Genomic DNA, 71,204 nt, shown 5'->3' with positions numbered 1-71,204 from the left:
GAAAGGCCTAGGAATCACAATGCATTTTTCATATGACAAATACAGCGCTGGCGTCACATCCGTCTGTAAAGTGAGATGTAACGCACGACTCACATCCGTCGGAAATGTAATGTGTAGGTTACATCCACCCATAAGGGGTTAAAGCAAACAAAACCATCATTCACAATAAAAATAAAACAAACTCATTCTGGTGCAGATGCTTAATGGACGTACAGGCATATTCTCTTCAAGAACAGTTCTGAGAGGAACTTTTGGCAAAAATACGTTATCAAGCAAACATACATTCATAGCAAATTGTGAGAATATTCTTTTTTTTTTTACAAAAGTGTTCATTTGAGGGTGACAATGGCCACATATCACCTTTGTGAAAAGAGACCCAGAGATCCATCACCGCAACACAATATGCCTCCAGACCGCCGTTGCGACTGACCCCCTGCCGCATTAAGCCTATCGATAGCTAGCGGACGGGGCCAATCGCCTCAAGGCCGTCCGACGCCCCTCTCCCTTTCCCTTCCGACCGACGGCTTCTGATCTACGACACCAGAACCTTGACCTCATAAAAAATGCTGTTCCTCTCCTCCCATGACAACACTCAGCCCTGTCACGCTTGATCTACCGTTTAATTCAATCCCGGAACTCACAATTTCAGCCTCCCCGTCAGCGCCGGCCGGTCGGCTCGCGAAGGCTGCGCTCGTATAAATAACACGCGCGTCCTTGATGGAGTAGGCCGCCCTGCTGAAATCACCTTGGGATCTGGGCCCGTTTTCGTGCGGCGTCGTAAACGGCGAGCGGCCTTTCGCCCTTTGACCCTCCGGGTCGAACATAGATTTACCACGGCGGCGGGGGGAAGGAGGCTCCAGTCTCCCCCCCAGTCGACGAGCTGGATTTTCACCGGTTTATTGGAGGAAATACAAGGCACAGCCGGGGCTGCGTGAAGACAGATATAAGAACATGGAGCTCTGACAAAGTTTTTCTTTATGGTGTAGTAAAACGGGCTCAGAGCAAATTCTATTTTTAAAAAAACAACAACACAGCACTGTCGAGCCCTTTACGGTCCAGGAAAAGTCATTCTTCTGCACATTCCACTCTCAAAGTCTTGTTACAAAGTCATTTACCCATCCAGGCATCCCCCCAAGGACAAGAGCTTTCCTCTCCATCGATAACCATGCTTATTTTATCCTGATTGTTTAAGCCAGGGCTGGGGAATATAAATGTGACCCTGAGCTAGCATTGCAGCCCACATAAGGTTATGTGAGTTGCATCCATACAGTAGGATTGAACTTAAGGATAGCCTACCTACACAGAGTAGGCTAACATGTACTGTAGCTTTTAATAAAATACTTCAATATTAAAGAATAAGTTAAGCGTTGAAAAGCAATCTTATTGAATTTCTAGGTTTAGGCAGCGTTATTCAATTCTTATTTTTTTAATAATAATAATAATAATAATAATAAGAAGGAGAAGAAGAAGAAGAAGAAGAAGAAGAAGCAGAAGAAGAAAATGTATTTATATTGCACCTTTTATGCATAAAATGTAGCTCATAGTGCTTTACATTAAGCTAATTACAAAGAATTACAAAGACAACGCATTGTAGATAAAAGAATACAGAAATAAAATAATAAACACTGTGGTCGTGGAAATATATCCACACAACAAACAAATAATACAAACACTTTGGGGCCTTTCCCCTGTGCCTCTCTCAAGTGGGATGACATGGATTGTGGGAATATGTACTGTAATTCCACAAAACAACCAACCAAAAATACAAACACTTTGGGGCCTTTCCCCTGTGCTTCCCATGAGTGGGATGACAATGATTGTGTACACTTTGGGGGCATTCCCTTGTGCCTCTCTCGAGTGGGACAACACTGATTGTTGGAATATGCCACTCCCAGCATCCAAAAAAATGAAGGAACAATTGTTTACCTACCATTGCAAAAGGTGGAACACTTCACAATATATTCAGCCGCACAATGAATTCTACAACATACTATACTATACTATATACTATATACAGTACATAAAAATAATCACAGGATGGGGTGCACTGAGAGTGGCAGAAAGCTGGGAATTAAAATGATAATAAAAAATCTGTATATGTGTAATTGTATGTATGCATGTACTATGCCTATCTACACATGTATGTTAAGTGTGTATGTATGTATGTATGTATGTATGTGCATGCCCATAGCATTTACATGTACACTTTACTTGTATCAGTGAGCACTTTATTAGGTATTTATTTGACTTTTTTTTTTTGCTTATTGGTCTTCTGCTGCTGTAGCCTTCCACATTCCGACATTTGGTCTGAAAAACAGCTGAACCTCTTGACCATGTCTGCATGCTTGTATGCATTTAGTTTCTGCCACATGATTGGCTGATTAAATATTTGCATTAACAATAATAAAGTGGTCACTGAGTGTATATGTGATTGTATGTATGCATGTATGCCTATCTATATAGGCATGTTAAGTTTGGATGTACTGTATGTGTATATGTACATGCCCATAGCATTTACAGTAAGTATATGGTAAATAAGCAACCATAGAGATATACCTAAAGTTGTTTCCTGAAGGGGGAGTGGGAGGGGGAATGGGCAGTGGTGTAAGAGGACAGTGAGTAAAAGTGATAATGTGCAAATGTATAGTTTATCTTGAATATGATGATTTTATGTCAGGGATATTGATGTGTATGTGATGTATTCTGGTACATGAAGGACTAAAAACATATCTTCTTGTCCTCTTTGGAGAGGAAGCGGTGGTGGGCCAAAATAAAAAAATAAAGAAATAAATGTCTATAAAAGAAAATAAGAGGATGTCCTCACACTTGAACAGATCTGCAGCAGGTGAAATCTTTCAGCGAATCTGTGGAATTATCTACTCAAGTGCAGCAGCAATAGACCCCCGCCCTTCTTACATTTCATTTTTTAGAAAACTACATTTTGTGCAAGCCGCATTGTGACCTCTGACTCCTCCTCTGGTTTTTTACAAATCCCGAGGCATAAAGAGAGGTCACATCACACGTGATTAATGAGCTCCCTGAAAATATATACAAGCCCTATATATCAAAAGAGGCCACCCTGGAATTAAACAGCGCAGGATCTGCGCAAAACCAATCTAGGACACGCAACATTCCTGCTAAATTTGAAATGGCGATACTCGGACAAGCAGCTGAGGGAGAAGGAGGTTGGGAGGTTATCGTGTTGCAGAGACATTAGCTTCCGAAATAGACTGCTGGCAGATGTGGACAGTTGCATTAACCCTGGATAAAGTCTATTTGCAGTATGTCTACTTTCGAACTGGGTTCTGTGAAGGCATGGAAAGATCATATATCTTTTTGAACCTGTTTTCGTAGGCAGAGTGATATAATGGGTTTCACCGAGTGCAAACTTTATGGAAATTAATGTTAGCTGTTGTTCTTGCCAAGCTTTTAGTGCATTCACTCTTGAATGTGCTTACAGACACCATTTGGCTAAACGGCAGTAAAAAATCAGGACTGCAGATAAAACCAGCATTGGGACTAATGAAAACAAACTGATATTTTCAGATAGTCTCCGACTTTCACTTGACGCAAATCAAAGAACTTACGATATATGTCCTTTACATTACTCAAAGGGAATGTAACACTGATTTCAGGGCTATATGTGCCTTACTAAAATGCCTTTCTCATTTTCCTTTCCCTAAATCTATATAGTAGTAATCTTTTGTAGCGCATTTACGTGTGTGTTTTTATTTTTATATTTTATTTTATTTATCAGGGACAGTGCACATTAATCAAGATTTTCAGTTTCCATCTCAATGTAAATGTGCCAGAGTTAACTAATGCGCTAATATTCACGTGTAGTCCCTAAGCTGCATGTCTTTGGTCTGTGTTTGTGTGCGTGTGTATGTGCGTTTGTGTGTTGTCTGGTTTGATGCGGTGTGTATGTGCATGTATACGTGCGTTTGTGTGTAGTTGTGGTTTGATGCCGTGTGTGTGTCCATGCATCGACTGTATGTGCGGCGAGCATGTTTGTGCATTCAGCTCTGTTTCATGTCCCTCCGTGAAATGGGGCGGACGTCGGTATTATACTGGGTGATAAATTTTCCCGCAAGGCTTATTATCCTGATAAAGTGCATGAAATTTCATCTTCTCTTGAGCCCTCCCAATCAGCGAGTGGGTGGTTGGAATTCATTGCTCAGAAGAGCGGGGTGACTCAGCCATTGATTCTTACGCAGCTGATCAAGGGAAACAGCCGGCAGTGTCTCTGAACCAGAGGCTTGCTGGTTCGGTCCGGCGCCTTGCCCAAAGTGCAGCTGCTTTCCGTCTCCATGGTGATCATATGTTTGCTGTTCAGTATATAGTTTTATAGTTCAAATGATTTGCTTGTCCGTTAAACTTTTATCGACTATCGTACGTTCTATTATAGGTTCGTAACTTGGGTCACTAAAATGGCTAGATTGGGGTCTATAGAGAAACTGTATGCTTCTATGGACCCTTAAACCACTAAATAAGGAGCACACACTTTATCAAATTGTATTTATTCGTGTCTCAATCAGAAATATAAATTCCAATTTAAAAGTGTCACGATTTTAAGTTCTGAGACAGCAAAATGTGAAAACACTGCTAAACACTTTTGTAATGTAGCCTACTGCACTGTAGACACCAAGACATCGTTGAAAACCACAAGTATGTATATTCAGTGAGCACTATATTAGGCATTTATTAGACTTTTTTTTTTTACTTATTGGTTCTGCTGCTGTTGCCTGTCATCTTCCTGTCAGCTGCGGCCAGCCTTGCCCTTCTCCTCTGACCTCTCTCATTAAGCTACTGACTGAAAGTTACTTTTATGCATTTATTTGGCGCCACATGATTGGCTGATTAAATATTTGCATTAACAAGCTAGTGTACAGGTCAACCTAATAAAGTTCCCACTGAGTGTATATTGTACATATCAACACTTTCGTGCTAGAACGTTTGTTTCTTTTATAATTTCAACCTTACTTATATATTATTATATATTAGCATATATAGCTTCCCACAGGGAACAGTTCTGTCTCCCTGCACGACTTTATGGCTGTATGCAATGGGCCATCAAGCCCATGGGAAATCTGAGAATCCTACTTTTGACAACCACAATCCATCTGTACAGTCTCAATAAAGCACAGAAAACTGATTTGTGTCCTTTCTCTGAGTTACATGTCCAGAGGGCATTGCTGCAAAAGCAGGCAGTGTCGAAAAGCAACAGCGCACCTTTAAGGAGTGAAGCAGAGCCCCCAAAGCATGTGGCAAAGAAGAGTACTGTACAGCTAAAAATGAGACCAAACTTTTGATGAATGCTGGAAATGTGTCAACAGTGGGGGGGATGCTATGGACGAGGTCTACGTGTTCCCGCTATGCATGCGTGCCATCTGTGTCTTCAGGCTTTCAGAATTAGTTGTCCAGGATAACCGCCACATTCGCAAACTGTATTAATATTCCAAAAGATTAAGGCCCTGTGCAATTCGTGTGTGTGTGCAGGCTGTGACCCGGAAAGACCCGGCACAATCTTCTGGAGCTAAATGAAATTTCTGAATCCCTCTCTATTGTACCCTTTCATATCTGACAGCCTGTCGCCACCACGGCATCAGCTACTGAAAGCCACGTCCCATTTCTCATCCATGTGTCACCCACTGACGGACGAGCAGCACGGTGTGGCCCCTGGAGGAAGGTCACCGCTGTCACCATAGTTAATGGAGGACTTTTTAAAAAATCTGAATCAACGACTGAATTAAAAGAGCGGTAAACAAGAAATGAACAAGCACTTGCCTTTTGCCCTCTAGTGGTGAAACGTGGGAGAGACGGTAATTGGCTTTCTCGTGGTTTGAGAGACTTATTTTCCGGGCATTGCCAAACATTTTATTAATTGCTGAATTTGTGTCAAACCTCAAGCAAGACTAAGAGTTACAACTGAGAAAGCCAGTTTAGAGCATTACATTTTAGACATTTTTAAAATGATTCCTCCCCAGTTTGGACTTGCTCCTTCCAACTCCTTACTGTAAATGCCACATTGCCAAATATATATGTGACATAACAGCCACTGTAGCTGAATCATGCGCTACACTCTAATTAGCTAGAGAAAGATACAGTTGCAATAATACAAATTCCACCATCAAGCTGCATCCCTCATGAGCTGCAAGTTAGTTTATACACTCAGTGAGCACTTTATTAGGTATTTATTAGACTTATATTTTAGATTCATTAAATCTTGTTTAGAGATGCCCTTCTGCATACCACTGTTATAATGTCTGGTTATTTACATTACTGTCACTTTCCTGTCAGCTTTGACCAGTCTGGCCATTCTCCGTTTCTGCCTGCAGAACTGCTGCTCACTGGATGTTTTTTGTTATTATTCTCAGCACTATTCTCAGTGGTTTCTGAGATCCTCAAACCACCCTGTCTGGCACCAACAATCATTCTATGGTCATAGTCACCTTTTTCCCCCATTCTGATGGTTGATGTGAACATTAACTGAAGCTCCTCACCCGTATCTCCATGACTGTATTCATTGCACTGCTGCCACACACTTGACTGATTAGATGATTGCATGAATAAATAGGTGTACAGGTGTTCCTAATAAAGTGCTCAGCGAGTGTATATGCACTGCAGTCCGTAAGCATTTCGAGTTTTAGACAGTAGCACATTTGTTGTTGTTTTGACTATGTACTCCAGCACATTTGATTTTAAATGAAATTGGGTTGTAATTTGAAAAGATGAGATTTTACACATTTGCAGGGAACTGCCATTGATTCTTCCTTCCTGACAAACTGGGGATGGCTGCTTTACCATCAGGAGAGGAGGGTAGAGAAGAGGAGCCGGGGTAGTGAGGAGCAGCTGCAGGACTTGAAGGGATGAAACGGCCAGCTGGTGGGAGGTTGTTGAACAGAGTGGTCCGGTTGGAGTGTATGGTGTAATCACTGTCTGAAGATTGGAAGAGGCAGCACCATTTACAGCCTGGGCAAGCCAGTGTGAGAGATCTTAACTCTCTGTTCCCAGAGTGGGTTAAATTACTATAGGCGGTAGAGCCTTCTCCTATGGAACAATTTACCCACTGAGATTCAGGGAGCAGTCTCTCTCTGCCTTTAAATCTTGGCTCAAAGCATACCTGTACAGCAACACTTTTAACTGGGACATGACTGGGTTATACAGTCTCTGGTGGCCTGTACCTGTTCAGTTAGTCATACAGTTTAGTGGTGCATAGTTCTGGAGATTTCACATGGAGGGCTAGTAGTTATTTTGAACATGGGACTGGTGGGACTGAGCAGGTCTCAACGGTGCCACTGAGGTTAGCTACAGCCTTATTCACCACGGAGGTCCGTGTGGTATTGACGTTTTGTGCACGGGACACTTTAGTGGCAGAGCTTCGCCTAATATGAAGGACGTCTGATGCTCATTGTAGCACAGAGGTAGAAAGGTCTTATACATGCGACAGCATTTTTCTATGTACCCATAAATTCTACAGTGCCTGACCTTTCCTTTTTTCCCTGGGGCTCCTCCCCGACCCTGAGCTTATGGACCACTGCAGCCCTGTTCCTGTTCCCCCCACTGGTTCCTACCATGCATTGACACATCCTGGAGCTACAGATGCATCACCATGCCTCTCAAAACTGTTTACTATTTTCCTCTCAACTGGACTTCCTACTTTCCCAGTTAAATATACAACCTTACTATAACCTGTCCAAACCATTTGTTATAATGGAATTAAACATGTTTTGTTTCTATCCATCTACTATTACACCGTTCCAGCCAGCAGTGGATGGGTTCCCTCTCTATAGCCAGGTTTTTCTCATTTTTTCTCACCACAGTCTGAGAGTTTTCTCCGCACTAGTGTTTTTTTGTCTCACTTGCTATTTTGGGGGTTCAGGTCTGGTGTTTGTCTTCTGCTACTATGTAAAGCATCTTTGTGACAGTCTTCTGCAAAAAAGTGCTAGACAGATAAAACTGGATTGAATTGCACACGGGCAACCACCAGAAGCCAGTCAAGGGTGTTATCAAGTGGCATTGCAGGTTGAAGACCAGGCAGGCAGCAGCATTCAGGACCAGTTGCCATGGCCTGATGGCACAGACTGGTTAGCCAGCCAGCAATACATTAAAGTAGTCCAGACACCAGTCTTTAAGGGGATCAAAGGCAGCAGTATCCAGAACCCATTTAATTTCACCTGGCTCACAATCATAGCCAGCTGATGCCAAAGCAAAGGCTTGAACCTCTAAAGTCTATGGTGAGTTTCTGTACCCTAGTAAACTGTTTGCCAAACCAAGAATATGGTGCTGCAATGCCACAGGGTGAATACTGGGATGCAGCTGAAGAAATACAATGCAGTCTGCAAGTATTTGGACAGAGGTACAAGAGGTACAAGTGCCGAAGGTCTACTTTAATTAATAAGGGTATTCTCATCCACATCGGGTGATCCTTGTTGGAATTGCATCCCGTCGTATACATAGTCCACATTTTTTGGGACCAAAAGTAATCGGACTGTTGGCTTCTCAGCTATTTCTAATTATCCATCCATCCATCCATTATCTCAACCTGCTTATCCTGAACAGGGTCGCAGGGGGCTGGAGCCTATCCCAGCATACATTGAGCGAAAGGCAGGAATACACCCTGGACAGGTCGCCAGTCCATCGCAGGGCACACACACCATTCACTCACACACTCATACCTATGGGCAATTTAGACTCTCCAATCAGCCTAACGTGCATGTCTTTGGACTGTGGGAGGAAACCGGAGTACCCGGAGGAAACCCACGCAGACACGGGGAGAACATGCAAACTCCACACAGAGAGGCCCCGGCCGACGGGGATTCGAACCCAGGACCTCCTTGCTGTGAGGCGGCAGTGCTACCCACTGCACCATCCGTGCTGCCTGTTTCTAATTAGTCAAGCATATTTAATCACTTCCTTTGGGCAGGTATGGGAAAGCTTTCAATATCTAGCCTTGATTATAGGGCTTTGATTGCCTTTGGAGTCTGTTATTGCCGTTTGTCAACATGAGGACCAGAGGTGTGCCAATGATTGCCAAGGAATGTCTACAGGTATTGTAACAAACTGTGTCAATAGAGAAAGATGTGTCTCTTCATTTAGGTGTGTTCTCAGCAAACCTCATCAATCAAGTGTCAGAAGAGAATGATGGAAGGTTAATGTCATGGGCTTATTTGCATTCATTCCTTCTTTTCATGGTGACATTTTCAATCAATATGGTCACAGGATATATAATTTGAAAGTAGAGGGCCATCACCTTGTCTATATTTTGGAAATGCACAGACAACACGATTCAGGGAATTTTGTTATTCTTTTCATGGCAAGAGTCCAGGGAACCAAATCCATAAAAGAACACTTTTCCAGAGAACTTATGAGAAATAATTTTCATATCATTATAAGGTTGCAGAAATCCACCTCACTGGTCTGCCAAGTAGTGAGCACATTTTTATCTGTAAAGAAGCCATGTATTACTATGCAGCATGTGCTGGAATGTAGCTTGTGCCAAGTAAGAGCACAACTCTTCCCTGACTTTTCACCAGTCATCTCCATCAATTAAAACATAGTTTTTGTCTGGAATTATATTATATACAATGTTAAAATGTTGTTATTGTCAATAATGGAAGGTTCATATAAGAGGTATTTTGTATAGGATAATTTCCAAGTGGGTCTGTAAGGATGTTGCCTATGGCAACACTTCTGGACTCAAGATAACAATCTTAGAAGGTTTAGCAATGTCAGCCATGTAAAGAAAAAAGAACTGCAGAGTGTGCCTCATTGATCGGATACTCCACAAGGTAGTCCACTTAAGTAGGACTGAATGCTTGTTGCTTTGTTTCCCACTAAATAATATGTGCACTACGGAGATAATAATCTGTTCAATGACTAAATGGAACTATATCTGTAGCTAACCAGCAGTTCAAGGCACAGTGTCTTCAGCCACAACAGACTGAGTACTTGTGGCATCTATACTGGACATTTGGGCGAGTGAGGCACAGGGAAAGAAAGAATGGCACAGCTGATGCCACTGATATAGGTAGCCAAGTGATGTGTACCTTCCAAGGCCTGAAGATTCTTACCATTCTGTATTGGGAGAAGCACATAGCTGTTTATTCCCATTGACACAGATTTAAAAAAAAAAACACTTATCACTGCCAGCGACATCGGTGCCTTAAAATTGTTTTAAGTTGGTGAGGTTATCAAAAGAAGGAGAAGCTGAGAAAACCACAGGAAAGCTGAAAAAATAAACAATTTTTTTTTTACATTTACATGCAAAAACCACTTGTAAAAACAGATTTGTACTTAAATTGTGTGTATGAGCAGTTTAAGAGAACTTGGCATATTTATCAATTGGCGTGAGATGTGTTTGGGTAGCGTGGGAGCCTGAGGCAGAGCCTGAAAGCGTTTCTCGCATGCCAAAAGTGTGAAAGTTGGCAACCCTGACTGTGTATTTATGTATGTTTGCGTTGGTTGGCATTGGTTGGAATTTCCATTGCCAACAGGCAGACATAGTCAAGAGATTCAGCTGTTTTTCGGACAAAATGCCCGAAGAAATGTGATCAATGTGACTTGTAATGATTGTTGGTGCCAGACAGGGTGGTTTGAGTATCTCAGAATGAGCTGATCTCCTGGGATTTTCATGCACAGCAGTCTCTAGGGTTTGCAGAGAATGGTGCGAAAAACCAAAAAAATGAGCAGCAGTTCTGCGGGAAAAATGCGTTGTTAAAGAGAGAGGTCAGAGGAGAAGGGCCAGACTGACAAAAAGGTGACAGTAATGCAAATAACCACACATTACAACAGTGGTATGCAGAAGAGGAGCAGGCTACAGCAGCAGGACCAATAAGTTAAAAAAAATAAGTGTAATAAATACCTAATAAAGTGCTCAGTGAGTGCCAAATATAAGTTCTGTTCTTAGAGTATGCATCTGTAATTCTGGACCTAGTTTGAGCCAAAATGGTTCCTTTTTGTCTAAAGAGGTGCCTACATATTAATTTAATTAAATTTATAATTTTGTGTTTAATTCAATTTAACAGTTCAATCAAAACAGAGTGTGACATCATAATGTCAAATTCGTTCGAAAACATTAGAGACCATGATATTTATTTTTCAACTGGCAAAACGGCTTACCACCCAAATCCTAGTCGTAGGACCTCTACGCACCCTCAAAACATGTCTGCCCTCGGTAGCAGGGAAGCCGGTGTAGGTAAGGCATCTTTTATTCATCAAATAGATTATTTGCACTCCTTACACGGGTAGAGATTGTACCAGATTTGGCAATGTATGTAAACATTAAGGAGAAAGACAAATAACGAAAGGCTATTTCAAAATAGGTGAAATCGAGGTATTTTCAATTTCACTTTCTTAAATCTTGGTCGCTAGCATTTGGCGCTTCGTAGCTTTTGAAGGGTTCACTGGCATTGGCTGTGCGACAGATTAGCTAGCTATGAATTGACGTTAGTGACATTATGACAGTAGCTGTCTTTATTGATGAACTTACTTTCTAGCTTGCTACTTGTACACCTGTGGCTAGTACTAGCATATATCATAAACCGAGGGTGGAATGGAGTTGGTAGTTAGCATTAGCTACAGCTTGCAAGCTGCAGTTAGCCATATTCCGAATGAATGACTGTACGGACTCACGAACTGTACGAACTGGATGTAGCTAAGTTACACCATTAGCTAGCCGACACATGAAATGGGTTATTATTTTTCTTGCTATTGTAAATGTCCAGTTTGCTTGCCAAGTTAACTGGTCCTAAATTAGCTTGCTAATTCAGGGAAGTCATGTTGCAATCCAGGATGTATATTTTGGTGCGTGCTCATTGGTCGAGCCCTCTTTCAGAGCCACGCTGACAGTCCTAATTGGCTAGAATTCTGGCCATATTTATTTTCTAGTTATGGTCTGGGCAGGTGTAAGCATAGCAACCACCTTCGTCTATGAAGCATTGAGGGGGAAATTAACATTTTCGTTACTTAATTTTTACACTTAAAGGTTCTGCTTCACAATAACACATTACATGAAAATCAAATAATGTTTATTACAATGATGAAATGTGATATGACACTACTACTACTATTACTGTTTCTGTTACTTGTAATCATCATGTTTGTAGTTTATTGTAAGAACAACACTAATGTTAACTCTCTAACCTGTGGCACAGGTACTGGTTGTAGGATGAGCATTGCTGTTGTGCTGCTGGCAGGGTTCTTAGTAGCCACTGTGAGTGGTGATTCCAAAGCTGTGACAACAACTCTTACAGCAAAATGGCCGTCCACCCCTCTGCTTCTGGAAGCCAGGTAAAGAGAGACCTGAAAACGCATCGCTTGGAGTTCTAACAGTCATTGTTTATCAAAAATACATTTTATGTGAGTCCAATGTGTTTATGTCCTGTGCGGCTGTACAAGAAGGAAAAATACATTTGTGCAGAGAATGGTGAAAGCTTTCTGAGAAACAGGGTGACAGTGTTATAATAAAGCTTGCCCTTAATCTCCTTTTCCCTTGTCTTGCAGTGAATTCTTGGCAGAGGAAAGCCAGGAGAAGTTCTGGGATTTTGTAGAGCTCAATCAGGACATTGAGATTGATAATGATGGTAAAGGTTTTTTTTCCCTTGGGTCATTTGCTTTGCAGACAGCCTTTGCAGACATGATGGTAACCTGTACAGGGATGAAATGCAAGGAAAATAATGGTCAAAGCACTGTAGTTCACCATCAGTCTGAATTGGGAATCTAAGAAAAATATGTTCTGCAACATAAACTGCTACCTACTTATTCATGTGATTATCTAATGAGCCAATCGTTTGGCAGCAATGCTTACGGTCATGTATCAGGTAATGTTCACATCAACCATCAGAATGGGGGACAAAATGTGATCTTAGTGACTTTGAAGGTGGATTGTTGTTGCCAGACAGGGTGGTTTGAGTATCTCAAATGCTGCTGAGATATGGGCTGCTCTATTCTGTCAGTGTCTAATGTAAGGGTCCGGCGTCTGCAGGTTTTGTTGGTACTCAGCACTTAATTCAATTTAACTTCATTCAGTTTGCATCAGTTGGAAATGACCACGAGAGGTCTAGAGAGCACTAGTGTAACTCCTTGAGGTCTCCTCCCACCTGCAGATACGGATCTGTCCTACTACCATCTGATCCTGAAGAGGGCCGGCCAGCTTCTCAGCCCCATCCAACTCAACCTGCTGAAGTTCGCCCTGTCGTTGAGGGCCTACTCGGCCACCGTCCACTCCTTCCAGCAGGTCAGAGCCGACAGCCTCCCTCTCAACTGTTATGAAGGAGCGATGGGAATACCACTCAGCGGCTGCTGCCATTCCAGCTGTAATTAGAACAGGAGTGTCCAGTCTTATCCCAAAAGGGCCGGTGCGGGGGCCGGATATGTCATAGCCCTGCAATCAAGACCGTGGTAAGAATCGGGTGTCGTAGTGCTGGGCTAAAAGAAAAGGCTGTACCCACACCGGAGCAGTGTCCACCAACAGGGGGCGATCTCTGCAGTATGCCCAGGGGCAGCTATTAAACCTGGAATGGCTGAAAGTGTTAAGCAGTGAGAGTGCTCTTTCTATCCCTGTAACAAATTGGCAAAACACTTGATGTGCATTATATGGAATTATTCATGAATACATAATATATATATATATATTTTATATAAATGTATAAATAAATAAATTAATTATTGCATTAAAAAAGTTTAGTTAACACAGTGGGTAAAAATAGAGAGCCAGGCAATACACCTTTCATTTTAGAGCAGGTGTCTTGGTGCTGGGCTAAAACAAAAATCTGCACCCACACCGGCCGGTTTTGGATAAGACTGGAGTTTGAATTCTACTGAACCTTCCACTGAGGTCCTTTTGTAAAGCCAAGTTGCTACTTGGCATTCAGACCCACGACTCTCAGGTTTAGCTCTCCTCTCCATTCACACATTCACACATCCGTGCTGTGGGCACAGCCTGCAGGCATTTTAAAATGGCCGCTCTGCACCTTTTTACAGATCGCCTCCAACGAGCCCCCACCCGCAGGGTGCCGAGCCTTCTTCAGCGTCCACGGGGAAAAATCCTGCAGCCCGGAGAGCTTGAAAGGCTTGCTGGAGAATGCCTTCGACAGGTACGGTACATTTTAAAGCGTAATTTCACTCCGGAGACCAAGGGTGGCCGGAGTCTTAAGCCGGTTGTCCTCGCTTCTGGTCCCGGAGAGCCGCAGGGTGTGCTGGCTTTTCTTATTACTCAGCACTTAATTCGGCAATTAAAGCAGTTAATTACACTGTTGACTCGCCTGGTTTCTTGGGTCTGATTTGGTTGATGATATTAAGGCAAAAACCAGGACCCAGAGTGATGAGCACTGGTCTAACTGACTCCTGACTATAATGTGGAAATGTAAGTTCCATGTGCCTGTGGTTCCCCAAGGCCTGGGCTGGGCATGGCTGCTCTAGACTTATTAATCTTACTGAGCAGATGGCATTAGCCAGACATAATGAGTTTTATTCCTTTGTTTAATCCACTTTTGTTGCTTCTGTGTTTTCTCTTGGAGCTGGAAATGATATTTCTCACTTTTATGCCTGTCCCCCTTTTAAAGTATTTAAAAGCATTTAAAGCTGTTAAAGTTTGTTTTCTGCAAATGTATGTAATAAATGTGTCATTATTATCATTGCTGTTGTTGGGGAAGCGAGAATTAAGTAAAATGCGTTCAAAATGGCAATTCCTGAATCCAGAAGTTTTAAACGTCAACACCCTCATTTAATGTCCAGTACTCTGCACAAAAACAGCCAAATATTCTAAAATGGCCAGGGATGAAATGTAGAATGCCAGAGCAAGGTGCAGGACTTGCTAACTTCCAGGCCAAAACATCTAGCCCATTTTATCTAAGTGAAGCAGGGGTGGGACATCCCTGCTTCCCCTGGCCCATGCATATTAATTCATGTTTTAATAAATAAATAATTTCTTTATAGCTATATCTTGATTCCAGTCTATACAATACAACACATCCCTTTTTGAGGATTTAGGGAAATAAACCCCTTCCGAGTGAGTATTATGAGTGACACTCTGGCTTCCGCTTTATTTTGGTATGGGCTGATCTAGAATCCCCAAAATAGTGGCTGTAGATGAATTAACCATTTTTAAGATCTGGAATTTTAATAGTATGAGAGACACCAGCGTGAAGTTTGCTAGGCTACCCCCATTGAGACAGACAGAGAGACACACACACACACACACATCCAATACACACCTCCAATGGCTGACCCTCCCCGGTCCTGCTCCTTTTCTTATCTGCAGACCACTGTGAGCTAGCTCTTTGAAGTTTCCCATGGCCAAAGAGTGAATGAGGACTTAGTTCCCTGACTCTCTATTATTAATAATAGTCATAACAAATTCACATGTTTTAATGCAGATGTTTAATGCAGGTAGAATTTTCTGTTTTCTGAATTTTCTATATATTGCTTGCGAACGGCACAGTGTTGTGATGTCGCCAACTCTGTCCTCAGGCCGAAGCCACCCCTATTCAAAGGGGACCACAGATTTCCCACGTCCAACCCGGATGCTCCGGTCACCATCCTTTACGCCGAAGTGGGCAGTAAGGAATTCGCCAAATTCCACCAGCTGATGTTGTCAAAGGCCAACAAGGGAGAGATCACATACGTCCTGCGTCACTTCCTGGCGGTGAGCGTCTTCTTCCTGCTGCTCCTCTCCTCCCCTGGGTCCAGGTCCTTCTCAAAAAGGGCTCTGCTCTAATAAATGCTAATAGATGGCATGTTTCTATGGCACCTTAAGTGGCGTTTCTGGTCAACATTCATGATTCACTCGGAAGCAGAGGTCGTGTGTACGCAGGTTTTCATTTCTACCAATTAATGCTGCCTTAATTGATTCCAGTTACCCGTTCGGCCATATGCATTTAAACGCATTAAATCACAGAATATAAGTAACAGTTGGTAATTAGATGCCACAAATGACACATTTCACTTTATATACATTATGTGCAAACCTAACGTAATTCCTCAAATAATTGTACTGATTATATAATTAAGATGTGAGTCTGGAAGACAAAGCAGCATACACACGGGCCGGTCATCCGTGGCACTGAGTTTGAGACCACGCTCTAAAACACAGTTGCGCTCTGGTACATTAAATGTAAATTGTAAATGGCCTGCGTTTGTGTAGTGCTTTTATCCAAAGCGCTTTACAATTGATGGCTCTCATTCTCACACACACACACACACACACACACGCACACTCACACACACACTCTCACACTCACTCACCGACGGCCATAGGCCATATTGTGTGCTCATCGTTGGGAGCATTTGGGGGTTAGGTGTCTTGCTCAGGGACACTTCGACACACCCAGGGCAGGTGATCAAACCGGCAAGCTTCCGACTGCCAGAGGACCGCTCCTCACTCCTGAGCCAATGTCCGTTTTCATTAAATGTATTGTGTGTGTAGTGATCAGGTGCTTTTCTCTCTGTCAGAGTCCCAGCGGCAGCAAAGTGTTCCTCTCTGGTTACGGTGTTGAGCTGGCTATTAAGAACCAGGAGTACAAAGCCAAGGATGACACTCAGGTCCAAGGTGAGTTCTGTTATTAGGATTCCTAACTCAAAGCAAGAATCATCTCTGTAATCATCATGACTTGCACATTTGCCTCAAAGACCCATAATACAGTAACAGGCAGGCCATTCTTAATCAAAAAAATTTTTTTTGTCAGTGCGACTGATTTTACTGACATTTATATTGTATATCTGGACCAGATTCTGTACCGTATTAGTCCTCACTTTTTTATAAACCAAACAAAAGGAACACATTGACCTGTGAAGTTCATCTTTGCTGAGTATATACATCCAAGTTAATAGAACTGGGTGCCATAAGATAAAATTATTCTTTTTATGTACAAAATGTAGAGAATGCACAGGAATGGCAACCAACATCAACACAAGGCCCTTTAGTCCATTATTTGCTGGTTGTATCTTAATTTTCTTAATTGTAGCTGTGAGTGCTTGAGCCCCATAATTTCTTCTTGCAGATATATTTTAAGGTTTCAGCATATTTATATATTTTTAATCATCCAGGCGCAGATGTGAACGCGACCCTGATTGGAGAGAATGACCCTGTCGATGAGGTCCAGGGATTTCTCTTTGGGAAACTGAAGTGAGCATCGACCGTATCGCTTTCCTCATGTGACCTGGCAGCTCTGGGCTTCTTCAGTTCATTTGACTTCTGTGTTCTGCCAGGAGATATCATCCTTTTATATCCATATTCATTGTCTTTTCCTGAGTAACATAATTAGAAGTTCTAAACCAAGTCACTGAATTATACCATAATCATTTCTGTAGTCATGATATTCATATTCATAATTCCTCAGAAATGCCACAGAGTCCCTGTGTCCCCCCCCGGCTGTCTCTTTCTCACGGTTTCTGTCCTTCCGGCTTCGGTCACTGCCTCATTTCTCCTCTCTGGCACTCTTTCCTCTTTCTCACCATCACTTATCTATCTCCTCCTCCCATGCTATTTTCTCTTTTGCTTTATGTCTCATTGCACTCGTTCTCTCCCCCCCCCCCTTTAGAACGCTGTACCCGGCGTTGAAGGAACAGTTGAAGGAGCTACGCAAACACCTGGTGGAGAGCACCAATGAAATGGCCCCGCTCAAGGTGTGGCAAATGCAAGGTGGGTTGGACGACCTGCCCGCCAAGGCTAGCAGTTCGGTACAGAATGACTTCAGTTTTAGAAATTCATACAAGTTTGTTTTGTTCTGTTCTGTACCAACGTACTGCACCTGTGTGACTTCTTTGACCAGCTAGCTTCCATGAGAGAAAGCATTCAGGTACATGGGTGCGAAAATGGTTTGTGAATGTAGAGAAAATGTACCAAACTGTAGTTGGAAAAAGTGCTTGGAAAATAATTCTGTGTAATTTTATAAAGTACCCTACAGTACTGCCACCCATGTTCCTCATTATATTGTCCAGGCCTTTTTGATCATACTTGTCATTTGTACAGACCTCTCTGTCTCTATAACCTCATCCCTGGGTAACAGCCACAGGGAAACACTGGCATGGGTCACCATTTTGGCTCTGTGTGCATTCTTATCCTACACTTCCATGGCACTTCCTGTGTCTCAAAGATTCCTCTGCTGTGGGAAGTGAGAACACAGGGCCTTGGCGCTGCTGCTCTGTTATTAATTATCCTTGGCGCTGTTTGCCGAGTAAACAACTCGCCAGGCTTATCACGTGCCTCAGTGAGCACAACATTTATGCCGTGCAATTAGGGTTATTTCAGTGGCGTGTACGAGACGGCCGCCGATGAGCTTCCTCATTTTCCCCTGTAACGATGCTGTAATCTATGCCTCTGTGTCCGTGTGACTCCTTTTCACCGTGGCTGTCAGATTGTAGATCTCAGAGCCTGTCTGTTTCACGGGCTGTGACACTGGCTGTCTGACGCTGTGACTGGTCCTCCAAATATGTCTTAACCTGTCTGCGTCTGTGACACTGACTGTCTGTGAGTGTGTCTCAGTGAGAGTGTGGCTCTTTCTCTGTCTCTCTGTCTCTCTCTGTCTCTCTCTCTCTCTCTCTCTCTCTCTCTCTCTCTCAGTTTTAACCAATTGTTTTATTTATTTGTTTATTAAAGTATTTCAACAGTTTTGAGTGTGTAACACTCTGGCCTCCCTGTGGCTGTGTCTCCGTGACATCATGGCCGACTCATTGTACTGCCGACTCATCATGGCCGTTTTTTTTTTTCTGTGACACCTCGCATCCTCCCTCAGACCTGAGCTACCAGACGGCTGCACGCATCCTGGCCGCCCCCGCTGTGGACGCCCTCACGGTCATGAGGGACCTGAGTCAGAACTTCCCCACCAAGGCCAGGTACTGTTCACGCTCCCCTGTGCTGCGCAACATTCACTCTCAATCTCCACCTCGGCTGATGTGTTATTCTGCCACAAAATGGCTGCCATGCCTCACGGGTGTATACATTGGTGGTGGTTGACGCAGGTTTGTCTCGTCACTGTAATGCGCTTTGAGTGTGGGAAAAGCGCAATATAAATGCAATTTTTTAAATATAATTAATAATATTATTTATTTTTATTTTTTTATTTTGTATTATTATTACATTGAGGATGGTACAGCGCTTCAGTCGATCTTGGCAAGAGGAACTGTCTCGCAATACTAGGACGATCGGAATCTTAAAGGAAAATCTGACTTTCAAAAATTGCATTGTGGGTGTAAACAATAACTAACATTACATTGTCATTCTAAATTATCCCCACACGTGTGTATGGAGATAATTTAGAGCAGGAGTTGAGCAGAAGAAAGGAGGGGGGGAGCTAAAAAACTATTTTAAATTATTTTCTAAAATGTATGTCGTGAGCTAGTGACTTGAAGAGGAATGTGATTGTAAGTCAGTGAAAGAAAAGGTGATGATGGGCGGTGGAAGGGTGGAGGAAGTGACTAATTAATGTGATGTGATAAATGGTCTGTCAGCGACGTGAGAGGAACAATCTCACTTTGCGAACTATCGCAATTTTATAGGAAAATTTTATTCTTTCAAAAAGTGCAGTGCGTTTGACAATGTAATGTTAGTTATGGTTTACATTCTAAATTAAACTTACTTCTCAGCAGGGCACTGCTGTAGTATTGTTTAAGAAAGTACTACATCTGAGTTTGTTAAACGACCAGCTGTTTTAATGGATGGTCTGAATATGAAAAAGGAAATTACTTTCTGCTTTGTGCATGTGTGTGCACTATTTTTGGTTTGTGTAATCACATGCAGGTAATTTTCACATGCACCTCCATGGACTAGTAGTGTGCATTTGGGAGAGACTGTTGGTAAAAAAAAATTTTTAAAGCCAGCAGTACACTGCAGTGGATTCAAACCCAATAATTTATTGTGAATATGATGGTCAGATCCATGTACAAAGCCAGTTTTGTCTCCAAAACTTTTTTTTGTCTATTTTTCTCCCCTTTCTCTATCCTTTTTAGATCCATAACAAGAACCGTGGTGAACTCTGAGATTCGGAAGGAGGTGGAAGAAAACCAGAAAGTAAGTGTTGACAATTCAAAGTTATGATTCAAGAACATCTCAAGTCAAAACAAGGTTTCCTCAGAAGTGCCATTATTGTGTCATTTTCCAAGCGCAAATTTGCATCGAGTAAATTTCACAAACGCATATGTGGTTGAATTATGTCTCGCACATGGGAAAGTGACAAACTTCTTTTTTTGGCGACTTGTTAACAACGTCAGCGGTGAAAAGAAATCTGTTCCCAGGGAATGTTTCAGACTGAGGCGTTGGAGAAACACCTCATTGTTTTGTCCCCGCACCCTCCCCCTTTATTTGAAATTGCCTAAACATATATTAACTTTGCTTCCTCGGAAACCTAATGGCGTAATTATGGTGTTTGCAATTCATTTTGCGTTCCGGTCGCTGTTGCGGACATTGTTGTTTGTTATTGATTGGAGTAATTTTGCCTCACCTTAATGAGAAGTTGTAATGTGTCCGTTTTTCATTTCTAGCTGTAATTGCGTGACCCGACACATGACAAATTGCATGCTTTTTCTCTTCTGGAACATTCATCTTTCTGTTATATGCAGATATGTGAACTGACTGATAAATTAGAAAATGAGTAGGAAAATGTGTACCTATATATACTTCTGCCATATATGTGATGTTTAGACCTTTTAGACTTATTAGATATTCCGTTTTTATACATTTCCTCAGTAATGATCATTTTGATTTTCGATCATAATTTTTAATCATGTTGCCATTGCCTAAGGCATGTAGGCTGTAATTGAATATCACATTAGGTTAGATTTATTGCTTGTAAGATTGTTTGTTTTGGAATTTGTAATAACATTGTATGCAACAGAAATGTAAAAATCGGACAAAATAATGTTATCCTGAAACTTGTAACAAGTTTACGAATATAGGATAAAGTTTTCATGTTATATTCTCTGTACACGTGTGTGCATGGAAGCTATTATTATGGTGCATAGAGGGTAAAATCTATGCACAGCATGTGTATTGGGGCAGGGTCCTGATCCTGGTGTACAAATTGTGATACCACTGTAACCTTTTAGTGAATAATTTTGAAAGATATTTGAAGTAATTGGTTCATGCTTCTTCAGTACTTCAAGGGAACCCTAGGCCTGCAGCCAGGAGACTCTGCCCTGTTCATCAATGGCCTGCACATTGATCTGGATGGACAGGACATCTTCAGGTAAGGTTTAGTGTGGGAGTGTGGGAGTGTGGGAGTGTGGGAGTGTGGGAGTGTGAGAGTGTGAGAGTGTGAGAGTGTGAGAGTGTGAGAGTGTGAGAGTGTGAGAGTGTGAGAGTGTGAGAGTGTGAGAGTGTGAGAGTGTGTTCTGATAAGCCCTCTTCTCCTCAGCATTTTTGACGTTCTGAGGAACGAGGCGCGTGTGATGGAGGGGCTGCAGAGCCTTCACATTGAGGCGCGCATGATCCACGACATCCTCAAGCTCAACGTGCAGCCGTCCGACTCAGACTACGCCGTGGACATCCGCAGCCCTGCCATCAACGTGAGCGCCCCCCCCCCGCCTTCCTTTATGAAGTACAGGAGCTACGAGTCCCTAACTCTGCTTCTGGCTAGTTTATTGAACATAAACTTAACCCGTTATGGACTAAGGCGCCCTATAGAAAAGCCATAGAAAGGCTTAGGAAGCACAATGCATTTCAACGGTCGTGTCTTGAAAAAGAGTCATATGATCGAATACAATGTTGACGTCGCATCTGTCTGTTAAGGCAGATGTATCCCGCAGGTCACATCCGTCTGTTAAGGGAGATGTAACGTGCAGGTTACACTCCTCTGTTCAGGGAGTTGTAACGTGCAGGTTCTATCTACCCATAAGGGGTTAAATCTTTTAAATCTTTTTTCCAATCTTTAAGATTTTTCATATAACAACTACAATATTTGAGGTGTATTCACACTGGCTTTTCTCTTAACAATGACCATTGAGACGCGTTGTTTAATTTATGTTAATTAATGTTTGAAGTTAGTGGAGGGCCCGCCATTCCCACTCTGTATGGAAATGTGCGCATGGGAACCACGGAAACCTTTGGAAGAAATGAGTGTTGCGAGATGTGTAGTTTGGTAGGAGTAGGATATTACAGTGTCTGACAACATCGCTTATTGTCTCTCCAGTTACTTTCTTTGTCCTCTGTTAGTGTCCTTGTTTTCTCTTACTGTCTCTGCCTTCTGTTGTGGCCTCTATCTTCTCTCTATGGGAATTGAAGTGTAGAATAGACCTGTTATGACCTGCAGCTCTTGTGCCCTTGAGCAAGGCTCTTAACTGCACATTGCTTCGGGGGTTGATTAGTCTAATCAACTGTAAGTCACTTTGGATAAACGCATCTGCAAAATAACTATTTTTATATAATGCTATGTAAATGTAATGTAATGATACTTGTGACCACAGGCCATGGTTCATTCTCTCTCTTTCTTTCTTTCCCCGTCTTCCCAGTGGATCAACAATTTGGAGACAGATGGCCGGTACAGCTCCTGGCCCTCCAACGTGCAGGAGCTTCTCCGACCCACCTTCCCAGGGGTCATCCGTCAGATCCGCAAGAACTTCCACAACTTTGTGAGTGCGCAGCAAATCTGCAGCTTACCACAGGCACTTTGGAACCTAAGTGTTTTTTTTCCAGATGTTCTCTTATCTGGCTGTTGGTGAAGAGTGCTCGATGTTACAGCATGCAAACACTGCAAAGGAATCTCGTCTTAACGGGTGTTTTAGTCTTGTACTGAGACTTAGTCTTAAGTAGAAAATATTAGCTTGTTTAAAGTTGCTCTTTGCTTGGCAAGTCCTTTTCTTTCCCCACTGGCAAATCTTGAAATTAGTAATAGTTTCTCCTCTGGCAATATGTTTGTCTTTTTTGCAGAATCATTTTTGTGTATTCAATCGCTTCCTTGGTGCAGATATAAGAAAGCTTTCTGTATCCAGTCTTGTTTCAAGGCTTTTGATTGCCTTTGCAGTCTGTTATTGCCATTTGTCAACCCACCGTTTGAGGCCCAGAGTTGACAATGACTGTCATGGAAGCCGTTATGAGGCTGAGAAATAAGACTAAAATATATAAGACTAAAATACTTGTTGACACTGACTTTTGGTTGTTGCAGCGAATCGGTAGCATAATGCCTGTCAAAGCCACGGGAGGATGAAAGTAAAGCGGTGTAAAATCTCATCGCCTCGTTCAGTCAGGGCCGATTTGCTTTCTGGGTGTTAAATATCACTTTGATTTATTACCTCATTATTGAGCGGGGCTTCGTGCGTCTCATTTTACCTTGACGGTTAGATGCTGCTGCAAACCTTTTTTTAAAAAACATTTGGTGTATTCAATTAAATATAGTACCAAAGTGTGTCTTTGGGCGGTACGGTTTTATACGCAGGAGTAATTGTTTGCTCATTTTATGCATTAAAGGAGGATCGCAATTTGCAAATATGGCCTTTTCTGTGTTGATTTAGTGTTGTCTTTAACCAATTTTCAGTGAAAGACAAACAACATTCAGTGAGCAGCAGTTCTGTGGGTGAAAACGCCTTGATAATGAGAGTGGTTAGAGGAGAATGGCCAGACTGGTTCAAGCTGACAGGAAGGTGATAGTAACTGAAATAACCATGCGTTACAATAGTGGTATGCAGAAGAGCATCTCTGAATTCACAACACGTTGAACCTTGACGTAGATGGAATAAAGCAGCAGAAGACCAAAAAGTTTAAAATAAATCAATAAAAAGTCTCATAATTGGCTAATAAAGTGGTCACTGGGTGTATATTGTGTATAGGCATTGGTGATATAAGTTTGATCTCACTGTGTTTCAGGTGGTCATCGTTGACCCCGCCCATGAGAACACAGCAGAGCTGCTGAGTGTGGCTGAGATGTTCTTCAGCAACAATATTCCACTCAGGTGAGTGTCGTCTGCATCTTTTCCCCTGCTGCCCGTCGCCTCTTCCTCATGACTCACCAGCTTCCTCATCCATTGTGTGTTCAAGGTGGAGCATATATTCCTGGTTCTATGCCTCTTCCACATCCAGCTCCTGTTCCGCATACATAGCCTGTTCCACACCCAGCACATTGTCCTCATTCATTGCCTTTTACTCATCCCTTACTCACTGCACCTGTTCCAGCTCCTACAGCACATAGCCTGTTCCTCATCCAGCTCCTGTTCTGCGTGCATAGCCTGTTTTTCATCCAGCTCCTGTTCTGCGTGCATAGACTGTTTTTCATCCAGCTCCTGTTCCGCGTGCATAGCCTGTTTTTCATCCAGCTCATTCTCCACATCTGCATTTCCTCATTTAGCTCCTGTTCCACCACATCGTCCACATTCTTTGCCTTTTACTCATCCGTTACTCACTGCACCTGTTCCGGCTCCTACAGCTCATAGCCTGTTCCTCATCCAGCTCCTGTTCCGTATCCATTTTTGCTCTGCATCAATTGCCTGTACCTCCTTCTACTTTCATTGCCTCTTACTCATCCGTCTTTCACTGCTTAGCTGTTATACACCTATCAGCTGTCATAGGTTTCCTGCCTCACATTAGCTGCTGCACATCCATCTGCTGTCACACAAGCCCTCAGGGCAGTACTGTAATAACCTGTAAAAAAAGCAAACGGAGGAAGAACTACACAAACCCAAGATTGCTCATTCGTTAGGTTTAACAGCATCGCGCCAGGCGAACGGATTAGCTGCGGTGGTCCATCTAGCAATGAGTCATCCTCAATCTATCTTCTCCTTGTCAAAGATAAACTGTCAAAAGTTAAAATTGGCCATCACTTGAATCATCCGAGGCGTCCAACTGCTCTTGAGGACGTGTGAACCAAATGCTCAGATGTCCTTCCAATTCCCGGTTGACGGAAATAGCCGTGACTCACCTCGGAGTCCGGCCGCCCTCCTCCCCTATGTAAACGCATTCCCGACGGTCCATCTGCAGGATCGGCGTGGTGTTCGTGGTCTCCGACGCCGACGACGTCGACGGGATGGACGACGTGGGCGTGGCCTTGCAGCGGGTGTTCAACTACGTCGCTGATGATGTGGACAACCAGCACGCTTTCGATGCCATCATATCGGTACGTCAAAGGTTTTTTTTGCACCTCCCGCTGTTCACCTTTGTGAGCTAAACCATGTGCCAATTACGCTTGTGCACATCGCTGGAGGGCTGCCCAGCCAAGCCAACCACCAGTCTTTGACCAATTACGGGACTAGCCAATGTGCGATATTCTGTAATGAAACAATGTTAGGTAACTCATGGATGCAGTACTTTACATACAGGTAGAGGAGAACCAGACCTGGTTCAAATGCGTAATTATTCTGGATTCAAAAACGTGGTGGGCGTTTGCACTTTGAGAGCATTCCATTGCTTCCAATACGCCAGACAAGCTCCTTAAAGTGTAGAAAAGTATTTGAATCCAAAACGGTTGCGTATTTGACCCAGATCTAATGGGAACATAAGAATGTTAGGTAATAAGGACAGGCCGTTCAGACCCTCAGGTTCTTGTTTCGGCCGGTTCCCGGGGTCTCTCAGGGATCACAGCGGTGTCACTGTGGGGTTTCTCTTGTTGGCAGATGTTTAACAGGGTCCCAAGCGGAGGAAAGCTGAAGGTGGAGCACGTGGTGAGTGTGCTGGAGAAGAGGTACCCTTACGTGGAACTGAGCAGCATTCTGGGGGCGGACTCGGCCTACGACAAAAACCGAAAGGTGAGCTTGACCGCCCTCACTCTGAAATGGTCCATTTAGTCGCAAAATGGTAGAAAAAAAGAGCTTGTTGGAGTTCAGTTTACTGAGCTATGTTCACAGCTTGCGCTCTCTGCTGCCTTCTCAGGAAGGGAGGAGTTATTACGAGCAGACGGGGGTGGGCCCTCTGCCGGTGGTGCTGTACAATGGCATGCCATACCAGAGGGACCAGCTGGACCCAGACGAGCTGGAGACCGTCACCATGCACAAGATCCTGGAGACCACCAGCTTCTTTCAGCGTGCTGTGTACCTGGTGATTTACCCTCTCACACTTACTGAAAAAATACAGCAAAACAACTTTGTAAAGATTCTCATAGTAACTTTTTTTGCTACTTTTTTCTACAGCAGAGGTGTTTAGTTTGAGTCGTTGGAGAGCAGGTTGTTTGCAGCCGAATGTGGCCTTGGAAATTAGGTGTGGAGGCTTGCCAGTCACTGACTTTATCACTTAAGTACTAAAAGCACCCAACGCCTGTGGATATTGTGGCCCTCTAGAACTTGTCTGATGGCCTTGATCTACATTGCTTATTAAGCCAAAAGTAAAAGGCTTTGACTCACTTTTTCAAAACTAGAGAAAAATAATATTTCCTTTTAATGTGAATATGTTATTTCTAAACGGGAGAGCTGGTGGATGAACACTCACTTGTGATTGGTAGCCCTTTAAATATACACCACTGATTACTTGAACTGTAAATCGCTAATGTGCTGCAAGAGTCCAATGCCAGATCTTCTTGTAGTGGAAAGTATAATAGCTTGGTCTCCTTCAGGATTTCATATAAACAAAACAAAACAAAAAAAACCATAAAAAAACATCACCGTACCTGCTGGGAAAATATGAAAATAGTTCATAGACATCACCAGGTACACTAGCCAAGGCTCAATTTAATAAATGTAATGGATGTCTGAGGCTCCATTTCTGTTTTTGTGGATATATATCTCTCTGGACCGCATGCCTTCCATGACCACTTAGCTGAACCTTGCTTCCCACAGGGCGAGCTGAGCAGTGACCAGGACGTGGTGGATTTCATCATGAACCAGGCCAACGTGGTGCCTAGAATCAACTCCAGGATCCTGTCTACAAGCAGGAACTATCTGGACCTCTCCCACACAAGTGAGTACGGTGGCCGGTTTGGTCCGGTTTAGACCAGCTCAGCTCAGTCTCCATTCTTGTATCCACTCAGGGGAAGGGAGAACCCATTGTCTTCTCTCGGTACATTTTCCTAATTAAATTTCCCTTGTGTCTTATTCTTTGGCAACAAAGAAGCCATTACATCACCCCCACCAGCCACAAATTACTGTGCACTCTCATAAAAAAAGATTTCATTTCATTATGAATTGCATATTTATATGAAACTGCTTTGTATTGGGCCCGGGCTCTAGAGAGTACAGATCTCTCAGGCTTTAGATTTCAGGCTAAATGCAGCTGGCATTTTATTTATATCTCTTAATTTACAAAGAGGGGGAAATAACCATGTTCTGAATAATATACAAGGCCCATTTCCTCAGTTTTCCATTGAAAGTGCGGAAGTACTTCGAAAATGATTTTCTTTTTTTTCTTTTTTATCAAACTGTCATCTGTAAATGACATGTAATGTTCTTTGTAATTTAGTCAAAATGGAAACCCGGGCATTGATTAAATTCAACTGCTGGGTGCAAGGCAGTGGGGAAAGCTGTATTCAATATAGAAATGGATGTTGCTTGTTCAATATTGTTTCAGCAAATCCTTATTTTTTAATGTGGGTCTCTTTAACCTCGCCAGCTTTCAATTCTACACCTGGATAACAATTGGGTGAAAACATTGAATGTTTTTTGTTCATTTTGTAGTTAATCTAAAGTCTGCTGTAGCAGATGCTTTCTGTATAGCACTGCCCGCTGTCAGGCTTCAAGTTGAGCTTTATTAACTGTTGACATTTACAGCGACATGTAACATCAGGCTGTGGAATTATGGGCCGAATCGGCAGTTGCATAAATTACTTCTTGGCCTCAATTGCAGACAACCACTTCATTGACGAATATGCTCGCTTCCTCTTCCTGGACACCAAAGAGAAGAACACGGCTGTTGCGAACAGTATGGACTACATGACAAAGAAAGGTAAAAAGACAGCAGTCAACAACTCCCAGTGTCCAGTAGATGTGGCCCAGCTTATTGGACACTTTGGTGTTGTGTACTCGAACGGATGAACCTCTGGATACATATATATCCCTTTGCAGCTATGAGATGGTGAATTCCAGATTGATGGGCGCTGTGCGGTGAACCAAATTTTACAAAATGGAAGGAAACAAAATGTTTGCCACCCCCTTTTGGGGCTTCATAGATTGTAGTGCTTGTACCTGGTATTTGTTGAATTGATCATTTTTTCATTTTCACAAAAGCATCTGAAAGCAAATTGTAGAGTCATTGTAGAGATATCGGGGGAAATTTTGATTCACAACCCAATCGAGGCAAATTTGTTGAAAGTTCGACTGAGAACCAACAGGTTCTAAATGTGTATTCAAACCCTTTGTTTGTATGGTCATGTTTGGTAGTCACGTTCTTCCTGCCTTCTGACTGTCTTATTCTTCCCTTTAACTGATCCCTTTGGTTTAATGTTTCCTTTTCTTTTTATCCACTTTTCTCTGCCCATTATGGTGATCGCTTCTTTGCTGTTCCAGGAATGGCCACTAGGGACACCCACGGTAACTTAGTCAGCCTCTTTCGTGCTTGTACCCATTGATCGGACCATTTTTTAACCTTTATCTCAATTCTGTTTGTTCGATTGCTTCCACTTTCTTATGTCATTCACTAACACACATACTTTCAAACATCGTTTGCCTGCATGTGTGTGCATGCAAGTCTGAGGTGCCAACACCACGGGTGGGTTTTAATGTCCGAAGAGGGAGCAACTGGTGGGTCGTCATCCTTGACCCAATCAGATTTCTGCCGGCGTGCCTGGCCTATATTTTACGTCCGTTGATTGGCCGTAGAAGAGCCGGCTGTTCTCTGCGAGGACAAAGCTCCTAAAACATGAGATCTCTGGTGTCGCTGCCCGGCAACGCGCAGGTATCGGCGTGCCTCGGAAACTGACGCCGCTGGGGTTCTCTGATCCGTGTGATTTGGGCTTGTGCCGATTTGAGCTGCGTGATCATCTCTTACTTTACCAGGAGCGAAGATTAAGACCTCTGAGGACAGAGAGAGAGACTAAATGTCAGGAGTTGACAACCTTAGAATAGCAGAGATGTGAACCTCTAGAATTGCAAACTGACAGGGCAGCTTCTAAAGTGCCTTATTATCACTCGTGTACCACTGAGAAGTAAATGTTTTGTTTGAAAAGTCAACATAGAAATAAGGTTATGCATCTAATAATGAAATCCTGATAACTGCTGCTTTGATCATCATAAACTTAGTGCTGCGAAATGAGATGACGTTTGTGGTTTCCTTTGTCAATTAAGGAATTGAGAACAAGGAGTGTGTACTCTTTTTGCGAATCAATGATTTAAATGAATCATTAATGCTGAAACACACCGAAAACAGACACTGCTGCCCTCCAGGCCTGGAGTTTGACACCCCTAGATTGGAGGCAAGCATGTGCTCTTCTTCTTAGGACGTGATGTCAGGAATTGGCTCATAATACGCCACAAGTTGCAAGTCCAGATACACCTGCGTAACACTTCATAGGCAGCTCAACAGGCTGACCGCCGGTCAGTGTCGCTACTGAATGATAGTGCTGCCCGATATAGCTATCGAATATTGTGTGGTGTGCTACCGCATCAGGTGTGATTGAATAAAAAATAGGTGTGCTACCGCATCAGGTGTGATTGAATAAAAAATAGGTGTGCTACCGCATCAGGTGTGATTGAATAAAAAGTAGGTGTGCTACCGCATCAGGTGTGATTGAATAAAAAATAGTGTAATTGAATAAAAAATAGGTGTGCTACCGCATCAGGTGTTATTGAATAAAAAATAGTGTGATTGAATAAAAAATAGGTGTGCTACCGCATCAGGTGTGATTGAATAAAAAATAGGTGTGCTACCGCATCAGGTGTTATTGAATAAAAAATAGTGTGATTGAATAAAAAATAGGTGTGCTACCGCATCAGGTGTGATTGAATAAAAAATAGTGTGATTGAATAAAAAATAGGTGTGCTACCGCATCAGGTGTGATTGAATAAAAAATAAAAATAGACTGAAAGAAGGTAGTTGTTACTGCGCTTACCACTTTGGCTATATCGCCCAGCTCTACTGATGGGGAAGGCATCATCCTGGCTGACTGAAAGCCTTCTGTCCCTGGGTGAAGCTAGTGCAAATTTAGCATCACCCTATGTGGCTGTTGACCACAGACTGCACTGGCAGGGTTGTGCTACCAGACCATGGAGCCCGCTCATGCACTAAAGCAGGGAGACCTTGAGGGCCGAGAACTGCTGCTTTTCCACCTCCCTTTACCTGGGAGTCGGGTGTGAAGACCAGTCGGTTGCACTTATTACCCGGGAGAAAAGAAAGCCATGGGTAGGTTTGGATTTGAGGGCCAGAGGTGATGTTCCCTGCAATTGAGCGATGTCCTAACTGGAGGAGCCCCCCCCCAGCAGCACCCTCTGAGGTCCTGTGGTACATTAAACGCAAATGTAACGTTGCATGAAGTGACGCCCATTTGCTATGACTGCATGGATGCTCCAAGTGGAACAGTCTTGTGTCCTGGGTCTCCGGCTCTCCTTCGTTTCAGCTATAACACACAGAGCATTGTTTTCTTCCTGTTATTTGCAGACGACGCCTACATCCGTCCAGTCACCTTCTGGGTCGTGGGAGATTACGACCAGCCTTCAGGCCGGCAGCTTCTGTATGACGCCATCAGGCACATGGTACGATGGGAATTCTGAGTTGTTTGATAAATGGTCATTGGTGTGTTAGTCACAATTGTATATTTCATCATTGTAAATAGTCTGCATTTATGTAGCTCTTTTATACAAAGCGCTTTATGCGCTCATTCACACATACACACTCACGCGCTCTCACACACCAACGGCGATAGGCTGCCTTGCAATCAGCTCAATTGGGGGTTAGGTGTCTTGCTCAAGGACACTAATTGTATATTTAGCTGTTGCTGTCCGCTTGATCCTTTAATTACTTGGAAGCTATGCACAAATACTCTCTGTTGTGTGGACCAAAAAAATCAGTGGGTGGAAAAATGCATGGACCTGCGTGTTTGTGTTAAATAACTTTATCATTTAGCACATCCAATTACATGAAAGGAGGGACATGGGTTGTGAAAGTAATTGATAATAAAGTGAAAACATTTAAATTGACAATGAAGAGACAATAATAAAGGGAATGATGGTATGGAATTTAATGAAATGGTAATGTAGTCTTCACCCTCCCCTCTTAACAGAAAACCAGTAACAACGTCCGCCTTGGCCTGATCAATAATCCAACTGAGAGCCTGTCCAACGAGACCAGCCAAATCGCCCGGGCCATCTGGTCAGCCTTTCGGACGCAGTCACCCAACAACGCCAAGAACTTCGCCACCAAACTGGCGAAGGAGGAGACGGCCAGCGCGCTCGCCTCGGGGGTTGACGTCACTGAGTTTGCCGTCGGGGTGAGCAGGACTGAGATAACCGCACCGCTTAGCATGGTTGTTCTGTCACCCGACACTCTCTACCCAACCTCAAGCAAAATCCCTCCGCTATTTTAGAGGTCTACTGAGGTGGAGGAACTACCGATTCGTGCATTCGCTCTTAAGCCCAGTCTCCACCTAACAGACGAGATGTGATGAGAGTTTTAGAACGTCTTTAGAAGAAAATTTTATCAGTGTAAACTGTCCAGTTTTAGAACGTCGGCTCTCGACAGCTGGCATTTTGAAAACTGAGCATGTCAAGTCTTAAGCACGGCGTTTTAGAACAATTCATGATTTAACGTTACAGTTAACTCGGGTCGTCATGGAAACAGTCGTTCATTTGTTTACTCGGCCCTTTGGTGTGGACTGCCTAGTCCTACTCGCAGACGTTTTCGGCAGATGTTCCGAGATTTCTCTAGTCTTGTTTCGTCTCATCTTGCCTGTTTGGTGAAAACTGGGCTTAGGAGATATAGTGTCGACATTGAAAAGGCATCTTCTGAATGCTTTGTTGTGGTTGGTTCGTTTTCCCAGGGGATGGACATCCAGCTGTTCAACAGTGTGTACAAATCGCCTAAGGTGGACTTCCTGCTGACTCACGCGGCTTATTGCCGCGACGTCCTGAAGCTCAAGAAAGGCCAGAGAGCTATCATCAGCAATGGGCGGGTAAGAGCGCATTGCACTCGCACACTGACAGAAAGACGGACGTGCTATCTGGACAGATGGACAAACCAACCCGGCAGGCTTCATACAAAACAAACCCAAGGCAGCCTGACGTGTGGACCTCTAAATGAGGCTTCTCTCCGATTCCGCTAGCAGCTCGACATTGACATGCTGGAATCTGTGCCTCCTCCCCCTTGCAGATAATTGGCCCTCTGGAGGAAGGGGAGGTCTTCAACCAGGATGACTTCCTGCTGCTGGAGAGCATCATCATGAAGACGTCCGGAGAGCGGATCAAGAACAGCGTCCAGCAGCTGGGTGTGGATGAGGACAGGTAGGCTAAGCGTGACTGCGTTTCACTTTGAACACTCCCCAAACACAACACTGGCAAACTTGGAAACGGATGCTGATCTTATGACTCAGATCTTATGAAACAGAAGGTGCTGTTTCCCTCGTGACTGGCTTAGGCCCTCAGTGGCGTGTATTCGAACCACATTTGTCTTTTATTTCAACTTGAAATTACTGAAGACGGAACTTAACATTTTTTGGTGCAAACACAGTTTGGCTAGTTAATTTTGGTCATTGCTGACCCTAACAAATTGTTTCTGCGAGCTTAAACACTAATATTGGGTTTCAACTGTTGAGTGAATTCAGGCCACTGAGTTTTCGCAACACCGAAGTGATACTGTGGCCTGCAGAAACTCGAAAGAACCACATCAGCAAATGGTCCGGAAATGCAGCTACTATCAAGAAGTCAAATGGAAGAACATTATTCTTTATACTCATTTATGCATTCTACATAAATAAGTAGTGGTTGTTAGAGTAACTCGAGTGAAATTCAGGATATTCTAGGTTGACTGGTGAAGTGGAGACCCTGAGGGAATGTGAGGACAGGGAGTGTATTATGTATTCTGGGCTGTTCGCCATCTGATACCCTGCGCCCTGTCTATGAAAAGGTGTAAAAAGCCCTGTCAACTAGAGTAAAGAAATCACATTTTTGTCAAGGCGTGAAAAGGCCATTGAACTTTCCACTGCTACATTCTTGGTGGTAATTACAGAGTTTTAACGAAGTCTGTCAGTCTGTTTGAACGAAGTAAAAAAAATAAAATAATAAGAAGGCTATTATTAATTTCGCATTCTGCGAGCTTTTTCTGGGAGCGCTAAGATTCTGTAAGTGACATGCTAATTAGCCTCCCGGTAAACTCTCGATGCAATTAGACCGCCATCACGCAAGCTCTGTCAGCCCTGCCATTTATCATCGTCACATAATCGCGTCACCCCCCACACTGTCAGCCATGGAAACGGTGTGTGTGTGTGTGTGTGTGTGTATGTGTGTGTGTGTGTGTGTGTGTGTGTGTGTATGTGTATGTGTGTGTTAAGACACAGGGCCAGTGATCTGGTGATGAAAGTGGACTCGTTGCTGTCCTCTCAGCCCAAAGGGGATGCCCGGATTGAGTACACCTTCTTCGAGGACAGATACAGGTATGCCTCCCCAAAAATCATTTTGGGTCAGGGAAATGAAGTTCACCCTACACTTTTGACGCATGTATCTAAATGCTTCCGAACTTTGAGGGATTCAGGTGAGTTTGTATGTGCGCACCATATATCATACTTTACAGTGCTATTCATTCCAGTCTAAACCTGGACTATGTACTCACACTGTAAACACTGTAGTTGTGACCGGTCCAAGACGATTCTTGTCTTACTACGAAGTCCTGAAAGTAGTGTACATAGACGTGGAGTTGGTATGCCGAAAGCTGCATACTTAGACTTAGTGTTTTACGCGTAATCTTGCTGGCTAAAAGTTGTATACATAGACGTATTCTGTCGAAAGTTGCGTAGATAGACTTACTGGCTGAAAGTTGTCTACTTCCTTCCGGGTGAGATTCTGGGCACTGGCATCGTGATTAGCAGAAAGCCTCAGGTACATGTGTCCCTGCTGCAGTGTGATTCTCACCTGCTTCCTCACCTGCTATTTTTAGCCATGTCCACACATTGTCTCACACGTGCTTCAGACACCTTAGTCACATTTTAAATTCCGGTGAGAGGCTTAGTGTTGGTGTCGCCCGCTTTTGCCTTCTCTCCTTTCACTGGCCTCTCAATAGGCTAGAAGGAACCTTGGCAAATGCAAGAATGATTGGTAGTCCCATTTGAAAGGGAAGGCTTTTTTTATTGTATTTACTCTAATGTCTGTATGTACCAAGACCTGGGTGAAATACGCAAATACTTTTATGTGCTTGGTTGATCTTTCCTGGTGCAATTGAGCAATTCAGCCAACCAGGAGGACCAGAATGTTTTGTTTCAGATTTTTTCTCATTGTAATTTGGCCAATTGTACCCTGTTTATTTATTTCAATCACCTGTGTATATTGAGGAAACACTGCTACAATCCTGCCCCCCCCACGGCCGGAAAGGCGCGTCTTCAAGCCACATTGTCTCAAGCCCAGGCTGTGGTTCCAGGGCATTCAGGGGCTCTTCGCGTGCAAACCGGGTCCTCGATGTGTAACTGCATCGAACGGAAGTCCGATGCCTTAGCCATTCGCCACCGTGGCGCTCTGAGTTTGCACTTTTTGAGAGTATTTAATCGGTTCCAATACCCCAGACTAGGAGTTGGTATGCTGAAAGCTGCAGTCTTCGACTTTGTGTTTTACACAATCTTACTGTCTAAAAGTGGCATGCATCCTGGTGAGATTCTGGGCACTGGCATCATGATCAGTGAAGCGTGGAAAAGTATTTCAATCCAAAACAAATTCGTATTTGACCCATGTCTGGAATGTTCTTCTGTATTTGCTGGCTCTCGTGTGGGTCTTCCATGGAAATGGTGACTGTCGTTCCTTTCGCAGTGCTGTCAAACTCAGGCCCTCTGAGGGCGACGTGTACTACGACGTGGTCGCCGTGGTCGACCCTGTGACTCGGGACGCTCAGAAACTCGCCCCCCTCCTGCTGGTGAGTATGACATCCGAGCCCCCCCTTCCCTTCTTCCCCTTTCCCTGTGTCACAAGTCCAGCGGGCTTCTGTTCTCTATGTGGCTGGAGTGCATGTCTGTGGATCGGTATGTTGGTGTAAATAAAGATGAGGCCCTTGTGTTCGAATGAGGTGGGGCCAGCGTGTGTCTGGAAAGGCTGGTTTATACTCCGTCGGGCAGCCATCGCTGCAAAACAACTGTGTCACTGGTCGCAGTGGCATTTGGTTTATATGATCATGAACATGCGTTTGAACGTTCAGGGATGTCCTGCAGTTTTAGTTGAGCGACAGGCTATAAACCAGCCTTTACAGGAGGCTGGGTCAGTGTGTCTATGGGTCAGTGTGACTAATTCGATTGAGGGCCACTATATTTCTGTTATTGGAGGCTAGTCCAGGAATTCCCAAACTTTTTTTTCTGATGTGACCCCAAATTAATTTTCACAAACTTACACGACCCCAACACCCCACCCGCAACACCCCTAACAACACCCTTTAGCGATAACTATACTGGAAATATACCTCGACCCCTCCTGCTAAATTTTCAGGCAACCCCATCCTGAAATCGAGCGACCCAACATGGGGTCCGCCCCACAGTTTGGGGACCCCTGGTCTAGTCTGTTTCTGTAATTGGGAACCAAGCGTTGTTTTCTTCTCTCTGTGTGCAGGTCCTGAGAAAGCTTGTGAACGTCAATCTTCGAGTCTTCATGAACTGCCAGTCCAAGCTGTCTGACCTGCCGCTGAAAAGGTAAGGGCCTCGGTGAAGAGGAAACCGCAACGCTAGACAGCGTTTGCCTTCTCTCAGCTGGTAGCCGTGTCCGGCCATGTTGGAGCCTAGCTGGGCTGGGATTACAAGGGCCAGTCGGGTCTCCTTAGTTGTGCCTGAACTACAGTGTGTCTGAGTTTTCAATGAAACTGTTTCTCAATGGGCTATGTGCTCTCCCTCTGCCCTCAGTTTCTACCGGTATGTCCTGGAGCCGGAGGTGTCCTTCATGGTGGATAACAGCTTCGCCCCGGGACCTGTGGCCACGTTTCTGGACATGCCTCACTCCCCGCTCTTCACCCTCAACCTCAACACCCCCGAGAGCTGGATGGTGGAGTCTGTGAGCACGCGCTACGACCTGGATAACATCTACCTGGAGGAGGTACTGTGTGTGTGTATGTGTGGGTGTGTATAAAGTATATCACTCTCTGCTTCTCTGCAGTTGGAGGGCTGTGTGTGTGTGTGTGTGTGTGTGTGTGTGTGTGTGTGTGTGTGTGTGGTACATGGTACCTGACTCTGCTCCCCTGCAGGTGGAGGGCGGTGTGAGTGTGTGGTGTGTGTGGTACATGGTACCTGACTCTGCTCCCCTGCAGGTGGAGGGTGGTGTGTGTGTGTGTGTGTGTGGTACATGGTGCCTGACTCTGCTCCCCTGCAGGTGGAGGGCGGTGTGTGTGGTACATGGTGCCTGACTCTGCTCCCCTGCAGGTGGAGGGCGGTGTGTGTGGTACATGGTGCCTGACTCTGCTCCCCTGCAGGTGGAGGGCGGTGTGTGAGTGTGTGTGTGTGTGGTGTGTGTGGTACATGGTACCTGACTCTGCTCCCCTGCAGGTGGAGGGCGGTGTGAGTGTGTGAGTGAGTGTGTGTGTGTAAGTGAGTGTGTGGTGTGTGTGGTACATGGTTCCTGACTCTGCTCCCCTGCAGGTGGAGGGCGGTGTAGCTGCAGAGTACGAGCTGGAGTACCTGCTCCTGGAGGGGCACTGCTTCGACGTCACGACGGGGCAGCCCCCCCGCGGCCTGCAGTTCACCCTGGGCACCCCCTCCAACCCCGTCATCGTGGACACCATCGTCATGGCCAACCTGGTGAGACCTCCCGCCTCTCCTATCCACCCGCCATTTTAACTGCCCGCATTCTCCACCCCTGTGACCACCTCCACTCTCTCCTCCGCTCCTCCACCCACAGGGGTACTTCCAGCTGAAGGCCAACCCCGGGGCCTGGATCCTCAAACTGCGCAAGGGCAGGTCAGATGACATCTACAAGGTTTACAGGTGTGGATTACACCCCTTTCTATTCTCATGAACCTGCGGTCCTGTTTCCCCCAGTCGAGCCCTTCTAAAACGAGGTTCCCACGCTCTCTGAAATCCATAAAAGCACAAACATGTTTTTGAAAGGGACAATGGGTAATTTCAGACTTCTGACAGTTCAGAGGAATTGCAGCAACAAACGACCTCAAACCACAACTCTATTTATCCCTCCCCCTTCTCTGTGAATGCGCTGACATTGAAATGCCATTGGCTGTGGCGCTTGGAACCAATGTTCAACCAATGAGCTTGAATTATTGTGCAGCTATACAATGTTTTGGTACGGTGAGTGTCAATGTGTAAACTGCATATTTTGAAACCCAAATGTAAGGACTATAAACACAGGCATAGGGTGAGTCAACATGTCAGTGAGCCTTTTTCAATGATAGGAAGGGATTTACAATGGTCTTGTAACAATGTTTTAACACAAAATGTTACCTTTTGAAGTGCTTGAATAATAGTAATGGTAATACTATGGCCACTGCTGTTCATGTTGTTCCTGTTGATACTATGATGGTGCTGCTATTGTTAATTGCATACGTTGTTACACAGAGCAGTTGGCAAAGTTCATGGTCATGAACTGTACTGTATAAAAGTGCTAAACAGTGCTAAAGTGCTGCTGTAGATTTAGATCAGCCTTAATAGGAAATTCACATATAACTGTGAAATGGTGGTAAGTTGGTACAGATGGAGAAACCTACTGTATTGAGTTGTACTAACGAGACCATAGAGTATCTATAAATACAGTCTTAAACTGCAGGTTTTAAATCATAAGCCCTTTTGGGCGGATGCTCCCTCCGTGTTACATGTCCCTTAACAGACAGATACGAAACCAGCATTGTATTTGATCACATGACCGTTTTTGAAGGCAAATGACAGTTGAAATGCATTGTGTTTTCCGAGGCCTTTCTATGGAGTTTCTATAGGGCGCCTTAGTTCATAATGGGCTATTTAACTGGGGTCATATTGCTACACTACTGTCTCTTTGAACCCCGTTGAGGAGTCTCTCTATCCCTCTTTGCCCCCGCGCCAGCCACGAAGGAACGGACTCCCCGAGCGATGCCGACGACCTGATCGTGGTGCTGAACAACTTCAAGAGCAAGATCATAAAAGTCAAGGTATGCGCCACCTCGCGTAACCACGGCGACCACCTCCAACGGAAGTCGCTTGTCAAATCCGGCCACGCGGGCGGTGACATTTGAATTCTTTTTGAGATTTCCTTTGAAGTCGGAGCCGTGTATGTGCGCGCACACTTACCTCACCGTTCCTCGGCAAAGTCTGCCGAAGGCTAATTATGAAGTTTTTAATTATCGCCTCTCTCGACACCTTCCTGTTCCCTCAAGAATATCGATGCCGAACATAAGGAATTTTATTAGATTCAACACTAGTCTGCCACTGTAATACTGAGCGAGTGTTATCAGCCACAGCTTCAGCTTCTTTCTGTGATAATAAGAGTTGAGTGTATTGTCCACAGCTTCTGCCATGTTCTAATGAGAGTATTCATTTCCACAGCTTGATAATGAGCAGGTATTCTTTCCTTGGCTTCAGCCTCCATTTGAAATCACAGGCAAGCCTTATGCCCCAGAGTCACTGTGTTATAACGGACAAGCCTCATTCCCTTAGCTTCGGTCTTTCCCTGCAACACCATGTTGTACCTGTCCTCCTTGTGTAGCTCGAGGCAGTGAGTATTTCTCATGTTCAGAGGACACTTAATCAGGACTCCCAAAGCTCGCACGGCGTGACCAATGAAGTGTATGGAAGCACGCAGCAATCCGAAACAATTAAAATAAGGAGGCCATGTTTTATGTTCTTTTGCGTGTCTTTAACGGAGAAGAGTGGAGTGAGCGTGCCCTCAGGATCTCGCTGTGCTCTGTTTCAGGTCCAGAAAAGGCCGGACAAAATGAACGAGGAGCTCTTAAGCGACGGCTCAGCTGAAAACGACTCGGGATTCTGGGGCTCTCTGACCAGGTGCGTGTGCGTCAAACAGGAAGTGCACCCTCGCTTGCTTTGGCCCTCCCCTTATGTTGTTGTCATTACGTTACACTACATTTATTTGGCAGACGCTTTTATCCTAAGCGACGTGCAAATAGTGCATACCGAAAGTCTGGAACAACTACAGAACACTGGTCTGATGAGACGCAATTCATATAAGGTATCGGGTATCCATAGCCATGAACAACCAGTCTCGTAAGTGTAGGCTAAAGGGCCATTCGCACAGTGACCGCTGGACAGCAGGTCGAAACTGGATGTCATTGTTCCACTGCTAATTACGGCAAGGCAGCAATTGACTGCGAAGTCCCCAACAGTAGGACCAACTTTCTGCCAGGATAAAATGTATTTTTACCGTCCACCACCGCGGTAAGGTCAAATGGCGGTGGTACTGAACTGGTACTTTCCTCAAAATGGACGATGACCAGCTAGTAGTAGAGATAGAAGGAAGGGATTATATTTGGAATCTGAAAATTAAAAATGAACGAGAAGGCGGCAGCATGGAGTGTTGTTATTTCTGTTGCGCCTCTTTTGAGTCATTTTACACCTTACATAAAGTAGAGAAAATAGCCAGTACTCTCTTGTGTACGCTCACTCCGGGAGGTCTTGTTCTTGAGATGAGAACAAATATTCAAGCATGCAAGGTCAATTGTTTTCTGGCTGTTTTGTCCATATTTGTATTTGTGTTTGTCAACTAAATGTTAACTATGTTTTAAAAAAATGCCTGTATTATTATTATTATTATTATTATTATTATTTTCTCTGCAGAGGATTTACTGGGGGAACAAAGACTGATGAAGCCAAGCAGGAGAAGGATGATGTCATCAACATTTTCTCGTTGGCTTCTGGACACCTGTACGAGAGGTTCCTCAGGTAAGACCAAAGGGATGCAGGGAAAGTTGGGCCTGTTAGTGTTGTGGGGCTGTTTGTTTGAAGGCGTAGTTCAAGTATTTTTGCCAATGGGTTTGAGACATAAGCGTTTCTGGCAACATATTTCAATTGCCAAAATATTTCAGGATTCTATATGAATTTGATTCCTCTCTTTGTGGTTAACTTGCAGGATAATGATGCTTTCTGTACTAAAACACACAAAGACCCCTGTGAAGTTCTGGTTTCTGAAGAACTACCTGTCTCCTACATTCAAGGTAAAAGGTTGTGCTTGTATCGAGTAAAGCACAGAATCCATTTCAGTAGTTGGATTTTCAAAATGGACTGAGCCGTAATGTACGTATTGCGAGCCCAGTTTCCTAACGTTGTGCTGCTCTTCCACCCGCAATAATGCGACTGGCGCAGGAGTTCATCCCGTACATGGCCAAGGAGCACGGCTTCCAGTACGAGCTGGTCCAGTACAAGTGGCCGCGCTGGCTGCACCAGCAAACGGAGAAGCAGAGGATCATCTGGGGCTACAAGATCCTTTTCCTGGACGTGCTCTTCCCCCTGGCTGTTGACAAGTTCCTCTTCGTGGACGCGGACCAGGTAGAGCTGCCATTCCCAGTCTGGCCACTAGCAACATCCACCATTTATTTTATTATTATTTCAATTCACAAACACAAAAAATACCAAATTAAATATACATAAACACACACACACACACACACACACACACACGGGCGCACACAAACACACACTTAGTATCCGCACTCACCCCTCCCCACAGGACCCATCTACCTACCCCTTAGGAATCACAACAGTCCATCCAAACTCCAAACTATAGGGATACAGGGATTCACCCTTTAAGTCCTAGTGTTGGCACTCTTCTGTATACAGTAATAGGAGTTCAGAAGTGGCTTTTTTAAAATTGTGTTTGTGTAGGAAATGCGTAACAATTACATAGATTTTTATGTTGTCTCAAGAGTTGTTGACTGAATGCAGGCCAACAACAGCGGAAAACTGATAATCCACACATCTATTTCCTACACCCTCGCTCACCACTTTTGCTTATCGGACAGTTTTACGTGACTTGTCTCAGCACCAGAGTGGGTTATTGCTGCAAATTCTGTACTTTGCTGGCCTACTGACTGTTAAATTGTCACGGTTGTACAAACATCACACTTCCAATGAATGTGCTGTTGATTTGGCCTTGGTAGAGGTACCCTAGCAAAGGATGCCATTTTATGAATATGCCCTAACTATTTGGTTGGAGCTTTTTTTTGTTTTACTCCTTCTTATGACTTGTGACATTATGTTCAGAGCACCGCTGTGGTCTTGTTGTGGTCAGAGTTCAGCTCCGCTAGGGTAGCTGGTGGTCTGCCAGTGGAAATTGTCACAGTTATCAGATGTGCTGATCAAACCTTTTATGAAACTTGCTGCGTTTTAATCCGACGTGTGAATGTAGTCCTCTACTGCCCCCTCCAGGCTGCTATGTGTAATGGGCACTGCTCTCTTTCAGTCAGCTTGAGTTTTGCACATTCAAAGGGACAGGTGATGATTAATTGGAGGCTGATGTATTAAGAAAGGCAGCTAGCTGGCAAGAGTAGAAGATGCTGAATAAAATGATTTCAGAGCAGATTTGACCTAATTTCTTGCTCTCCCCAGATCGTACGCACTGACCTGAAGGAGCTGCGAGACTTTGACCTGGAGGGGGCGCCTTACGGCTACACCCCCTTCTGCGAGAGCCGCAGGGAGATGGACGGATACCGCTTCTGGAAGTCGGGGTACTGGGCCAGCCACCTGGCCGGCCGCAAGTACCATATCAGGTAACTGCAGACACACACACACACACACACACACACACACACACACACACACACACACACACATGCACACGCACAGGTAACTGCCTTTCGTTAGACCCCACTCTCAGGCTCACCTCTCTTTCTCTTACAAGGCCTCCCATGGTAACACAAAATGTTCTGACAATGTTGCTGCCATGTTGTGGCAATGTTCTAACGTTGACAAAACATTCCAGTAACATTGTCAGCACATTTCGCGTTCGGTGGGCCCTCTCGCACTCACGCCCTGCTCCAGGTCTCTCCTCTGATTGTGTCTCTCCCCCGGCAGCGCCCTCTACGTTGTCGACCTGAAAAAGTTCCGGAAGATTGCAGCCGGCGACCGGCTCCGTGGACAGTACCAGGGCCTGAGCCAAGATCCCAACAGCCTGTCCAACCTGGACCAGGTCAGTACCTCCCCCACAGCCTGTCCAACCTGGACCAGGTCAGTACCTCCAACAGCCTGTGCAACCTGGACCAGGTCAGTACCTCCCCCACAGCCTGTCCAACCTGGACCAGGTCAGTACCTCCAACAGCCTGTCCAACCTGGACCAGGTCAGTACCTCCCCAACAGCCTTTCCAACCTGGACCAGGTCAGTACCTCCCCAACAGCCTGTCCAACCTGGACCAGGTCAGTACCTCCCCAACAGCCTCTCCAACCTGGACTAGGTCAGTGACTCCATATAGGATTTTTTGCAATGTTTCTAAATCTGTGTTCTAGAACTTCAATGCTTTCAATTACCAGACGTGTTCAAGACGGCAAACATTAGCTAATGTTCGGCAGCATTTTTTTCTGTTCGGCACAAACGCTAGCTGTCGTTTGCTAACAGTTAGAAGAGTGCCACAAAAGGCGAACAAAAGGGGGGGAAACGCGGAGAGGCTGTTATAATGTACTTTAGTCAGTGCAATATCGGTTCTTTCCATAAAAGTAAACCATAGGTAAGCAACAAATCAGCTAGGTGACTTTGTTAGACCAAAGTTGAACTAAATGGAATATTGATTTTAAATAGTTCAAAACATAAACCGTTTGCTGCAAACATAGTTCACCGTGAACGAATGCATTATGGTTACATTAGAAAAATGTAATTATATATTTGTGGTCTCACAGCTTAAAGGGTTAATGGACTGTTTCTGTACTCTTCTGGCAGGATCTGCCCAACAACATGATCCACCAGGTGCCCATAAAGTCCCTGCCTCAGGAGTGGCTGTGGTGTGAGACCTGGTGTGACAACGCCTCCTTGAAAAAGGCCAAGACCATTGATTTGGTATGTGATGGGCACTTCAGTGTATGTGCATGTATCTGTGCATGTGTGTTTGCTTGCATGTGTTTGCATGCAGAAGTGTATGTATGTGTATGTATGACTGTGGACAGAAGTGTGTGTGTGTGTGTGTGTGCCTCCATAGAGAAGTGTGTGTATGTCCATGTGTCCATGTGTGCGTGTGCGACTGCCCACAGAAGTGTGTGTGTGTGTGTGACTGCCCACAGAAGTGTGTGTGTGTGTCTGTGTGTGACTGCCCACAGAAGTGTGTGTGTGTGTGTGTGACTGCCCACAGAAGTGTGTGTGTGTGTGCGTGACTGCACACAGAAATGTGTGTGTGTGTGTGTGCGTGTGTGTGTGTGACTGCACACAGAAGTGTGTGTGTGTGTGTGTGACTGCACACAGAAGTGTGTGTGTGTGTGTGACTGCACACAGAAGTGTGTGTGTGTGTGTGTGCGTGTGTGACTGCACACAGAAGTGTGTGTGTGTGTGTGTGTGTGTGTGTGACTGCACACAGAAGTGTGTGTGTGCGTGTGCGTGTGCGCGTGCGCGTGTGCGTGTGCGTGTGACTGCACACAGAAGTGTGTGCGCGTCCGTGCGTGTATGTGAAAGCTTGCAGCTGGTTGCTGCCATGTCTCTGCTGATGGTGGGTTGGGGGGTCGGGGGGGTCAGGGGGGTCCAATGATTTTCCAGCACTGCACCGGTTCACCGCTGAACCAGGTAAAGCGTCAGATTGGGCATAACAAGCATTTATCAAAGACCTCCGGTTTCGGTAGACACGCACCAGAATAACAATAGGTGCTAGCGCCGCGGTATCCTTGAGGAAGAAACGGATCGTGAGTCTGACTGGAATACAGTAGCAGTGTCCTGTCCTGAACTGTATGGGATGGATGGAGTGAGTTTCACCGGCGTGCGTCTCCCCCGCAGTGTAACAACCCTCAGACCAAAGAGCCCAAGCTGAAGGCGGCCGTGCGCATTGTTCCGGAATGGTCCGACTACGACCGGGAGGTGAAGAGGCTCCAGAGCAAGTTCCTGGAGGAGAAGGAGAAGAGCAGAGTTGCCGGCGGCGACAGCACAACACATGAAGGGAAAACAGGTGTGTGTGTGTGTGTGTGTGTGTGTGTGTGTGTCTGTGTGTGTTTGCGTGTGCGTGCGAGAGCGAGAGAACAAATATTTCAAACATTGGTCATCATTTTACAAAAGGTTTGGATTTTCCTAACCTTGAAGTTCACATTCTACGCACATACCTGTTTCACATGCCTGTATTACAAAGAGAGAGAGACTGACATACCTATAGTACAGAGAGAGAGAGAGAGAGAGAGAGACTGTTTACATACCTATAGTACAGAGAGAGAGAGAGACTGTTCATATACCTATAGTACAGAGAGAGAGAGAGACTTTATATACCTATAGTACAGAGAGACTATTGACATTCCTGTAGTACACACCGAGAGAGAGAGACTGCAGTACACGCTCTCACTGTTCTCTCTCCCTCCTCCAGATTCTGGGAAACACACAGAGCTGTAAGCTGTGGCGCTCTGGGAGAAGATAACACTGAGCTCTGTTTAAAGAGTTGGTCCCTGCGGTTTTAAAGGCGTCCCTTTTCCCGGAGCTCCGCCCACAATCCTACTGAAAGACTTGACACGACGCTGAACGCAAATTCCAATTTTCTATGGGAGACGGAACATTGGGGTGGGGGGTAGGGGGTAGATGAGGTGGTAGTCTCTGGGGGGAATGGGGGGGGGGGGGGGGATGCTGGCTGTGCTGGTGTTGTAGGGAGGGGGCGGGGGTGGTGGTGTTTAATACAAGGGAAAAGGGTAAACCAGGGTTCTCGAGGGCAGGTAAAAATCAGACAGGGGGCGGGTGTGTTTCTCCACTCCTGTCCTCTTAACCCTCTAATGCACTTCAGTGCATACATACGCCTTGGGTATCTTACCGTCAGTGTGCGCACCCAAAAGTCTAGCAAGAAAACAAAGCCAAAAGTGGGACAAAAAATTTAAACCGACTGGTAATAATTCATTGGGTGAATTAAGAAGTACAAGCCTCTTCTACTTCCTGTATCTCTACAGCAGGTAAACAGCGGCCCAGTTCAAATAAGTGTCCAGATCGCCAGCCCCCTCAACCCACGCCACCCTACATTTCCAAATCGTGGCTTGTGCTGTCTGTTGCCTACTCGGGCTGTGAACTTGCTTGGAGTTGGTGAGAATTGTGTTTGAAGCTACTACAACAACAGAAGAATGTAGAAAGAGTCCCCCTCCCCCCGTTTTGTCGCTGTATGTAGCGACCTCGGTCTTATGCAGGGGAGGGTGTGACTCTTGAGGTTTTACCCTGTTTTTATCCTGGGTTTGGGCCCCGGCCCTTCAGATGAAATGGTCTCAGGGAGGGTGATCACCCTCATGTCTGTGATGGGTGGATATAAAACAAAGCCAAAAATTCAGGGGGTTTCGCCAAGGTTCAGACCAAGGACTGACAATGAGAAGAATTATATTAAGCCCACCATTTGAACCCATCCACCTGCTCGAAGCACAAGTCCTTCTGGACTGAATGACGGCACACAGACTTGATTTCACCCATCACTTCGCATTTGCGGATCTGCATAGGTTTCCATGGAATGCAGCTGGCCTTGATGAACTGTTCTCCCTGTGGTAGATGAGTTTTCGGGGAGGGTGCGCACTCTGCCCTTCCTTGGTTTGACCGAGGAGTCATGGTCACTGGTTGGTTAAGAAGTTCCAGTTACCAAAAATTTGGCGAATGAGACCAAATTTTTAAAAACGTTATCAGTTGACATCGTTGCACTTTAAATTTATGGCTTGCTTTATTGACCACAGTGCTTTGGCTGCGTTATGAATCATGGAGGAAAGGCCTTTGTGCTGTCATTAAGCCTGGTCCTCACTGCCACAGGACAGTGGTCAGGTGTGGCCGCTGTATTGCTTCGGTTTTCGATCTTCATAGTTGTTTCAGCGGTGACTCATCTTCTGGCTATCGGCGAAACGCCTCGCCTCTTGCTTTTCATATCTTCTCAATAGGGTAATAGGAGCAGACCTGGGTCAAATAATTACTGTTTTTCTACACTTAACTGAGCTTTTCTGGTGTATTTGAACCGATGAAATCGTTAAAATCTCTCAATCTGCAAACCGACTTCTGGTTAATTTGTTTGGTTCTGTTGCACCAGGCAAGATCAATTGAGCGCGGAAAAGTATTTGAATCCAAAACAATTACGTTTTCGACCCAAGTCTGAATAGGGGAACTGGTCATGCGTAATGACAGAGGTGAATAGTGCATGACTACGTGCTTTAATTTTAATCTGCGTCTTCAGCAGTGGGTGTAAAATCATGGAACGGTCACCACTTGCCTCCTCAGCGGTCTGGAGATGGGTGCTGTGCTCATGCAGGTACACAACACAATCCAACTGACATTGAGCCTATGAAGCAGTGCAAAACGACGCTTCTCCCACTCCACTAATGACGAGATCGATCATTGATGTTTCATTGTACTTTTTTTATCAAATAAAAGTAACGTTTTTTTTTTTCCACATGATTGGATGACCTTAGTCACCCATGGATTTTTGGCTTTATGTACTGTTAACTGTGGAATATCAATATTTTTTAATTAAAACACCCTTGTACCAAGGCCAAATGTGTTTTTATTCCATCATTATTTGTGTGGTATATGCATTTCTTTTTTGTTTTTATCCCCACTGGTAAATCCTTACACCAGGGATCATGAAATCTGGCCCTCGAATCCACATCCTGCCCTGGGTTTATTTTCTCCAAAATAATTAGTGCTACTGATAGGACCAACTATCTTCATAGTTGAATGGCTATATTGTCAAATAATACTGGGATAACATGGATCATCAGGTTTTACACATTTGTGGAGTCCAAGACAGCTTGAGTGCATGTTGCCGTTAAAGCTGGGGGACATAACAAATGCCAATAAATTCTGAAATTCATGTACATTTATCAAAGATTGAACTTTTCAACTGATGATATAATTTGTAATGAAAACATTTGTATTAAATTACAGAAGTATTAGAAAAAACTTTTGGACCCCACTGTAGTTGCAACATCATCTTCACTGTGGATGCTTCACATTTAAATGGTAAATGGCTGGCATTTATAAAGCGCCTTTATCCAAAGCTCTGTACAATTGATGCTTCTCATTCAACCGTTCATGTTCATATACACATACACATATATATACACACACACACACACACACACACACACCAACGGCGATTGGCTGCCATGCAAGACACCAACCAGCTGGTCAGAAGTAATTGGGGGTTTGGTGTCTTGCTCAGGGACACTTCCGCACACCTAGGGTGGGATTGAACCGCCAACCCTCCGACTGCCAGATGACTGCTCTGACCCCCTGAGCCAATGTCGCCCCGTTTAGGGAGCGATAGAGGTCAGTTACTACTTTTTAGGTTGTCAGTGAACTGAGACATTGGTTCCCTTTAGTGCATGTTCTTGGAGTTGCTGTTTGTATTGGTTCCCTTTCCACTGTAGTGCATGTTCTTGGAGTTGCTGTTCGTATTGGTTCACCGTTTCCTGCAGTACTGTTTTGTAAACACAGGAGGGCAGCATGAGTCCAATGTTGTTACGGTATGTTATATCTTGAGTCGATCTCAATATTTCAATTTTGCTTGGCTTATTTCTCTGGTGAAATTTCCAAATACCTGTAATTTCAAGCATTATTCTAACATTCAGCTACCATTAAAATAAGTTTGTTGTATAAGTTATTTTAATGCCGACTGAATGCGGAGTTTTACACTTGTAATTACCCTTACACTTGAAATTACACTTGTACATTGAAAATGCTGTTTTCATTAACTTGAAGTAAATAAGTTATCTTATGTAGATCAGTTTTGTGATAAATTTCTTGTGATAACAAGGAATTTTCATAATTTACCAACCAGTACAAAAAGAGAACCTAATTTTATTGGTCAGGATCGGGACAAGACCGTGTCTGCAGGGCTTAAAGTTCTCAGGAACCATGCCTGATTTCAGGCATATAATACTTAATTCAATACATTGTACACATTTCCTCCTGGACAACTTTTCAAGTTCACACATTTTTCTTGCTTTAATCCCTGCATGTCTGTATACATTGTGTGCATTTCTACGAGGGTATTTGGGCTCAGATATAACCCTATTCTACATGATTTATTATATGGGCTTACGCATGCAACTTACAACACATACAGTGCATTTAGCCTGCAACAGACCCTTTCTATACTTTACTGAGCTTGTCCGGTGTTTTAGAACCTATTAAATACTCTCAAAGTATGGTCCTCTTCATTGGCTCAGTTACACTATGCAAGATCAATCGAGCACAGAAAAGTATTTTAATCCGAAATAATTACGTATTTTACGCATGCAGCTTGTACTGTGCATTTGGCCTGTTACTGACCCGGGTCAAATTATTTCATTGTTTTTGATTAAAATTATTTTCTACGCTTTACTGAGCTTGCCTGCTGTAATGCAAGCTATGAAATACTCAATATTTGTTGGCTCAATTGCACCAGGCAAGATCAATCGAGCACAGAAAAGTATTTAAATCCAAAACAATTGCGTCTTTGATCCAGGTCTGCCCTGCCATGCTTTTTCAGGACTGGATGTTTACTGGGGCAGTTAACACTCCCCTGCTTGAGATTGGAACCGGTATCCTCCTGGTGATGGATCTAAATCACAAACGTCAAAAGTGATACCAGCTCTTTGCTGTCTGTGGCCTGGGATCCTAAGGATTTGGTAACAGTAGGGCTTTAATGATAGAGTTTGTCTATACCATTAATGAGTAGGGCAGTGGAGCAAGAGGCATCATTTACATGGAGATGGTCCTTTTGGCCCTGATTCTCCTATTTCTTTGCCCTTCCCTGCTCACTTACCTCTTTGTTACCATGGCTACTCCGTCCCCCATTTCACTCCCAGTGTTGGAAACACACTGGCTGCCCCCTGGTTCCTTTCATCCATTAGAGGGGTGACACATTTGCATGTGGATGGGTTTGTCCCTCCTCTCTCTCTCTCTCTCTCCCCCTCTCCCCTTTCTCTCTTTCCTGGTTGTGTCACGACTGAATGGAATCCCCAGATTGGGGGGTTGCCATAGCAAACAGCCAATCCTGTTATCCAAAGAGATGAACGAGGTGGTCTGATGCTGTCATGGTGAGGGTAAGCTGATAACGATCGAGTCTCCACGCCTGCTGGATGGTCTGCCCTCACTTGATTTTCAGCACATTACGAGCCTCCCAGCCCAGTTTTCAAACCTGCGGACATGTCTTTACCACCACTGTTTTATCAAGCCCTGGTAGCAATGTGGAGTGCTGCTGTAGTTCCCGTCAATACGTCATATTCTACCAGAGCAACCAGAGCAGCGGTCCTCATTCCTGGTCCTGGAGAGCTGCAGGGTGTGCTGGCTTTTGTTGTTACTCAGCGCTTAAATGTGTAATTAACTGCTTTAAATGATCAATTAACTTGCATCACCTGGTTTCTTGGGTCTGAATTGATTGCTGATATTAAGGCGAAAACCAAAACCAGCACACCCTACGGCTCTCCGGGACCAGGAGTGAGGAGTACTGCTCTCGATAGTGACACAAGCTATCTGGAGTGATTTGAAGACTTTGAAGTTTTGCATTAACCCATTATGGACTAAGGTGCCTTATGGAAAACTTGGCATAGGAATCGCAATGCATTTCAACAGTCATGCATCTTGAAAAACGGTCACATGCAGGTCACATCTGTCCGTTAAGGGAGATGTAACGTGCAGGTCACATCTGTCTGTTAAGGGAGATGTAACGTGCAGGTCACATCTGTCTGTTACGGGAGTTATAACGTGCAGGTCACATCCGTCTGTTAAGGGAGATGTAACACGCAGGTCACATCCATCTGTTAAGGGAGATGTAATGTGCAGGTTGCAACCGGCCATAAGGGGTTAAGACAGATATTTGGATTAAGAGTTTTGCAATTCCTAGCCCAGGTGGGTTATTTCTGTTCTCCTGCTCTTGTGTTCTGTACTCTTCTGCTGGATGATGCCTTTTCAGGTTGTGCAAGTGCCTCTGCATAAATCTCAGTCAAACACTGGATCAGGTGTTGAAAACTGGATTGTGGACATGTTCTCTCCTCTCCTTGGAGAGCCGTGCGAGATCTGTGAAGAGAAACTCTCCTCCGTCTCCTCTCTGCATTTGTGCCTTTGATCTGTTCTCTCATTCCCCGTCTTCAAAGGGAGGGGATGTGCATCCGGATCGATCCCGAAGCTGAGCAAAATAAGCGTCTGCCTCCCTCTCCCTCTCTACGTGTACCTCCATCCTTCTCTCACTCTCATTTCCTTTCAGGGGTCAGTGAAGGGTTACCTTATTGGATGAGAGTAGCGGTTCTCAGAAAATGCCAGGTGATGCTCCTTCAGTGACCAGTAACTGTCCACAGTCTTGCCTTCTCCCCTTCCATCTACTTCATCCGCTTCCAATTTCCTTTTTTCATCCCTTTCTTATTGTTTTTCTTTCTTTTGGAAACATTTCATCCCTGACCACTAGAGTTTCTGTGATAGGATAATTACACATGGCACAGAAAAGTCAGTTTTTTGTCTTATTCTATAAGGCCACAGGCATTAACTTCTCCAAGGTTTCTGTGTCTAATTGCACTAAGCGACTGATTCCTGAGTTCAATGTTTTGCACAGTAACATGTAACTAAGCAATTAATTCTGAGGATTCACAGCCATCCTCAGCCATCATTAATATAAAATGAGCAATTGTTATGACGTTTATACGATATTTGTATATGGATCGAGTAGTACACAGTACATGGGTCTGCTTAAACTCCCACATTTATATCTCTTTCAGAAATGTCAGCTCCGTTCCACTGGGTGGTGGTGTTTATCTGTAAGATGCTAAATGGGTGTAAATGGGATATGTCCATAAAACAAAACTGGCACAACATGCAGTTACATTTTACAAGGAAAATGAATTCAATTTTTTTGTTTTTTCTAATAGGTGTTTGGAAAGACCGCCATGCTGGTATTCCATACTCAAACATTAAATTGAAAATGTTGATAGTTTACTCCTTACCCTGACCAAATGTTTGACACATTCCCACTGCAGTCTGGCACTCCATTTTGTGTATTTGGCTTGAAGGTTTTTTTTTTTTTTTTGCTTAGACACCCATACAGTGAATCAAATATAAATGTTAATGTCTCCAATGTACTTTTTTTTGGTGGGACATTATATACATTGGTAACCAGAATTATTGGCACCCTTAATAATAATGAATACATTTCATTACAATACATTTAATACATTTCCTCCACTTAAAAAACATCGAAAAAGGAATCAATTTTTTTTCTAAAAACCATAGGTGTCAAAATTATTGGCAGCCAAACAATTATTGTGAATAACATCAAACGAAGCGAAATTGGAAATATCATTTTACTTAGTGGCGGCACGGATGGTGCAGTGGGTAGCACTGCGGCCTCACAGCAAGGAGGTCCTGGGTTTGAATCCCCGTCGGCCAGGGCCTCTCTGTGCAGAGTTTGCATGTTCTCCCCGTGTCTGCGTGGGTTTCCTCCGGGTACTCCGGTTTCCTCCCACAGTCCAAAGACATGCAGGTTAGGCTGATTGGAGAGTCTAAATTGCCCGTAGGTATGAGTGGGTGAGTGAATGGTGTGTCGGCCCTGCGATGGACTGGCGACCTGTCCAGGGTGTATTCCTGCCTTTCGCCCAATGTATGCTGGGATAGGCTCCAGCCCCCCTGCGACCCTGTTCAGGATAAGTGGGTTCAGATAATGGATGAATGGATGGATGGATTTTACTTAGTTTAGTTAATCTCGGTCTGAAAGGAGCAACCATGTATTGTCATTCCAGCACTTGCTGTTTCACTAGAGTATAGGCAACAAGCATGCAAAATGTATATGCCATCCATCATCATGGGAAAAGCCAAAGAATTGTAAATTCAGGAGACTGATGGATGTAAAGACAAGACTGTGAGGAAGATGTGTGGATCACAGTTTAAGAATTGCAGTGATTGGTTCCAAAGTCTCATGAAGAACAATAAAATGGCACCTCCATAGCAACAAACTCTTTGGAAGGGTGGCACAAAGACAACCTTTTCTGAGCTCCATATACAAAACCAAAAATGTGGAGGTTGCCATAAATCATTGGAATTATGAGTGGAAGAGAATGCTATGGTCAGATGAGACCAAAATTGGACATTTTGCCTGTACACACGACATCTTTGACAGAAAAAGAGGAAGACGCAGTGCATACCTACTGTCAAATATGGAGGTGGGTGATTGATGTTTTGGGGAAGTTTTGATACCAGTGGTTCAGGAACACTATGGCTAAGATCAATGGTGCAAAGAACTCCGTAAAGTATCAGGACATTTTGGCAGACAATCTGGTTAAGTGAAAAGAACATCCATGTTCTGCAATGGCCATTTCAATCTCCAGAAAAATATGTGGTCTGAACTGAAGAGGTGCAAACCCGTAAGTGCAAACCAAAGGATATCAATGATTCTGAAAAGTCTATTGGCTTTAACAAAATAATTTAACAAAATAATGTCTGTGTGTCAATAATTGTATAATTTTTTTGCTTACAGTCATTTTTGTGTATTTATGAAGAGTGCCACTGCCAATAATTATGGAGCCCACTGTATTTCCTGATGCATATCAATAGGGAGGACATAAAGTAGCCTATTGGCTTTGTTAGATTTTATTCATATCAGTATTCCACAATGACTATGGTGTAAGATGACTATCTATTCAACTTTAACTGGGCCTGCGAATGCCTTATTTCCAGCTGTCTGTTATATCTCAAATGACTCACTCATTCAATATTTCCAAATCAATGGGTAATATGCGGCTACTGAGTGCCTGTCACAGGCCTGTTCAATTTGTCATTGATGTGGTAGAAACAACAAACGCTTCCCGAGGCCATTTCATCCCCTCACTTCACATAAGCTGGCAAAGCTGAGAGCATGATGATCCACCATTTTCACTGATTGTGTCCCGTCGTACAACTTGACTTTTATTACATTCCGTTCCACCAGAGGGCACTGTCCAGTTTTACTTTAAACTGATTGGTTAAAGCACCAAAGGGGCCGGGCGGGGGGGGGATGATTTTGTGATTACGGATGTTACTATTCTTAGAGCAGAGATTGTTTCAATGCACTACAGTTGATTTGTTTTGATAAAATTCACGAGACATGAGCGATGCCCTAGTTAATTTACTTTATAGGGCACTAGTCAAGTATTTGAGAAACAATGAAGGACATTTAATTGTGGTAGTGGCGTGCAAAAATAAGCCATTTCAAATGCTGTACAATGTTTTAATGTCGCTTAAGCCTCAATGCTCACTACTTTTACATGCACATAATTTCGCAGAACATTCTTCATCTTGGTTACAGTCATATTAGGAAAAACTCTTCACATGTTCACTGAAATAAGATGACAACTGTTATTCCTCTCTATATGGTAACCAGAGTTTTCGAAATAAGCCCTGTCCGACATGGAATGGATAAAAGCTTATAAGTATCTTATTGAGAATATTACGTCTCCCCACCGATTTTCTCTGCAACAGTTTATGTGGTTTCCTTAATCCATGAATCACCTTTTTCAAGTCTTGCATAGGTTTACGGAAATCACTCCAGAACTGCTTTCAGGCTAGCCAGTTAACAATAACTGAAGATTCCTAGCAAAATGAACATCGCCTATTATGATGAATTAGATTCCCATAGAGATAGCCTACTGTATATTTGTAATAATCCCAGTATTGCTCAGTATATTTTATAGTAGCCTAGTTATATAGCTGGGATAGTAGCCTGTTTGGGTTATGATTATTGGAATAAAGTGTTTACATTCAGAACACCTTATATTTTCAGGTTGGCGTCGGAATGTTAATGTACATGTTAACACATGTTGTTTGGGCTGTCTTCGATCTGGAGCATCCCTGACCACTGCAGTAATCTCCCTCACATTGATTCAGTGAGCGTGTCCCTGATGTCGAAATCTACCGTGAGGAAAATGCCCCCCGTCCAATTGAACTGCAGAGCCATGAACAGTTTTTTTTTCTTCTTTTTTTCTTTAAATGTCACTGGATTTTCTTTTTTCTTTTGCGGGGAAGGAGTGACACGCTGGCCATTATGCTCAAAATCAAACTGTCTCTCTTTCTGACAAGGTCAAGTGGCAGTGTAGAGCTGGAGATCTGCCCTTAAATGTTCAGTTCCTCCTCCAGGTTCTTTTCTTTGCACTTGTCAGTGCGGCTGCACTGTCCCTGTGGAAGTCCGGCAGACATATTACAGCCAGCCTCAGTGGTGTCGCCATGCTGGAGGGAGGTTACGGTCCCTGAGCATGCGGTTCCTGGTGTTTATTTCAGACCTGTCATACCAAGCTACCAACAGATATGACATTTACATTTTAGTCATTTAGCAGACACTTTTAATCCCAAGTGATTTACAAGTGCATAAAGCAACAAATCCATAAACAGCAAAACATGCATGAAGAGCAACTGTAACCACATAACAATCGTCATCATAAGTGCAAGTCTTTTTACTATAGGGTGTACAAGAGGAATTAAGGGGGATGGACTGAGGTACAGTCTGAAAAGGTGTGTTTTCACTCTACGTCGAAATTTGGGAATCTGCTGTTCTGACAGTAGTAGGCAAGCCATTCCACCACTGAGGAACCAGAACAGAAGACGGGTGTGAAAGTGCAGCTCGACCGCCTGGTGCTCATAATGAGGGGACCACTAGGCGACCAGAGCTGGCAGACCAGTGGTCTTGCTGGGGTGTAGGGAGCAATTACAGTTTGGATGTATAGTGGGGCTGGGGCAGTCCCGTTAGCATGCCAACACTATCACCTTGAAGCGGATGTGTGCAGCAATAAGCATGATGTTTCATGGATGGTGGCTATGGTTTCTCCATTCAATGTCAGTGAAAAATAAAATATCACGGGAATCTCCACAGAGACCTCTTGCAGCTCCTGCTGCCAATCAGCTGACCACTGGGATTCTCTGAAAACCTTTCAAATGACTTTAACAGCCCTGTGAGGAACACACACTAAAAGTACAAACAGGGCCTGCTTTTCTAAGACCTTCAGCATGTGCGCAAGATTTGTAACACATGAAAAGCCAATAACACAACCAATGATTGGTCATGGCATTTGTTTTGCACCAATCATTGGTTGTGCTTTTATTTTGCTTGCATTGAAATGTTCTGCACATATTAAAGTCTTAGTAAATCAAGCCCATCATGCACTATTTTTATAATTCAACATCCAAATAACACATCTGAAACTGAATCACAGCTTCTTGAATCCGCATTGCACAAAGCAAAGTTAAGAATGATGAGGGTCTCCTTGACCGCTTAACTATGAAACCTAGGGTAGTTGCCCTAATCTGTTCACCTTAGGAGCAGCCATTTAATTCACAGCATAGTTCAGTAGTCTAGTGCTGAGATGTCAGGTTTAAACCCCTGATACGGTTATCAGAATTTAGCCACTGCATATCTCGCCGATGTTTCACACTTGCCTCTCTGTGTCAGTGGAGACTGATTCATCTGGTTCCTTGGGAAGCCCTGCATGCAGACCTGGTCCACTTTGTTGTATCAGCCCATTACCTACAGTCAGAAAACACTTCGTAATGCCAAAGTCACCAGAGATCTTTTTATTAACTGTCATATAAGAAGCCACCCATCACTGTAATTTTTCTGTAAAGCTTAAATGGGGGACACTATCTGAAAAGAAGAAAAAAAAATGGAACTGTACTTGGCTAATCAAAACAGTGTGCAATGTTTTCTGAATCTGTGGCAAACAGATTTTCTCACTTTTTATTTTGGCGAGATGGCGACAATGAATCACACTATTTTTTTTGTTTTTTTGCACCTCACCCTGAAGCGTCCAAATAATTTCCAGTATAATTTATTTTTAATTTCATGTTCTTTCCACAATAAATCTATTGTAAGAAAAGAACTTGCAGTCCTACGTTTCTGTTGCTCTTAACAGACAATGCAGCATTAATAATTTCTGAAGAAATTATATGGTTGATTGCCATCATGGGTTGTGTCTTGTTTGATGCCAGTCTGCCAGTAATGTTAGAAAAAAAGAATGAGTCAAGCAGGTTTTACCAATGTAACTGTAACTATAGTTACAATGTAATTAAGGTTCAAAAAAGGTATAAGCACTATTTAGTATGAAGAGGGACTAAGAATTTGCCTAAGATGATTGTCTTTTCATGGGATTGTCTCTCTCCAAAACCCATCCACAAGCTTCAACTCACAGCTATGGAACAAACCAATATGCACTAAAGTGATATATATCTGAAAAAATGATATCAACAGCAGTGGCAGGGAGCTGTAGGAGATGGTAGGTTTATTTTGCTCAAAGTCTTCACAAATACAGTCTGAAAAAGAAAAACCGAGGCCTTTAAAGCTGTTATTACGCCAAACTACACCATTTGACCTGTCTCGCTGTGCAAAATAATGTGCCGGTTTACTCAATATGTCATTCTACGATCTGAACGTTACAGTTGGGAAGGTGCCATCATTCAAACGAGACGCCTAACCTAAATCGCCAAATATCCGGCTGTTTACATGAATATAAATGACGTGTGTAACACCGGTAACCCCAGAAGCGGCTTTCTGCTCAGTAAGTAGGCAATGCGATGTGTCGGCTTGTGATTCCCTTGCCGCTGTCAGCCGCTGAGAACATGCTGGAAAGCCACGGGGGGAGACGGTGAACGGACGCGCTCTCTTGGGTTCCGGTTGTGTTTCGCATGCTTGGAAGGCCGGCTTGAAGACACTCTGAGGCAGCAGGGGGTTGCTTTGAGCTGGCAGGTTTCTTTGCCGTTTTCCAAATAGTCGGTGCGGTTAGAGAGGTTGGCGAGTTTGTGAGAAGGACTGGTCTTACAGCTTGCGTCCGACGAGTGTTTGCGGGGGGCATGTTGTATGTCTACCCTCCTACTGTCAAGCATGTGCAGGAGCCCTGCTGGAACATTCTGTCAGCACCATAATCCACATCTCACCCACTATTCAGTATTCTTACTACACTTTCAGTGCTTTTAGAAGTAGCTCTAAAGATGGATGTTATAAATGAGGGGGATTTTCGAGGTTAAATACAATTCAGTTTAGCCTTAGCCTCAGCACCAGTCATCCTTGCTGTGACTGGTCCATAGGGGTTTTAGCCATGCATACATTCATAGGACATTATGGTGAAAACCTTTTTTATTGCACAGGCTATTAAATGGACAAACAGGACCAGAGGTTTTCAAGAATTTTATTTGAGTTTTCAGAAGCCGGGATAGTTCTTCACCATATTACTGTACAATGGTACCATATAGATACTCAGATTGTTGCAGCCAAATTTTTCTTAACAAAAGCTAAAAATCAATTTTTATAAAATGCTTATCTCATGATGCATATCTCAATAATCTTACCCACAATTCCATTATTAATACACTAGCAGACTTGGCAGGGACTGTTCAAGTGTCTCTAAATGGATGTTTTAACAAAGGGAATATTCTGAGCCAAAATGAATCCAGCAAAGCTGCAGCCGTCTTTACAAAGTTGGACATTGTCATTGCATTGTTATGAAGCTCAGTTTCCTCACAGTAATTTCTTATGTCGAAGGCATGTTTGTTCCGTCAGGTCGCACTGTGCTGGGCCCTTTTCTTTTCAGCAACCGCCCCCATCCCTCCTCACTGAATTTTGGAGTCACTGGTGTATGGAGTATACTGGGTAATGCCACAAAGACAAAGCAGACAAAACTTTCTTTGAGCCAGGGAGTTCAGAACAGGTGAAGGACAATCATGTGTCACCATTGCGGGAAGCACGAAGCCATTAGCCATGTACCTCGGCGCTTCTCAAACACCCGCTCCATTAAGAGCTGACGAAGTGTGATTCTGATTGGCATTAGCTTATTAGAAGGTAAAAGCAAATTAAGGAGAGATGCATTTAGTAAATAAATAAATAAGCGAACCGGATTAGCATTGATCCGCGCGTCCCCCCGTGAGTCTTCTACCCGGCGTTTGTCGCCGGCGAAGATGCGTGCGCGTTTATCAAATTCACACGCGACCGGATGTCCCGGCCCGGTTCCCGGGGGCCGAGGAGGCGGACGAGGAGAGATGAATGCCCCCACATCGACCCTCACGCGCAGGGACCCACCCCACCTTAAGGCTCGTCCGCTGCGATCGATGTCTGTAACAAAGACCTCAGACTGTTTGCACACCTCTCTGGTTTATGGCTTTGTACCGATTGGCCTCTCCGCCTTTCCCCTTCGCCATCAGAGACACCGCGGGAGTGACAGTTAATAGCAACCACCGGCCACTGGCATTTCAACATCGCAAATGAAATATGGATTTTTTTCTCCCCTGGTGTTTTTCTGTTAAACCTGATGGATACCGGGAAGTAGATATTATGTGACACAGACATTTTATTTATTTATTTTCAAAACCAGCTTTGTATTTGGAGGGTAAACATGAGACCGTCTTCTCTTTCTAATTAATAGTTACTTTGTGATTGCAAGGTTATCCAAAGACGATTTTCATTTCAGGTGTTGAGTGCCGAAGAAGATTCATGAAAAACAGCATTGAGTGGGAATCATCCGCTCCCTCAGCCCGCGGCTAAGTACTTACTGTACGTCACCCTCAGCATATAGAACTCATACAAAACCTGAATGTGATGTATAGTATCCTGCAGGATATTATATAGATCCTAGCAATACCCCATAACTATTTCAACATCTTCCTTAAAATCTGCAAGGCTTTTGCAAGTTCCATTGTGATTATGAGGCATTACATGATTAGTGACTGACAATGTTTTTCTTGCAGGGATTGGAACATAAGTAATGTGCTGATTAGCTTCCGCCTCGAGAAGTCTCAAAATATACGGTGAATGGAGTGCATTACGGCCTGGGAATCTTTTTTAATCACGGTTTTCTTCAGAATTACTTAATGTTTGTTCGTGTGTGTCTGTGTGCTTGCGTGTTTTCCGAGCCAACCGTGGTGATTTAAGTGCTTCTCAAAGCCAAGTGGTAAGTGGCTGTTTGGCTTTTGCCTGTTGCATTGTCTTTATTTATTCTCCCTCTTCAAAGCTAATTTTTATCTTTTAATGAAATGTGCAGGGCTTCCTAACCTGCTTTTAACGTTGATGATGAATGGGCCTGTGGGGGCGGGGGGGAAGACGGTGGGTGTAAATAAAGCCATCATTCAGCTCTCACTCAGACAAACCGACTACCACCTCAACCTCCCACGCCAGAATAAATCTACCTCTAAAGCACGAAAGCAACTTTGAGGTGTCAATACCCCTGAGATTAATCGATGAAGACTTCTTGCCGATGACCATCGGTTTGATGGAGTGAGCCCATTCAGGGCTGCCTGAATGTGCCTGTTGCATGCTGTAGCCATTCTCTGCTGTAAGCAAAACCCTCTCGAACAGCCAGTTCATGCCAAAGGACTGGTTGCTTTACCACAGTCTATTTTTTCATTAGCTTTGCATTTTTTAAATCTTGGTGTTAACTGATATCATTTTTAAAAAATAGTGTCCGCAGTGGCCAGGAGAACTGCAGGGGCATGTGCAGTTGACCTTAGCATCAGACAGGAAGGGAGGTTATAACATGCCACAACATCCATTAATCCATCCATCCATTATCCTAACCCGCTTATTCTGAACAGGGTCGCAGGGGGGCTAGAGCCTATCCCAGCATACATTGGGCAAAAGGCAGGAATACACCCTGGACAGGTCGCCAGTCCATCGGAGGGCACACACACCATTCACTCACTCACTCACTCACTCACTCACTCACTCACTCACACACTCATACCTACGGACAATTTAGTCTCCCCAATCAGCCTATCCTGCATGTCTTTGGACTGTGGGAGTAGCTGAGTACCTGGAGGAAACCCACGCAGACACGGGGAGAACATGCAAACTCCGCACAGAGAGGCCCCGGCCGACAGGGATTCAAACCCAGGACCTCCTTGCTGTGAGGCGGCAGTGCTACCCACTGCACCATCCGTGCCGCCATGCCACAACTTTCATCATAATATTGTGACGTTTTGTTTTGTGGGTAGATAGCTAACCAGTACTGCCTGATCAATGTAATTATACCACTAATGATACCAGTTCAATCATAGTGTCATTGTTGTGATACAAAGACTGCTAGGTAGCATCCAAATTCTAACTGTCACTGTTTTACCTAATAATCAAAATTATTACGATTTTTATTATTCGGGCTGTTTCAGTCTGGTCATCTCCACTGGTGACAGTGGTGAGTAAGTCATTATCGTAAGTGAATGGTTTTCAGGAGTGAGAACTAAGAGAATGTGTGTGTGTGTGTGTGTGGTTTGAACAAGGGCTGAGGCTTTGGCCGGCTTTGATGGATCTTGGATGGATTGAGAACCTTCGCCGGTGTTCTGCAGATGCAGCACGTCCGGTGCCAGTGTCCTAAAGGTTGTCCTGAAGATCTAAGGGCTCACGGATTTGCTGTCAAGTCTGAGGCAGCTGCGGTGGATTTGTGGTCCCTCCGGGAGACTGATGGGAAATCAGGACAGGCAGAGACCTCCCTGGATAATTGAGCCTGGCTGTCAGATGGATCTGAGGGTGGCCAGGCTCCCTGTGTGTGGATTAGGCTGCGACAGGACACTGCAGGCCCGGCTAAAGTAATCTAAAGCAGCGATCTCTCTCCGACACTGCCGCGCCGTCTCCTGTGATGGTTATCTCCGAGGACTAATTGTCTGGAATTCTATACGTATATGATTTACCTAAAAGCTTGGCCGAGTGTTATTGTGCTGATACTGATTCTCCCTAACTAGACACCTCATCCCTACATACAATATAGTCCTGGATACAAGCTAATTGAGATCGATAAAATACACCATCGCTGTTCAGTTTCCTGCTTTCATTTTGTGACCATTAGGACCGGAGGAAATATCATTTTCACGGTCTCCCTTTCTAACCCCACTCAGCTTTAAGGGAAAAAAGAGCTTGCCTCACATTTTATTTGTTTAATATTTATTCATTTGGCAGAGGCTCTTATCCGGACCGAGGTACAGGGCCATTAAGGCGAGACACATTAAAATTCATATCACAGGGGAGACGAAAAGTACCATAGGCACAAAACAGCCAGCGATGCAGGAAAGGAGTATTGAGCTGAAAAACAGTGTTAAAATATAACCATACAACAGTAACTGCATTGGCTCATGCACGGTGCCTAACAATTATCTTTGAGAGAAACGTACCTACATCATATTAATGTGCTTGTGCAGCCTAATGATGATCTAAGAGCAGCAGAAAAGCTAATTATATGATAATGTCCATGAATCATGTGGTAGCAAACGATGATCCATAACAGCAATGCTAATTTGCCTTATATAGTGCTACTGTACACAGGTATTAACAATAATCTCAAGAGTTTTATCATGCTATTTCAGATTCCAGTAAGGAAGGGGCATGATCAGACCAATGTGGTACTACACATAAGACACAATAATATTCTGACCTGGGTCAAATAAGTAATTGTTTTGGATTCAAACATTTCTCCTGAGCTTGTCTGGTGCACTGGAACCTATGAAATGCTCTCAAAAAGTGCAAACCCCACCTTCTGGTCCACTTGGTTGGCTCAATTGGACCAGGCAAGTTCAATCAAGCACAGAAAAGTATTTGAAAAACAAATATGTATTTGACACAGGTCTGCTAATATTACACTCCCTTTGAACTCAATATGTTCAGTCAGGGAACGCACTTAAAGCTGTCTTGAGTGGTGAAGTCAGTTTCAAGGGCCACATTATAATCCTCTACTGGGGTTTTTTGCGCTAGACAACGATTCTGGATTATGGAAAATGAAATGTTTGTACTTATACTAGGTTTATACATTGTCTTATCCGGTGTGGTCATCTGTGAATGCAGTCCTGGCTGTTTAATAAGCCTTTGGAGGAGAACACTAACAGGAAGATAGTCGATACTCTTGTTTGCTGCCTGTCACCTGCTTCAGTGCCTGAGCCAGGTCTGTGTGGAATAAATGGAAATCTCAAAAAAACAAAAAACTTTTCAGTGTAAAAACCATGTTACTCCCATAAACATACTTATACTCCACCCATCACACTTCCCAAATGTTTTCTGAGCATACATTCATCCGAATATCTTCACCCTGTGTTTCTAAAAAGTAATTTATATCTCAGTGGGACTCGCTTGGAAACACAAAAGATAAATAAAATAGTGGTGGTGTGACTAATTGGCCAGTGGGTGAGAGAGGACGTATTGGCAGGTTGACGGCAGGGGACTCTGGCATGAGGGTTGCCGCTACGACAGAACGATTTCCTGTCGGCCGTGTCACTGTTACGCTGAACACCCTCACTGCCTTCAGGGTATCTCAAGAAAAGGGAGCTGAAGGCTTTGGCAGGTTAAGGCAGTGACTTTTCTGCGAAACTGTCCTTTGGCCACCAGGACCTGGTTGGGGTTGACGGTGAGTAACACCAAGTGAGTGCTGTGATCCTTCATAATCAGCGTGCCACAAGAGAGTCGCTTTCTTTCTGACAACATATCTTCTGTCTCAAAACAATGAAAGGGGGGGGTGCTATGCATGGTGTGAGATCAAAGCTCTAAAGGGATAAACATTTTGGAGCCAGTAGTGGCAAGTGGCCATTTACCTAGGTGGGGCACCATAAACACGCACACAGGCACACAGACACACCACTACTAATCTCTATAATTACAAAGGGAAGACAAAGCAATGGCAATATTAAAAGAGACATTTTTGTATATAGTTATCAACAATCTTAACCATGGAGGCTTAATAAACTATATAGGGTTAATACTATCCATACTAATACAATGAAAAAACTATTTAAAAAATAAGAAGGAAATAGTAAACATGTTGTCCCAATTAGCCTACTAGAAAAATACTTGTAATAACATAATGTTCACGAGTTGTGGAAAATAAATGTCTTATATTATATTGGCTATATCCTAATCTAAGCTTCATGTAGCTACAACAACTTTTTTTTTTTACTGACTAGTGATCTAATTATAATTTGGGAATAAGTTCATTTATAAGTTAACTGGTTGAATTACACATTACTACAAACATGCTCTATGAGCGAACAATGAAAGCAGGCAAAGTCATTTTGGATGGCTAAACTAAATAAATATTTATACATGAATAAATAAATTACTTAGAGTACTTGCTATATCTGTGGCGGTGAAAACGGCAAAAAGCCAATCAGCACGGCGAGAAAACGGGAAAACGGGCCCCTCCAATTGAACCCCCATGTGGGCGCAGTCCAAGTGGGTGCATTCCATTCACACGGCTGAAAGCAAGAGACATGCAACCCATTTATTCCTCACTGACAGACTGGGGATGGGGCGGTGCCCGATGTGCCTCTATTACATTACATTACATTATTGTCATTTGGCAGACGCTCTTATCCAGAGCGACTTACAGTTGATTAGACTAAGCAGGAGACAATCCTCCTCTGGAGCGATTCAGGGTTAAGGGCCTTGCTCAAGGGCCCAACGGCTGTACAGATCTTATTGTGGCTACCCCGGGGATCGAACCAATACGCTACAGGCCGCCCTATTGAGTGGCCACCACTGTTTGGAGCAAGGTTCTGGACTGAGATCAGAGCATTAAAATATCATAATCCTCTGTGGCCTCTGAATTGCATGTTTTCCCATCATTCCGGGTCCTTTTTGGTGTGTGATTTTAGCTGCAGTTCATTGATACTCATTCAAATTACCTCCTGTGCCTATATTAACGTCAATAATGTTGGACACGCTGCCTGCATACTTGGCTACATTGTTTGAAAAATACATGTTCCATATTGTATCTGCTTCTTTTCTTTCTCTGTCTTCCTGTCGACATTGATGGGATGTCACGATCTGGAACACTGAAGCTGAATCAATTTCAAATCTAATATAACACCTCCCAAGGTTGGCTTGTGCAGTACCACTGAAGGGTAAAATATCATTAGTATCTAGCTTATATTTACAATTCAATAATTTTGATGAAAATGTGAAAAAAGAGAATGCATTATTCATAGTTCATGTTACTGCGAAACAACATTAATAAATGTTTAATAAGTACATGCATCTAATTTGTAATGCTGGTAAAATTCTAATTTGGTTGCTTTGGCTAGGTGGGGCTCTCCCAGTTGATTTAGAAAGCTATGAGAATATGCTGCTGTTTCAGGGTGACTACAGGCTGTAATATTGAATGAATCCAGTCAAGGGCTGGAGCAGGGACAAGCCCAATGGTGTGTGACTGTGTCGCTGGTCTTCGCTCTGTCACCCTCTAAAATGGCTTCCCTTGGTAAACGTACCGTTCTTATGATACACAGTGTTCTCCAAAAATATGATAATGGTAGAGTGAAATTAGTTATTTTTTGCCGTTTTGTATTGTTATATTTGCTATGGATTTGAGATCAAAAAATGGGAATGAGACAAAAGTACAGACAAGCAGCATTTTAAAGAAATACATTTCACTGTAATATTAGTATACTTTTGGAGGGCACTGTAATTAAGAACAAAATGGCTGACCATTATGGCAGCAAAAGGGATGTTTTATGACTGTTCTGGAAGTCCAAACTTAGTCAGCACGTTTCTGAGGGGGGAAAGGGATATATGTATTCGGTTGCCATGGTAATATTAGGCGATTGTTGGGTTCACAAATTAATCTAATGGCTAATGTATATCCGATTTCCCTGACTTAACTTCTAGTAAAAGGAAACATTTGCCTTTCAGCATCACACAAGGGCATTGTATGGGTGGCGTGTTTGGCTGGAGGAATCGGCAGGGTATTTAGTGGAGTCACTACATCATTTTCAATTCTGAGCCTTAATGAAGTTATTATGGGTCTTATATCTGTTTTGTGAGATGCCACCCGGGTAGGCTGTATTTGGGAAAGGGCGCTGGGGCTTGCCAAATCCCCTTAGTTAAAAAGCCATTAACTGAAAAGCAGGAGGATCTTGAGATAACGTCAGCCCATAAGGGACCTGGGATGTGTCTGAGAGAGGTGCTGAACACCTGCCTGCCTCGCTGCACGTAGAAAAGATTAGCGCTCCTTTTCCTGAGCCTTAAAACAGGGGTGGGACTGGAGGGGGGCTAACAATTGATCACATTTAGAGGGGGGGCTTTGCCACAGACAGCCAATTGGGGCCAGTGTTAGGAACGTTGCTTAGGAGCCTTGCTCCGCTTGTCTCCAGATCTTGCCATCTGGAGCAAGGAATCAGATAGGCCACATTTTGTTTAGTTAACCTCATTAAGATGTGTGTGCCTATTAAGGTCTGAGTCAAGGGCCTCTGCCTCTTCTGTGGAGGCAATTCCAACCTCCCGCCACAACCCCCAACACGTACTATGTTTGAGGTCAAGGTGCCTCTTCCATTATCCTGTGTAGCTCTATATTTTCTGTCAGCAAATTTGAAAGCGGTTATCTGAATCAGACACAGGTTCTTTCAATTACCGCCTCCTTCCCCTCTGCCATTCAGATTACAGACACAGCGACCAAGCGGCCAATCTACTGCCTTCAAATGAGGGCTTCTTCTTTTTCAGCCTTCTGCTCTGCTGTTGCTGTCGTTTCTGAGCATTTTGAAATTTTCCTCCAGGACCAGGATGTTTTAGTTGATTTTGCTCTGGCAAATGAGCCTTTTCGGCGTGACACTAATGAGGGCCACGCTCGCGGCTGCATTCACTGCATGAGTCATATCTAGGCACTTAAATTCTGAGCATCTCACTTATTCTTGTGTTGCCGATCAAAGATTGAAATACCACAGGCTTATGAAAAAGAGGAATCAAAAGGGAACCTGGAGATGGGAAGTATACTCCATTTTGTTTTACCTTTGTGTTGTGAAATTACCTTTGAAATGTTTTTTTTTTTCAGTACCATAAGATGAGCAAATGACAATAAGAGAAGTCTGTTAGGTAGTAAGAACACAGAGCTTCATTGTTTTTAAAGGACACAATTCCAACACCTGGTTGAGCAGAATTAATCGTGAACCCATCCTGCCTTTATGATACACGCTGTTCTCATGAGGATGACCTGCCACTGTCGGAACTGGGATTGTGGTCATGGTGAAACATGGAGATGTCAGGATGGAAGCAAAGGCTGTCCCTACCTTTGATTAGCTGGAATTTGCATATCCCATGCAAAGCCAATTTTCTCAATATCCCAAAATGTTCAATTGTCTGAAATTATTTTCAGTTATCAGAAATGATGTGACAGCTACCATGAAAAGCTATATTTGTGATTTGAGAAGGTGCCACCTGGTATGACTTCCTATAACCTGGAAGCGGTCATAGGAAGTGCTCAAAACTCTAAATGTTCCACCCCTTCAAATAATAATAGCTGCTAAGCCACAATTGCCCAATTCAGTTTTCAGACATGGAAATCCTATTTCCTTATCTTTATCCCATAATAAATGTGTCCACCAGGTCCTGCTTTCTTCAGCAGTGGGAGCAGTGAACCACCAGGTCTGGGGGGGGGTCACAGGCCCCCTCAGATAGTCACTGAGTATCTGCATTTTGAAGTGTGGCTACATATGGCTCTCCCCAGAGGGAGAAACCCAGACTTGCTATTCTTTAGCCACCCTGATCCACGGCTACTCTATAAGATAAGATTTGTCAAGATGTCTATGAATAGTGTGTCTGAGATACACACTATCTGTTGTGCAGTAATTTGAGTCATTCTGTGTGTATAAACCCTGGCTCCCCACCAAAATAATGACGTTGTTTACTCATTAATACATAATTCAGTACCATTTGTACTGAGGTAAAGCAAAGGTAACCGCATTGGGGTCGTTGAAGTAATGCATAAAATAGAGAGAGTGAGAGAGGGAGAGAAAGAGAGACTCATATACTGAAAGTGTATCCTACTGAAAGAAAATTATATATAGGACCACAGGAGTTCAGGTACCTTGAGATCATTAAATGAGCACTGGTAAAATAAAGTGAATTATAGTAATTAAATAACTCTCAACAATACACTAAGGCAATTGGGTTTGGAAACCGGACTCTGAGCCAAGATCTATATTATCATGGAGCCTACAGCAAAATTTATGGCAGGACTACTCACACGGCGCTGTTAATTTTCCTCTCTTTATGATTTTAATTAGCTGAGTTCTGTAAAATCACAGCCATTTCTCTATTCTCCATGCAGCATTGCCAGCTTAGTGATTTTGGCACCAGATCTTGCACATTTACAAAGGAAAGCATATCTTCACAAGTTGCTGGTAGGCAGAAACTATTGTGTTTACACGTGCATAAGCCATTCCCCCAATGTCCTGAACTGTTTATGAAAATAACTTTTGGGGGAATTTTCTAACATTTTCAAATTAAAAATGTTAATAGTTCATTCTATGGAGACAGTGAAGAAGCATTAAGAACAGATTTGTGACACAAAAATCTTCTTCCAAGTCACACTAACATAGTGGCAGTGAGAGAATAAATAAATAAAGTAATCAAATAGGAATTCAGAGTTTTTACACAATTTGGGGATTTTTTTTAATATTATGAATATTAAGCATATTTCTTTTCCCAGGGTAAAGATACAAATGTCTTTCTATCAGGAACTGGTAAAAAACGTGAAAGTAATAAAGTTTGTTGCTATATGCTTTTCCATTATTGTCAATAAATGAATGTGAACTTTAAAGTTCGAACTTTAAAATAATTACTATTCCGGAACCCTTTTGACTACGTTTGACTACAAAGTTTTTTTCTCATTGAGAAGATTTTCTGTTTTTGACTGGATACAGATTAATATAGCTGTGGCTTGTGCGTTTAGAAACACAATGGAGCCAAGTCACAACACTGGACAAATCCCCTTTAAAATTTGAGGACAATATCACCAGAAATGTGCATTCTGCATAGTCTATTCTTTAGCCACCCAATCTCTGTGTGCGTATTGAAAATGCTATGAAGACGGAAAAATGGTGAGTTGTTTTACGTAAGCCATGGATGGAGGTAATGCATTTTCTCTGCAAATAAATTACAGTGAAAGGGACACTGACAAAACCTTATTTCTTGTAGTAGATGGATTTCAGAGAAGGTGAGGTTCCCCCACACTTGTTTCACCACTCACATGTTACAAAATAAGGAACTGTTTTCGCTAAAGCAATGGCATGTTAAAATACTTAGCCATCTGCCTAGCCTCTCTATTTTGATCAACTTAATCAACTTATACCATAGCAACATGCTGAAACAGTGGCCACCTTTACAGCCAGAAGAATTTAATGCCAGCAAAAAACTTTGTATTTTGAGGGTGAATTGGCAAAAAATATTGACGACCCCTGCTTATATTTTTATCTTTGGTAAAAGACTATGGTATATGCGTAATAATCCTTACAGAACCGTGAGTTTTAACACTTTCAAACGGTATATCCTGTTACCATAGTGATTCTAAATTGCGGGCTGAAAAAGGGAACGAATGTAAAGAAATCCTCACCGGCCCAGACTTAAGGGGTTAAACACCAAGCCTGTTTGATCTGCAAGAGCTTCCTCGTCTGAGCAATGCGACCACGTGAGTATTTCCATTTCACTGAAAATGTTCACGATTGAAGCCTAGGAAAACATAATAAATTAGGGGCTTACCAAAATCCCTGTGTGATATAGGGACATGGTGCTCAAGCTGTAAATAACAGATATATCCATGCAAACTGCCATTTGCATGACCTTTTCTGTCAGGCATTGCAAAGGTCAGGCTGCCACATTTGATTTAGTGGGCTCACAGGACCCTCATTCCAGCTAAACTAAATGAAATAAGTTGATACTTGACACTGTTTTCCATATATTATCAGTTTCATGGCTCTCTACCTTGCTATTACTATGACATGGGGGAGGTGGCTGTTGGGTGCATTGAATGTTGATCCCATCCACCACATTTTAGATCATATAGATGGCAGACCTCACCCACAAATATATTTTTAATAGACAAAATGGTATCTCATTCCAAATATTAATCCTCTGGATTCCTCACAAATAACAGTACCAAAAAGCATGTTGTACAGTTTTTTCATTAAAAATGATGAAGTGCGCAGTGTGCAAGACCGTAGATTGCTACTTACATTCAACTTATTAAGCAGTAAATGAAGTATCTAAATAAACTAGACCAAATAAGTATAATAAAAAAAGAAACAACCTAAATAGCCTACTTTATTGCAAACACGATACTGATAAACAGTCAGAGAAACTCAATGTCCTGTGTTACTGCGGCAATATAATTTTTTTATTGAAAATATGTACTGTAGATATTTGTAGTATGCCATAATTATAGTCTCTTGTTCAATCGACATGAATGCCGGGTTGGGCTCAAACCTATCTGGATTGATCTTTATCACCTGATTGGGAATCCACTCTTGTGGAACCAAGAAATCATGCTGCAGCTAGCAAGCAAGACAGACTTCAAGTTTATATTTATGACTTCTTGAGCCCGCTTTCTGGAACGGACCTTTGGTACTTCTGGTTAAATCATCCCTGTAACATATGTGTATATTGCCTGATTTTTAAAAATGTATTATTACATTTAATACTATTTTCAGTTTGACTCTTACAATAAAATATACAATATAAAATGTATATTTATGTGTCTAATTGTAAATAGATCCCATGAAATGTATGTGTCTCTGGAAATGGCATATGTATGTTATATTTCCAGATCTAGATCTCCTTTCCTTTTTGTTTACCAAGCTCTATCTAAAGATGGGCAATTTAGAGAAAAATGTGAAAATGATGCTCTGCTAAAAGGCAGCCTTACTCCGCATTCATGCAACAACTAGATTCTGGAGAAACATTGCCAAATAGCTTAGTTCCCTATATCAGAAAGACATTAAAACTCAACCTGGATTGATTCTGCTTGGCCTCCTTGACCTCTGAACAAAATTTTACCAAGCCCAGCCTTCCCACAGTCACATAGTGGTACCCAGAAACATTCATGGCATTACCTTTGGAGCACCTTTGTGTTGCCATAATGGGCAGCAATAATGTATATTTCAACATATGGCAACCCCTTTGAGATAATCTAACCAGGAATCCTTGGTCAACCCAAGGCGAGTCGATGGAAAGGCAGTAGTAAATCCGTTGCGTGTTGGATGTTCGGAAACGGCTTCGGTTCGCGGCTTCTCTCTGTTGGAATGCTTATATTATTAAATACTTAGCCACCAAAAAGTTAACAGCCAAGTGGTGTAGGAGACTGTAATGCCTCCTAAAAAGGAACATCTATTCATGGAGCAAACTCTGAAAGAAATGAACGAACAACTGACAAAACTGACGCAGGAGGTGAGTGAAGTATCGGCTAAACAAACAGAGCTGGTGTCTCTCCTGACTGAAGTTGCGGAGCTTAAAAGAACGGTAAAGGAAAAAGAGGCGAAAATAACTGTTCTTGAAGAAAAAGTGGAAAAGCTACAGAAACTTGAACAAAGAGTCGAAGACCTAGAACTATTCACAAGAAAAGAGGATGTGATCATAAGTGGATTGGAGGTTAAGCCGAGATCCTGGGCAGCAGCGGTTTCGAGGAAGCCGGGTGAGGAAAACCCCACTCTGGAGGAACAACAATCCATCGAAACGCAGGTAGAACATTTTTTGCATTCCAGGGAAATATTCTTCGATAAGCGAAACATCTCTGCCTGTCATATGCTACCACGAAGAGATCAGAAAGCAAAACCTGCAATCATAATGAGATTTGTAAACCGCAAACACAAAACAGACCTACTTCGGCAATGGAAAAAGCTTGTTGATACTCAGGTATTTATCAATGAACATCTCACACCGAAGAATGCAGAGTTAGCCAGAGAGGCACGTCAGCTGAGGAAGAAGAATAAAATAAAGTCAACATGGACCAGGGACTGTAAAGTGCTAATACGGTTGAACGGGTCCACACCCGCTGACGAGAAGGTGAGGATGGTAAGAGAGATGGCCGACCTGGACGAATATAAATGATGAAAGTCACTCTTTTTCCCAGCATGTCTGGGGCTCACTGGCAGTCGAAAATGATAAGAATTGCCTTGTTTTGCCTAATCTATCCCTGTTTATTTTTTACACATATTTTGGATGAACTCTTTAGTGGAAGTCACTCAGAGAGGCCCTCTGGACAGGGTGGTAGGCCTCGGCCTAGGCTATATCTCAGGCAGCCTTCTGGATCATCATCTATCCGACTCCAACCTGGTTCTGGCTCTAGAACGCCCAAGATTTGGTATCTGATTTTTTGGCAATTACTTTGCTTTATTTTTTGCTGCTTGCGATGTTATTTTTTCTATTCATTCAGACCTGTCTCTTGCCAAGAAACTGTTGCATGGGGAACACCCGCTCTGACTTTACTCTTTAATAG

At 43.5% G+C, this 71,204-nt stretch overlaps 1 protein-coding gene across 2 annotated transcripts; it reads left to right on the top strand.

Annotated features, from left to right (window-relative positions):
* The first annotated feature begins 11,137 nt into the window (after window positions 1–11,137).
* uggt1 (UDP-glucose glycoprotein glucosyltransferase 1) lies at window positions 11,138–44,609 on the top strand. Of its 2 annotated transcripts, none has more exons than XM_061243342.1 (40): window positions 11,138–11,197; window positions 12,156–12,291; window positions 12,505–12,584; window positions 13,107–13,237; window positions 13,984–14,096; window positions 15,472–15,646; window positions 16,453–16,549; window positions 17,047–17,125; window positions 17,541–17,641; window positions 18,735–18,834; window positions 19,948–20,008; window positions 21,091–21,182; window positions 21,351–21,501; window positions 22,444–22,563; window positions 23,795–23,880; window positions 24,902–25,037; window positions 25,534–25,665; window positions 25,790–25,954; window positions 26,689–26,809; window positions 27,692–27,790; window positions 30,437–30,531; window positions 31,059–31,265; window positions 31,815–31,946; window positions 32,144–32,274; window positions 33,327–33,422; window positions 34,783–34,885; window positions 35,569–35,648; window positions 35,856–36,045; window positions 36,585–36,743; window positions 36,844–36,929; window positions 37,996–38,080; window positions 38,842–38,930; window positions 39,720–39,824; window positions 40,012–40,096; window positions 40,245–40,427; window positions 41,487–41,647; window positions 41,952–42,066; window positions 42,808–42,924; window positions 43,846–44,014; window positions 44,420–44,609. In XM_061243342.1, exons 1-40 carry the CDS (start codon window positions 11,164–11,166, stop codon window positions 44,443–44,445), a joined length of 4,623 nt encoding a protein of 1,540 aa, XP_061099326.1. In that variant the 5' UTR covers window positions 11,138–11,163; the 3' UTR covers window positions 44,446–44,609. The 2 variants fall into 2 exon arrangements, with proteins under 2 accessions (XP_061099326.1, XP_061099325.1); XM_061243341.1 differs by having other exon boundaries at window positions 33,321–33,422.
* The last annotated feature ends 26,595 nt before the right edge of the window (window positions 44,610–71,204 follow it).

This window comes from Conger conger, chromosome 5 (assembly GCF_963514075.1).
Source record: "Conger conger chromosome 5, fConCon1.1, whole genome shotgun sequence".
In the NCBI taxonomy this organism is placed as follows: Eukaryota; Metazoa; Chordata; class Actinopteri; order Anguilliformes; family Congridae; genus Conger; species Conger conger.
Note: the sequence above shows the minus strand (reverse complement) of the source record. Positions and strands in the feature narration are given on the sequence as shown.

Excerpts from the sequence above, each read along its gene's own strand:
- uggt1 (XM_061243341.1), top strand. The coding sequence starts at position 11,164 with ATGTCTGCCCTCGGTAGCAGGGAAGCCGGTGTAG. Across the intron at positions 31,947-32,143 it reads CTATCATCAGCAATGGGCGG|ATAATTGGCCCTCTGGAGGA; the intron begins GTAAGAGCGCAT and ends TCCCCCTTGCAG. Across the intron at positions 42,925-43,845 it reads AGGCCAAGACCATTGATTTG|TGTAACAACCCTCAGACCAA; the intron begins GTATGTGATGGG and ends TCTCCCCCGCAG.